We start from the raw sequence: 71,751 nt of genomic DNA on the forward strand, positions 1-71,751 counted from the left end.
TTCTTTTTACTGAAAATATAGGAAATGTTAGTAAAAAACACAGCCAAAGTTGACCCCTTAAAAAATGACATTTTTAAAAACATTGGCAAAGTCACATAAAACAAGTTAAACTTCCAACCCTGAAATTTTCTAAAATTTTAAGAGTTCTTCTTTCCAATGCTTTTTAAAGATCAAAAATCGGTTGGAAAATTGATTTTTGGTGATTTTTTAGATCGAAGCCCGTCTAGAGGCGGGGTTAGGTTGTAGAGGGTTATGTTATCACATGGTGTTCACTTTGGATTCAATAGAATTTCACTTGGATTTGCCCCATTTGACTTTTCCCTTGATTTCGAAATGAAAAACACGTGAGACTTAAATGATTTGGTTTTTGATGGTGTTTGATAAAAAAAAATATTCGTAAGATGGCGACGGACAAAGACGGTTCAATTTGCGTTTTTGTCTTTCGCAAAATTCAGTAGAATTCTTATTTATGTGTGTAAACCTGAATTTGATTCGTATTAGAACTTGTTGGTAAGTTTTTAATAGAAAAAACAGTGAAAATTTACAAATGTACACGTAGACTAACATTCTTAAATGAATTTACAGAAATTACAGCTCCGGCGAAGTGGTTTGCTCGTGAATTTGTATTTTTTTTCAATCACTGACGCTGCATTGGCCGATTGATCCGGCAACTTCTGTATCTGGTCGCTTTATGATTTGCGTTCCGGAACGCACAACATGTACATCCGTCGGCAGTTCGCGACGGGTGCTGGGCAACCCGTGGCCATTCGATTCAGACCAGGTTTAGTCGGTGGAGGCCGTCTTCAAGCAGTTCCACGCCTTCAAGAACCGGTTCCCGCCTGTGCAGCAATACCACCAGAAGCGTTTCCGGAAGATTTTTTTCGTTCCGTAACCCGGACACCTGCTAACCGTAAAATGTGCCGGTTGTTTTTGTGCGATGAGTTGTAGTTATGTTATATGTATCATGGAATAACAATTTCTTGTTGAATAAAATTGATTTATAATCGGAATAAAAAATCTTTTCAAATAAACAGATCATGGTATACAATATTCATACACTCAAAATATTGTTCACCACAGTGTTGCATGAAAATATAGGTGATTTTTTTCCATCTGTATGTTCATATCAAATCTACGTGAAACTCAGGTGGCTAAGCTCCATCAATTTCCAAGCAAACCAATACAACCATACACCACATCACAAGAATTTCACGTCAAAGTTGCAACAAATTCACGCAGGTTCTACCTTCTGGGAATGTTACCATCTCATGATTTACTATTGGACTTGAAAGAACGGGGCGCTGGGGGGAGGTTTTTTTTTGCTTTTTTTTGTCAGGGATTTCTGAAGAATTAAAAAAGGGCTTGTTATTTTCACAATTTATTTTCAAAATTTGACTATTTTCACTTATACTAACACACATTACACATTGTTAATTACGTCACAACACATCAAACACTCTTGGCACAATATACATAATATTTTCCTTTGCATTGGATTGTCCAGCAAGTTTATTTCACACACGCGACTGGTCTGCGTTTCCGGCTCTCCACTTGCGGCTTGTGGGACAGATTGGCTGCTTTTCCTTCTTCCGTTCGCGTCCAGCGCCTTCTTCGCAGCCTGTTTTGCTCCCTTGACGATGTTAAACCTTGCGCACCTCCGGCATCATGTGATTGTCCTGAAATTTCTGGTTCCATGGCCTAGACAATAAGAACATAATAAATTAATTCAAAAATTGGCTAAAATGATGAGAAAAATACTTACAGTTGCTCGCATAAATCTAACTCCACAAATGGAGAAAGAATGCAGATTTTTCCGCAGTCGATAATCCACCGAGACAGACGAAAAACTGAAACCATGTTCAGCTGTTGAGAATCACCAGCAGACTGATTGTCCTCAGACTTGCAGGCCGGCTCAAAATTTTCAGACAGGAAAATCATGCAGCCTTCCATCTCTGGTCGTCGTCGTCACTTTTCACCACAATGTTGCATGAAATGGTAAGTGGATATTTTCCATACCACTTTGCTTGCGAATGTGGCATGAATTTCATGCAAACCAAAATCAGCTGACATGCAAGCCACGCCTCCAATTTTTCAGGCAAGAATTTCACGTAAAATTTAGTTGTGTTAGTGTAGGCTGCGTTGGAAGCAAGTAGGATTGACGTGAATGCATTGTGATAGTTGCATGACTCAGGTGAAATGCTGTTTGGGACCAAAAATTGGCTGCTACCGGAAATTTCATGCAACTATGTGGTGAAAGGTTTTTTGAGTGTAGCACATGAAAACTGCTGGAAAAACATTCCATTTACACTGAAAAATCATTTCAAATTCATGTGCAAACCATTCCAAAGTCATGTGAGCTTTCACTTTAAATTAACGTGTTTTTCATTTGGATTTGCAGCCTCGCGCGATGGATTTTTTTTCAAGTGATTTACACGTGACATTCACATGCAAAGTCGTATGGGGCAGATTCATGTGTAGAACATGTGATATTGCTATGTGCCTTTCTTTCAGTGCAAAGGTTGAATGTAACGTCGGAACAACAATGTCCAAAAAAGAAGCTTTTCAAATAAGTTTATTTAGATAAAAAGAATGGACACTATTTAAAAACAAAATTTAGAACTAAGGTCAAAAAATTGATTACAATTAAATGAATTTTGGTTTGGACACAATTCGCCCCATGTGTCCCATTTCGCCCCAGATGGCGGTAGCTCAAAAGTTGTAATTTGTTGTCCCCTAAACCATTTTTTTTTTAATCAAAGAAATCCAATCGATCAGAAAATCCCTTTTAAGACAGAATTTCGAATATTTGCAAAGCACTATTTTATGTATGAAGATTTGTATAAAGAAACCAATGATGCAAAATGGCTAATTTGGAGCTAAAGAATCGAAAGCTGATTTGCGAACACGTAGAGGATTGCCCCATTAGCTTTTAAATTGCAAAAAAAATGCATTTAACCATAGTCTAGAACAGGGCTGCCCAACCTACGGCCCGTGGGCCGGAGCCGGCCCGAGAGGTTATTTCATCCGGCCTTTTTTCAGCGACGCCTTTTAGAAACTGTTCAGTGACTGGCCCTTTTAGCCCTTCCTAAAACAATTACTTAGCTTAAAAAAATAAAAAATATAAAAATAAAATAACCATACTTTTAACATTGGAAAGAAAAAGTTTAATTTTCAAAAAATCTAAGTGCTGGCGAAACAAATTTTACATAAATATTGAAACGTATTTGAACAGCCTTGTTACTTATAAACAACGTTGTTTATTTTCGTTTGAATAAAATGTTCAAGCTTTGAAAAACATTCCTAATTTTTTTTTTCAGACAAAATTTAACAAATTCAAATTCAATTCATTTATTCTTCTTTATGAATAAGGAATGCGCAATAACTTTTTATCCATTTTATTATACTCGAGATAACTTCCTTGTGTTCTTCTTCTTTTCCGGGTCTGTGATCGATTTTTTAAATATTAGTTCGAAAATTTCCCTTTTCCAATATAAAAATTAACATTGTAATATGTTTTTGAAACAACTAACACTCAATTCGATCAGTATTTTCATGTATTTATTAATTAGGCATGAGGCAAATATCAGAGATATTTGAAAAAATGTTTTTGTTTGCTAAATACCTGCAGGATTGAATCAACTTTCCTGAATTCAATTTTGTTAATTTTATATTGCGATTGAATGAATTTTAAAAGTATTTGAAAAAATGTTTCATAACTTCTTCCAGCACTTGTTTCGAACCATTATTAATTTAAAAAAATAATAAAAAATATCCGCCCCGCAACCGCTTCAGGGAAAGCAAATCCAAAAGCCAAAAGGTTGAGCACCCCTGATCTAGGACTAATAAAATTACCCAAAAAAGAAATTTTCAAAACATTGGCAATGGCACAAAACAAGTTAAACCACCAACTCTTTTTTTTCTTTTCTTTTAAGGATACATAATACGGGGTGTATTTGGAATAGAATACGGGATTTTAAAGCCAAATTAGTGCTACGATTATATTTAAGAGTAGACTGCTACATTTAGCCAATCAATTATGTTTGGTAACCAAGTTGTATCAATTGGTTCAAATATGTTTCTATCAGTCAAATAAATATGCAGGGCTGTTTTTGTATCAAACTTCTTCACAAAGCATAAAAATCATGAGTCATGGTGGATCGGCATATTTCTCCATTTTTTGCAAGTCATTCCCATTTTTTGGACGCAAGTCTCCAAACCTTCAGAAATTCGATCAACACAACAGCAGTAACGGTCAATATCAATGCATTAAACTATCTCGTATGTAATGTTTGCATTTCACTTAATCTGCTCGTTATCAGCTCAATCACAACAACTCAGCGCGAAAGTATATAGAGCTACAAACAGTTGAACCGATCAGCAGTCATCACATCGCAGCGTTCAGTTCTTGTCAGCACTTCGTACTAGTAGCACAGCATCAACCATGGCCAGCATCGTCCGCAAGATCATCTCCAGCAAGAAGGTGCCCAAGGCTCCGGCCCCGTACAAGTGAGTATGAGACGTGACTTGAACAGCTACATTGTGTTGATCCTTACGTGATCTTTTCCTCCTACAGCCAAGCCGTTGTGGCCGATCGTACGGTGTACCTGTCCGGAGTCCTCGGCATGGAGTTGGAATCGCTGAAGCTGGTCGACGGTGGTGCCCCCGCCCAAACTGCCAAGGCCCTGGAGAATCTGACCCTGCTGCTCAAGGAGTCTGGGTCGGGAGTCGACAAGGTCGTCAAGACCACCATCCTGCTGGCCAACATGGACGATTACGCCGCGGTCAACGACGAGTACAAGAGAGGTAAGAAACCCACAGTGATAAGCGATAAGTCAAGAGGTCAAAGTTGAACGTTTGTTTGCAGTGTTCTCGTCCAACTTCCCGGCCCGGACGTGCTTTGCTGTGAACAAGCTACCGCTGGGGGCGGCCGTCGAGATTGAGGCCATCGCGCTGACCGGCGAGGTGATCCAGGTGTCCACGTGATTCGGTTCGAGGTTCGGGTTGGTTTGGGCTGATTTTTTTTATCCATCAACACCGGCGATAATCGCGTGTGCAAAGTGAAGTGAAGTAAGATTAGTTGCCAGGTTCTGGGCAATGCGAAGCTGTTAATTGAAGAGTCAATAAAGATTTTGTCGTGCAATATACCGCGTTTGAATATTGAGCTTCACTGCGTGTTTGCTTAACAGGTAATGAATGTACTGCCGTTCTACGCATAATTGTCCCATGTTCAAAAAAGTGCAACTGAGAAAAACGCGATTGAAATTTTTCGCCCGATTTCTGTGTTTCTACGCATAATTGTCCCGTGGGTTCCTATTCGCCCTATGTGTCCCTAATCACCCCATTTAGCAGTTTATCACCCTTATTTGTGATTCTCTTGCTATACAACAGATAAACAAAACATAATGCTTAGTAAAACTAATGATTCTGTGTAAGAAAATACTTGGTGGGACAATTACCCAAGTAACCGCGGGACTGTATAAGGTAGCTTTAAGTCCCATCTATATCAACATATAAAGTATTCCAATAGAGTCTCAAAACTTTATATTCACTTTATACGCATGGAGGTAAAATTGAGTGGCGACGGGTAGAGTTGATATAAAGTTATACCGTGGTAAAATGTCAAAATACTGCTTTACCGACAGTATTAAAAATAGAAACATTCAAAAAGCTTTGCGCAGCTCTCTCTTTCTGGGGAGAGTGCTTTTCTCGTTGAGATTATGTTGTTGAAAGCTTATTTGTGTTTTTTTGTTGATTTCCTCTACATTGGAGATTCTAAACGGCGTGTTGAATTGAATTTGTATGAGATGTTTCTCCTTGATGCGCTGCGCCAACTGTCTCGTCCGTTCTGAAATATGTATGAACAGTTGATGTTTTTCAATACATTTATTCTTCACTTAGCTACAAAGGTTAATCACGATATAACGCACTTGTATATTTACTTTTTTTCATCCTTTATTCCTCATTAATTACATTTCATGAGTGTGTAAAAGGAAACATGCACAGCGTCACAAAAAAAGCCACCACAAAAACGTCAGCACTCTCTCTCGCGGCGACCTCCCTTCGGCGAGGCAAATCGGACGAGATCGGCATCACGTCTTCGATGCGGCCAGGGCTCAAAGTGCCGACTAGGCACCCGGTCCTGGGGTCTTGAAGTGGTTTCCGCCGATGGCATGCAGCTTCCGCCGGTGTGCGCACTGTGGTGATTCTGAGCGACTTTTCAGCGACGCCCTGAGCGGCCAACGAAGCGCAAAAAACCTGGTCCTCCTCCTTTCCGGATTTTGTTTTTGCCATCGCAGCAAGAAATAAGAATAATTTTAAACAAAACCTAGTTAAATTTAATGTAATAAACTCACCTTTTTTATAGACGCGGATCGATTTTTCCAACCATAAACATAAAAATACCACGAAATACTGCCAAACTTTTATTGCCCTCACTAGAGTTGAGTTAGTGTTTTGAAACATTTAAGAAATGTCAAAGTGTGATGTAACATTAAAGGCTTACTTTACAGTGATATATAAAGTTTACCATTAATGCTTCAAAACATTATTGTGCTAAATGCTTTGAAACTTTAATTGGCTGTTCTATATGTCATTATACAGTAGGTAATAATGTTTCAAGCTACAAATGTTTCAAAACATTTGGAAAGTCTATTTAAAGTGTCATAGCATTGAGAATGTTTAATAAGAGTGAATTTAGAGTTTTGATTTAATGCTTGTGGTTACTTGGGTATGCGTAGAAGTTTAACGATGGGACAAACAGACTTGGTGTTGTTTTTAATGAGTTTCCAAACAAAGTACCAGATTTTATGTGTTTTTATTAAAGTACACATCAAACTAGACTTAAAAATGTCATAAAGTCAAAATCGTCCAAAACTGACATGGGACAATTATGCGTAGAACGGCAGTGTAAGTCGATCAACTTGGAAGAAAACTGATTTAAAAAACGTGTTTATTGATAGTTTGAAAGCTTTAATTTGGATGTCATGCCCTTTATCCGGGAGAAAGTTTATTGTTTAAATGTGAGGAAATGTTGGAAGTAAGAAGCGTTTATAAATTACTTTTATTTGCCACTTTTTTAAGCGTGAAAAAAATAATTACAAGTAACCCACATATTCGGAACACTTTTGCAGCTTTCCTGTCGAACTACTATTTTTATGACCTTCATTTGAACATTCTCTTGCTATTTCACTAGTAAAAGTAGTACTTTTTGAAAAAAAAACTCATTTCAAAACTGTTTTATCCAGAGCAGCAAAACACCTCCTCCAAATTCCTGTTCCATAATTGTGGGATTTTATTGTGCCTCCCACAATTGTGGAACAGTTTCATTGGTTTCAGTGTGCGAAGGGAATATTTTGTAAAAAAAAATGTGTACTCCTACAGAGAACCGAAGTTTGGTTACAGGGATTTTTTTTATTTTTTAAGCACTAACTTTGCTTAACATGGGCGCATAAGTTGAATGATGGAAACTCGATTATCCGAAGGCCTCGGAAAAATTTCACTTCGGATAATCGAATCACGAAAAAAATAATCTTTTAGGTGTCTAACTTTTTTATTGTCAAGCTTTAGTATGACCCCTTAACTACGCTGAAGTGATTTAAAAATTTGATGTCAGCCAATATGGCGACGACGAAATATTAAGAAAATGCATTTTATTATTTAATAGGCAATCAACTATTCAAATTTGACTAAAATGTGGTAGCAGAACCCAAATTTGATGTTTAAAAACAAGAAAAAGAAAAAAAAACGAAAACATTCTTATTAGTTCGTGATTCGATTATCCGAAGTCCCAAACAAACCTTCGGATTAACGAACTTCGGATAATCGAAACTTCGGATAATCGAGTTTGGGCTGTACTTACAATTAAAGCAACAATCTATGTAGTCTACGAATATTTGACAAATAAATAATCCAGCTTTTTAAGCGAAAATGGCGTTCGAATGGTGAACGCCCGAAATGTCAAAGTCGCGCAGTGGTACCAACATTACGAAAAAAGTGTGCCATGGCATGACAGCCGCATTTTTTTTTCTAATGTTGGTGCTACTGCGCGATTTTGACATTTCGGACGTTCAACATTCGAACGCCATCTTCGCTTAAAAACCTGGATTTGGTTATACCTTTTTTTTCATGCTAAATTTAATAGGTAAACTAGAAAAACAAACAGGTACCACTTTTATTTCTCACACATAGGTAAACCATATTTTTCTAGTAGATTAATTCTAAAAAAATAAGTTTAATAAATTGCCTCCAGTTCAAAAATTAATCGAAGTTGTTCAACTTACGACCGGTCCAAAATAAAAACGAATAGGAAAGGTACGTAATTTTTGAGCATGTGTTTGTGAATCATGTGTGAGAAACGAAACTACCTATTGTCGCTCTGGCACTAAACCGAATCGAGCGATTTCCACTCTCGCCGCACTTTTTCTCTCCGCCTTTTTCTGCCAAGCTTTATTTGGTATTACCCGATCAGAGTGTAGCCAAGTTTGTTATGATTCCTCCATGTTGTTTTGATTGGCGAAATTTTTTGTCGAGGGATGAAACTTTTTTTTTTGTTTATTTAATAAAAAAACAAATAAAATATGTACTATTTTTATCTACAAAAATGCCCATCATTATCATCCAAAACATCCGACGGCAACACGCAAGCACTGATGCTATTTATTTTGCAAAAAAATGCGGAGAGAAAAAGTGCGGCGAGAGTTGAAATCGCTCGTTTCGATTTGGTGCCAGAGCGACAAAATGTTGTCAGTGACGTTTCAGCACAACATATCGTTACACTCAGAAATGAAGTTGATAAGTTTGCGAAGCGTAGTGTCGGAGAAGTCGCCGCAAAAATTCGATTTATTTCCGAAACCACAATATGATTCCATCCCCTTGCGTTTTATGAAAACGTCAAATAAAACTGATGCTTTCCTTTGACAGACTAAAAAGCATCAACAAAACGTAGCGGAGCGCATCGGTTCGCTTAATTTATCCTAATATTTTAAATAATTTTCGTGCTTTTTAGGAAACTGAACCACGATGCCGAAGTACTACTGTGACTATTGTGACACTTACCTCACGCACGATTCACCTAGCGTCCGCAAAACGCACTGCACGGGTCGAAAACACAAGGACAATGTGAAGTTTTACTACCAGAAGTGGATGGAACAGCAAGCGCAGCACCTAATCGACGCCACCACGGCCGCCTTCAAGGCCGGTAAGATCCAGCAGAACCCGTTCACGGCCGGTCCTCCGAAACCGAACGTGACCATTCCTCCGCCTGGGATGGGAATGGCCGCCCGGCCTGGCATGATGCCCGGCATGCAGCAACCTCCGCTGATGATGGGAGCAAATCCGGGTCCGCCGATTATGGGCATGCGACCGCCGATGATGATGCCGCTGGGGATGCCACCGGGACTGCAGATGCATGCGATGCGCCCTCCCATGATGAATGGGCCGCCACCGCAGATGAAATAGTAACTGAATGGACTTTTAACTTTAAACTAAAAAAATACCTTTTGTAAGCTAAAATATACATCGCTTTAAAAACAATCTTGTGTGTTTTCATTGATGAGATATTCCGTGCGTTTGGTTGAAGAAGTTGTGATTTGACAAAAATCCGTGTTTAGTTAGTGAAAAGTCAATTTAAAATCTGCAATGATATTTTTTCAAGAACGTTGATAAGTCTTCTAATAGTCTGGACCTCATGCCTAATTTTCCTGTTACATTCTTATTGGAATTCCAAATAAAATGCAACGTGAATTGCAGGCATGAGTCCAGACTGTTAAATACCACTTATGCTATTTTCCAGTTAAAAAAGCAACTTTTTCGACGGTTTTGTTCGAACGCGAATCAGTTCAATACGGAGCGTCGGATCGAGGTGCTTTTTGTTGCGTTGGGTTCGTATAAGCCCAAGGAAGGTTCTTACACCAAAAAATGACATCTTTGGCCACTCTGAAACCGATTCCGGAAAATCTGCAGATTGTATGGGAAAAGTTACGTAAAATTAAATGTTGATCACAGGAGGCTAAAAAAGCAAAAAGCTAAAAATTTAAAGAAACGAATAATGGAAAAGACAAAGTTTTTCGGGTTTAGCTTCTTTCCTATAACTTTCCAATTGAAATTTTATAGAAAATGGTTGATATCTGGAGCAACATTTAAAAGGGGTGGTACGGCATGGTTCTTACGACATTTCGTCCTATTTAAACGCGTGTAATGAAAGGTCGAAAGAGCAATGTCGTACCGCCCCTTCCAAATATTGCTCCAGATATTGACCGTTTCTCTCGAAGGTACACGCCGCGCGGTATTTCATAATGTGCCGCAGACACTGTGCCAGCAATTTTCTGCACTTTTGGTGCAATAAAAAACATGCTCGACAACAATGCCATGCAATTCGAAGAAGAAGATCAACAAAAACAAAACGCGCAGTATGGGATTGACAGCGCGCATTTCCCGAAAGTGCGGCGCGTCGTTTCGAGGCTGGTATGCCGCGTGTCTTTTTCGGGAATACGCGCAATATCAATTAATAAGAAACATGCATGATTATTTTACGAATGATCCCAATTCGGTAAAAGTCTGTTTTTTTAATTGTGGGAGGTTCAATAACATCCCACAATGATGGAACAGGCAGTGTTTTGTTACACAATCTACAGTCTTTAAAAAACACTGAAATCCCGATGGTTTGACACCAATTGTTTCACACGAACGGGGCCACACCCTCTTTACACAGAGTTTACACTTACTATACAAAACGTTTGGTTTTATAGTAAGTGTGAGCAGTGATGTCAAGCATCACGACGCTCATTTTTGGTTTGCGGCACATTTTTTGTTTGCAGTGCTTTTCAATTACGGAATTTGACAAAGTTGTGAATGAAAGACTTGTAGAACACACCAAATCGTACAACTTTGCTGAACATAGTGTTGATTTTTGATCAATACAAAAAAAGTTACAACCAAAAATGCGTTAGGCAAACAAAATCATCGCGAACCATTGGTCCTGAGGTCAGAAATCTTCTTGTAACTTTTTGCGTATGAATTTTACAGCTATACAATGTTCTGAAGAAATGTTGCTGTTGGTGAGTTCTACAAGTGCTTCGAATTTTGTCGAATTCCGTAACTGAAAAGCACTACAAACGAAAAATGAGCGTCGCGATGGTTGACATCACTGAGTGTGAGTCCGGTGTAAAAAGTGTCAGTTCGTCACTTTCATTTTGACTTTGTCAAACCAACGGGGTATAAACCAAAAAATGTCAAACGAAAAAGTGATATCCACCGGGGTTTGAATGTAGTCCTGAAATGCAGTTTTTTGTTGACAAAGAACAACTTTTTCTAGTGAAACAGCAAAAGACTCGTCCCTGAAAACAAAAAGGTTGCCTAATAGAAAAGTTGCCTTGTGAATTCTTTTGACAAATTGTTCCAAGTTTGTAAAGGAGGTATTACACTATGACAAACAAACAAACTCGCACTTTTGCGAATATATTTGAATTTGGAGCCATCTCAATAAAATGGTTTCATTGTTTGTCAAATAACTCGGCACGGAGTTCACTGTCTCAACTTCTAATGATTCAACCGTAATACCACAGAGAAACCGACGTAAATCATTGAACATTTTTAACATCATAAAAAATGTATGGTAGTATTATACAGTTCCAAGCAACTGTCAAACACGTGTATCAGGATTGTGCTTAAACCACTTGTCCTCAAACTCCCTTCCCTCCCTCCATCCTCCTGCGTGAATTGTTCAACAATTTGTTTGAATTTTGTGTTTGTTTTCCAGACCGCACCCATTGGTCAAACTTTTCTAGCAAAGAAATAGTAATAAAATAACCTTAATCGAAATAAAAATTTGGGTTTTCCCATACCTTTTCATTGCAATTCCGAGTTAACCTTATTCATACTACAGTCCAGACTCGATTATCCGAAGCCTCGATTGTCCGAAGTTTCGATTATCCGAAGTTCGATTATCCTAAGGTTTGTATGGGACTTCGGATAATCTAATCACGAACAATTTTTTTTTTCGTTTTATTTCTTTTTCTTGTTTTAAACATCAAATTCGAGTTAGGCGACCCCATTTTAGTCAAATTAGAATAGTTGATTGCCTATTATATAATAAAAAGCATTTTTTTCAATATTTCGTCACCGTCATATTGGTCGCCATCTTGGTTTAAAAATTTGTAAATCACTTTAGCGTAGTTTAGGGGTCATACTTAAGCTCGACAATAAAAAATTAGACAACGAAAAAAAAATCGTGATTCGATTATCCGAAGTTTCGATTATCCGAAGTGAAATTTTCCCGAGGCCTTCGGATAATCGAGTCTGGACTGTATTGCTATCATGTATGCTTCAGATCAACTTGATGTATTTACATTTAACATGAAAATAGAAAACCTTAAAGCAGATTCGAAAACGAGTTCATCACTCGAATTGAAAACATAATTTTGCCTACACCATTCAGTGATATAAAATGGTGCAAGGGAAATGAAGCATAACGAAATTCATCCCCATTCACTTATAGTTCAATGAGCCGACTCTTCGCTAGCCTCTAAAAAGATCAAACCACAACCCAGCAACAACCGCGCATGGAACGCATTTGAAATTCACCAAACCTTCAATTAACACAGCTAATTTTTTGAAAAGAGTTTAATAAAACTTTATTTTCAAGAACAAAACAAGTTAGTATCTTATAGTTACTAATAAAATAAATGTCAGGTCAACTATCAACTAAAGTCATTAAGTAAAACTTATCACAATCACTCCCTTAAATCGAAACTTATTTTAATTCACTTGTGGCGCCACTCCAAACGCCGATATCAGCACATTAACCAGCGTTATCAGAAAGATCCCGATCGTCACATAGTCGTTGATTTTGTTCGCCTTGCAAATCTGCTGCTTGTCGTTGATGTCGTACCGACTGTTCAGAATCAGCCCAATGCCCACGGCCACCTGAATGACCAAGCTGACCGAAATGAAGATCAAGCTGAAGTAGTAGTACGGATGCCGCGCGAATGACTCCAAGATGTACCGCAGCTGGTTGGCGTTGGCCGAAACCAGCGCCAGGTCCATCATGCCCTGGGCCAGGTTCTTCTTCTGCTGGTACGTGTTGACGTTCGGGATGACCTCGCCCGTTGCTGGGTTGATCTGTGCAACGCGAAGAGGTGTTTAGAAGGTGCTTTATAATGACCCTTAGAATACTATACCTGAGCAGTTTTAGGCTCAACTTTGGGTGACATTTCAAGATTGTTTTCCACGTCCATCTTCACTAGAAAAAAATACTTTTCGTTACAAAGTATGAGTCACGAAACCCAAAAGCAGACAAAAATAGAAACGAATTCGCTTGATCAAGATCGAGCCAAGTGTGCTGACGGACGATCAAACTTGCACTGAAACAGTATTGAGCTCTGAGCATAGCGAGCCGAAAAAACCAACGCAACTCTTTTTTGGATCTGTGGTTGAGCAGCATTTCTCTCACGATCCGTGATCACTTGTCAGAGAGAAAGAGAAATTAATAAAAAATGTTTGCTCTGAAGAAAATTGTTTTTTCATGGTCTAAACTCACTCTTGACTCCTTCCACATAGAATTTTCAAAGTTTTATTCTAAGCATTTTTAAAACACTTGTCTTGTTTGTTTTTTTTTGTGTTTATTGTTCTATGCTTAATATACAAACTTTATTTAGTATCTTTTATACTTTCTTGCTAAATTTGATATTTTAAATAAAGAAATGATTGTAGAATCCCTATTTGTAAAATAAAGCACAAATGAGATAAAATGACACTGAGATAAAATTAGCATGGACTTAGGATAATCAAGACTGGATTGTGCAAACATGTTGAGTTTTTAACTATCCTGAGAAATTCATCTTGGATCACATAAAACAACAGCACAACTGCACACAACGTTCAACTAGGTAGTGCAACTTGCAGCATGCACAATGAGTACAATTTTAATGTCACACTTTACGGCAAACGCTAAAAGATCTTAAAATTAGTGCAACGACCAGTCGATGTGTGTAAATGCACCCATCATAAACGTCACTCTCGATTCGGACATGCCAACGATCGGCGGTAAATCACCCTCTCCGTGGGTTAATCAGCATTTCCTTGAGTCTCTTTGTTGGCAGTTTCTGTTAGCGTCCCTTTTAAAGAATCAACCCCACCGGATTCACACAGTTTTGTGTGACACGGGGTGTGGTTTTTCCCCCGTCATTATGCTGTTACTACAAAAAAAAAAGTAAAAAACAGCCAATTTTAGCCTCTATATATGTATTACTCATCGTCGATTGACGTCACTGTTCCCATGCAAGTATGCGTTCTTCCTTCTGTTTCTATTCGTAAACAATCCCTACACATACATGCTCATAACTGTGAAATTAGTGGAAAACCCATGTAAAGTGGAAAATTGCACCTGTTACAGCACTCACGTGTCCTGCGAAGCAAAAACAGGTTCATTTGGGGTTTCTCCCATCAATATATTAGGTTTGAATACATGAATAGTTTATTCACGAAAATCGATACAATTACTTTTTTATAACAATGTCTAAAAAAGTATTTAAAAAAGTTATGTGAATCAAAAGACATTGAACTTTTGGATAAATAAAAACAAGCCAACCAACACTTTGTTATTAACGCGTGGTCGTTTTAGTCGTCTCAGGAAATAAAAATGTTAATACGATCAGCCGGCAAGCCCAACTTACACATCAGTATTTGCGACGTACGGCTCCTATACAAACACACCCGTTGAAACAACACACATCAAACGTAAAAAAAAAAACAAAAATCGTCCAACCGTGAACTTGGCTGTGTGTGGAGTAATAGTGGAGTGCATTGGAGTAATAGGACAGTTGTTTTACGATTCAAAAATCAAATTATTTGCTCTACAGCATTGCCTTGGCGTTCTCGATTGCGAGATTCCTACTCGAAACTAGGTGTTCGAAGGCTTGATTGTTGAGGCAATTTGCAAACCTCTTTTTACACCTAAGCTTCCATCCACCCCGGGATTCGAACTGACGACCTTTGGATTGTTAGTCCAACTGCCTACCAGCGACTCCACCGAGGCAGGACCCAGGAAGACGACTCCTACACCTGGACTGAGCTAACGACCTAACCTTTAGGTTAGTCCGGGGCCAACATTTACTTCCCTTCCGACGGAAGGCGTGATCAGACAAATCTCGTCTCGAAAAATGCCACCGGGACCGGCTGGGATCGAACCCAGGCCGACTGGGTGAGAGGCAATCAAGCTTACCCCTACACAACGGTTCCCGGCTTTTTTTTTGTTTTACGATTATATATTACAAAAAAAATCAGTTTTTATTAACACTCCAGGTGTATGAGTCGTCTCCCTGGGTCCTGTCTGGGTGGAGTCGCTGGTAGGCAGTTGGACTAACAATGTTTTGCATGAGATATAAATTTTACAAATTTACTGTAATGCATTTTGCTCGGATATTTTTTCGTTCATCCCCTCCCCTCCCGAGCCCCGCCCCAAAATACACTAATTTGCTTTTTTTTTACTTAAAGTAGACATTCTGACGATTCCGAAACACTATAAAACATTGAAGTTTGGTGTTATTTTGCATATTTCCCAAGCCTGCAAAAAATTACTGTAACGCATTCTGCAGGCTTCGGGTTTTGACTGTTAAAAAACATTGGCAAAGTCTCGTGAAACAAGTAATTTATAAAAAAATAAATAGTTCTCCTTTCCAATACTTTTTGAAGATCAAAAGTCGATTGAAAATTTTTGCGATTTTTTAGATCGAAGCTAGCCTATCTTTATTAACTTTTCAACACGTTCGAGTTCATCTACAGGTTCTAAATAGTAACCAATTATTAAATAGCTAGCTTGCTCAGATTCCTTTCAAAAAATTGCAAAGCAATCAGCAAAAGTAATTGAAATTGGACCAAATAAGAAGCCTGGCAACATACATGCTATTCCCCAATCTGGTCTGTTTTTGCATGATTTTTTGCTGAGAAGATTAGATCGAGGAGAGTAATTTTTGCCATAACAAGCATCGCTCATAAAATAACCTTTTTGTTACTCAATTTCAAGAGCAAGATTATTGTATTATCTCAGTAATAAAGGCAAGATATTGCAAAAACCTAATAAAGTTCAAAAATAGTTTGGTACAAACATATTGGAACAAATTTGCTGTTTGCTGGTTAACCAGAAATTGTCTAGCTACCCCAAACCCAACAATCGTAATCAAATACCTACTTGGAAACTCCAACCAACACTCCCAAGTCAGTAGCATTGCGTTCGCTAGTAGTGCCTCTGAGAGAGCAGAGCTTCCATTCACTACAATGCAACGACCCGTTCAGCCCGTTCGTACTATAAACCCGACGAGCGGAATCGCTACGCGCTTTATTTGTGTTGCGATCGGCGTCGCGAGCGGTTTGGTCGGTTCCTCTTCAACTGATCTGCAGTGATCTTCGCTTTCTCGGTATCATCTCTTCAAAAAAAAAAAAGAGTAAACACAACAGTGCTACTGTACTGGATATTGCTAAGGTTGAAGCTCCCCAGTGATACGTTAAGGCCTGAGTCACACAATCACATTCCACATTAATTACCGCGACTTGGACGTGACCTTTGCCGTCATTAATTATCACAAAGTGAAGAAGTGAAGGTTGGAAGATCGTTTGTTCATCTCGTGAAAGAATCTCAGAACCGGTTTCGAAAGAATTTATAATCGCGCGCGCTCCTCCTTGAGGTGATGTAATTCAAAAACCTGTGTTCAGTGAAAAGCGACCAGAAAAAAACCCCACAAAATGTCCACCGAAAAGCCCACAAATGACGTCGAAATCAACATCGAAGCCGCTGAGGAGGACGGGGACGAAACCAACAGTAACGGAACGGTCGAGGCCGGGTCGGAGGTGAAACCGGTAGCGCCAATTGTGCCGTTCGTGGCGAATGCGTCCGAGGAGGTGTCCAACCGACCCAGAGCCAACTCTCGAGGGCGTCAGCTGAAACCTGGAGCTGGAACCGGTGGTGGCGCCAATTCCAGTGGTGGACGCAGCAGATCAGGCAGCGTGAGTTTCCGGTAGACCGGGAAGATTGTCACGTGTGATAAGGGGTTGCACAAAACTGTTGGTGTGGGTTGTTGGCAAAGTTCTTGGAATTGTTTGGGTTTGCACACCGTCTGGGGGGAGGAGGACACACGCAACGAACCGAGGATAATTAACCTGTGTTATGTGGTGGACGTTGTTTTGTGACGACGATGAGGAAGAATTGGTAAAGAATGTGTGTAAGGGTTGGGCGGCCAGTATAATGACTCAAGAAATCAATTTTGAAATTGCTTTTGACGGGAGGGTGACTTTGGAATATGGGGCAGACTGAATGCAAAATACAGTTGTTGTGTGAGTAACATAGTATAGTTGCAATCCGTTTAATTCTTTATTGACTGCTGTCTGAATCAAGACAGTAGTTTTCATATAGTGAAGTTCAGATTCATTTCTCCGAATCCTCTAGTATCGGAGTTTCTATTATTTTATGCATAATACATTGGGTAATCGTATCATAAAAAAAATTAAGGATTTTTTTTATTGAATTAAAACTTGGGATAATCGAGGCAGGACAGCATTAATTTTAAACTAAAAAAAACTGATTGAGTTAATCCAATTATAAAAGATTATAGGTTCAAAACTAATGCAACGATATCTCATCACTGCTTAGATTAAATTGGCTTATGAAGACTCGCACATGTGCATGAAACCTGATTTAAAAAAAAAAAAAAAAATGAGAAGATTCACACAGATTAAAGAATTAGCTAATTGGTTTTTCATATTAAAAAGCATTTTTTTATTTTTTAACATTTTAAAGTAAAAACTGAGCTTCGAAATTTATTATTTTTGTCCAGTGTTAAAAAGCAGACAAACGTAAAAAAACAAAACAAACCGAAATTACAGAGGGGTTAATGGATGCAAAAATCATGTTCAATAAATAAAAAAACTTTTTTCAAACATTTATTTAATTTCAAGTCACAATTAAAGAAATATGAAAAGTAAGCATTGAAATAGTAGTTTATGCAACAAGTTACAAAAAGAGGATTTTTTCAGCACGAGTCGTACATTTATCCAACGAGGTTCACCGAGTTGGATAAATACGTCGAGTGCTGAAAAAATCAAGTTTTGCAACGAGTTCCATACAACATTTTTTGCAATTCCGAAAAACACCCATTGAGTGAAATTTTATGTCAAATTTTCATGTATTTTGTCAATAAATCGTTTGAATCAAAAAAATGTTGAAAAGTGTTACTTTTCGAAACAAGTGCTGAAAAGTTCAATTTTTCAGCACCCATTTCAGTGCTGAAAAGTAGAACTTTTCAGCATTTATTTTGAAAAGTGTTGCTATTCGATTCTTTTATTTTTCGTATAGAAAAGTAGGCTATTTCGTCGTTCAAGAATGACAGGAATAGTAAGTAGTTTCACGACGGAATTGCAAAAATAAATTTTATCAACTTTTATTTTTATATTTCATATTATGCAACGGTGGTCCCCTCGTTATTCTTCGTTCAGCCCAGTAACCGTGCAGCATTCGGTGACTGGGCTTCGTTCTCAACCCAGTTACCGAACAAGTACTGTACATAAAAATTAACATAAGGCTTAAAACCCTATTCAGCCAATTTGGTCCAGACAATCTCGAGATATCGTAGCCACGGCGTGATTTCTGGGCATCCTTGGAAGAAAAAATAGTCATTGCTACTTTCAAAAGTATCTAATAGGAAATTTTCTCAGCTTTCCGATGCTTTAAAGAGCGACATTTTTCATCGAGAAATTATTGAAATATATACAGCCGACTCTCTGGCTGTCGATCTTCTCCATATCAATATTGCTTCAGCTGTCAAAAAATTTGTCAGTCCCTTCAAGCAGCATGCTTTGATTTTTCGTTCTATAATTTAATTCCTCCCGCTCTCGATGGTCCCTTCATTATCAACAACGAGAGAGTCCACTGTATTTTTACGGTTTTTTAGTTTTTAGTTCCTTCATTATTTATTGAAAACTTTTTACTGGTTGTTTAGAAAATTTGTCAAATAATGTGTTTTATGAGTCATTTACTTATCAAAATGTGCAAAATAAGACAAGAAACAATTTTGTAGTAAGTTGCAAATTGTGAAACATTTTGAAAATTTATTTTCAACTGAGTTTTTGATTATGTGTGAATTATGCAGAAAAAAAAATCAAAATAAATTGTAATTTTAACAAACATAAAAAAAGTTCTACAAATGTTTTGTGCACAAATATCACCTGTATGCTTATACAATCGAAATTTTAGCAGGTTTGAGATTGTTACGAGTTTATTGGATTTTGATGAATAAATATCATATTTCCTTATCGAAACAGAGAATAGTTACATGCATGGATACAAAACTTGTTTTATGATCGAAATTGAACTACAAATAAATGTAGCAAGTTTTAGGAGAAATACTTTTCAAGAGTATAAAATGATCAAAAAATCAGCTACATTTTAGTAGTCTCATGCATCTCAGCTTTTTTAAACGGGTTATTCAAATTCTTTTTTTTTTTTTGAGTTAGTTTGTATACTTTTATGGTGACCAATTTACATCCATTGAGATGATTCTCAAAACAACATGATTTTTGGCGCACTACATTTAGTCAATTTCCTTTTTCGATATTTAGAGGTACTTCTGTAAAAAAATCCTAGAATGAACATTTTCTCAGAAATAATGGTAAATATGTAAGAGGATAATAAAACTCAAAGTGATTCTTCTTTTATAAGAAATAAAAATTTAACATTTGAAGACATGAGGATTTGAAAATTTTAGGATTTGTACTGCCGTTCTACGCATGATTTTCCCATGTCGTTTTTGGTCGAATCTGACTTTTTGTCATTTTTAGGTTTATTTCGATGTTTACTTTTCGAAAAACACATAACATTTAATACTTTGTTCGGAAACTCATTGAAAACAACACCAAGTCTGTTTGTCCCATCGTTACACTTCTACGCATAATTGTCCCACCAAGTATTTCCTTCCCCGAAATCATTAGTTTTACTAAGCATTATGTCTTGTTTACCTGTTGTATAGCAAGAGAATCACAAATAAGGGTGATAAACTGCTAACCCAGAAACCCACGGGACAATTATGTGTAGAAACACAGAAATCGGTCGAAAAATTTCAATCGCGTTTTTCTCAGTTGCACTTTTTTGAACATGGGACAATTATGCGTAGAACGGCAGTAGGTGTTAAAAATTAGCAAATTTTTAATATTTGTTGATTTGAGGTAACAACAATAACAGCAAATCTATATGTGTTACATTATATAAAATAATATATTTGCAACGGCCTTAATAGTATAACAAAAATTTGTAGAATATTGTTTCAACCAAATTATCAATAAAAGTTCTGGATTTAAAATTTTCGACGAAATCATTAAAAAAAACAAAGTTAAGAATATGTTTTCAAAAAACTCAACTTACCAGCTGAAACAACTTTTTGTTGTTATTTTTGCTAATAACTCACTGAAATTCACCATCTGCCTGCACCAAGTTCGCAAACCCCACCCGATTGGAAAGTTACATCTCAATGCAGACGAAAATGAAAACGAACATCATCATTAAGCCGACCAAATTCATCAGCGGATGATTCCAACAACCTTCGCTTCGGTCAAGCGAATGACGACGCGAATCACTCTCAATGAATGTTTTGCCGGATTTTAAGATTTTTTTACTACGTTGTTTGGCTTTCGGCTGAGTTTGATGGGTTTTAATGGTGGTAACGGTTTGAGGTGAAATCTTCGCTGTGAAAATTACTACTTCCACCCTTCATGTTTTGTTTGGGGGAATAAGAGGGAAATTATTTTGATCTTTTGACCAAACTTGACTTTTGGAAGTGCAAGTTCATTTTAAAGACCGTAATTTGTTTAGTACACAGAACGACTAATTTTCTGCCGAAATGCCGCCACGTGCTAATTTTCAATCGGCTTTGTGTTGGGAAATAAGCCGCACAGGTGATGAATGGCTAATTGAGTAAATTTGGCTATAAAATGACCACCCGTAAAGGAGACGATCAAATTGAATTAGCACGCCCGAAAATGACTAATGCTTGGGAACGGATTGGGTGAACCCTAGTCAGGTATGGGGATAATTTTGTGACTACAACTACAACTCATGATGCTACCTTAAAATGTCAAATCCACTGAAGTGATTGTTGCTTCATAGAATTATTTCATAGAATTAAACATTGAACTAAGTTGAAACTTTAAAAATCATTGGTTAGTTATTTTTTTAATTTAATCATCCACAATCTATGAGTGAGTGAGTGAGTTAATGAGTGAGTGGGTTAATGAGTGAGTGAGTTAATGAGTGAGTGAGTGAGTGAGTGAGAATAAGGGGAAATTCACATTAAAAAAAAGGAATGTTTTAACCTCGGTATAAACATTTTTGAAGGTTAAATCAAATATTTCTCAGGCCACAATACTGACGTTTTTTAAAATGTTTTGCTAATTTTCATTTTATTCCTTCACACTACAAATTCTGAAAAGTAATAAGATTGGCCAATGTCAAATTGATATATACGTTTTATTTAAATTTTTAAACCTTTTCGCTTTCAATTGATTCATTAACAGGTAAAAATTAATGCTTTATTTTATAGACAAAAACAAACTTGGGTTCACGCAAGCAAAAAAATCAAGCGGTTGACCACTTCAATCAAAACGCAAGATAGGTAATGCATTAGCTTACAATGGAGAATAGATCACAATCATTTGTAATCTGCCGGTCATTATTCAATCATGCCGCACACCGGCTAGAAATCATTGAAAACCGAACATCACGACCACCACGACCAACAGTCGTATTCTAAGCAACTGACGCAATACAGATTTAGATATAGATTTTAACGCAATACTTATACCTCTCTATTCCCGCAGCGATCACGGAACCGTCGTGACACCAGCAGCGCCCAAAACGATGCCATTCCACTGTTGCCGTCGGAGACGGGCGAGGGTCGACTCCCTCGGCAGCGACCACCGCTGGCCGGCCCCGAAATGGACATTGACGGCCCGGACGATTACGATCGCAGCAACCGACGGGGCATCGACGACGGCTTCCTGCCGGAGAAACCCGGATTTGAGGACGATAGGGATCGGGATTTGGGCCGGAGGACACCCGGCCGGCGGAACAGTGTGACGAGAGATTTCCCGTTTGCACCCGAGTACGGACCGGGAGGACCAACGGTGAGTTTTGAAACTTTTAACATTTAAATTGTGTGACGAACGCTTCTCTTTTTCAAGATCGTAACCCACATTGACGGGACAACTCGAATCATTCCGGACGTGAACGTGTACCAGCAAAAGAAGAACCTGGCCCAGGGCATGATGGATCTGGCCCTGCTATCGGCCAACGCGAACCAGCTGCGGTACGTGCTGGAGTCGTACTCGCGGCATCCGTACTTTTACTTCAGCTTGGTGTTCATTTCGACCAGCATAATCGCCCAGGTGGCCGTTGGGATCGGGTTGATCTGGAAGAGCCGGTACAACATCAAGAACGAGGACGACTTTTGCAAGGCGGATCGCATCAACAACATGGTCACGATTGGGATCTTCATTATCACGCTGGTGAACGTGCTCATTTCGGCGTTTGGAGTGGCCGATCCACCGAGGACCAATTGATGTAAAGGGCTTTTAATCTTGGTAAAGATTTCTACAAACGGAAAATTTATTTTATTGAAACACGTGAAATGACAGTTTTATACCCACAGTACTCAGAAGAATCTCGCCTTATGGAAAATAAAATACTAAACTTTCGAAAACAATATCTCAACGTTTATAAGCGTTCAGTTTTTGAGAAAAATCATCAGCCTGCACTCATGAAAATCGTTTGGTTTACATAAATACCAGTTTATGCATCATGTTCCAAAATTACGAGTCGTACGTTTGTTCATTTTGCTCCGATTTGTATGAAACTTTCAGCGTTTGTTTGTCTATACATAAGATGAACTCATGCCAAATATGAGCCCTCACAAAGGGATGGGACAAAGGGAAGTGGAGTAAAACGGGCATTGAAGTTTAAGGTCCAAAAAACATGAGGAATCTTAAAACTGCTCCCTTTTTTGTTAAACTTGATCAATTCTGATTCTCTTAAGTACATTCGAATGGTCTTTTGAAGCACTTAAAAAAGTGCCATACATCCGAGATACACAACATAGCTTTTGCAAATTACTGTTAAAAATTGTTTTTTTTTTTAAATCCCAATATCTTTTTGTAACGGGTTTCGAATTTCCCGGGAAACCGAAAAAAAGAAATTTAAATCAGTTATAAAATCTATATTTTCATTATATTTGCTATGTTTTTCAAGCTTAAATCATAGAATAAGCTCAATACTGTTAATTGGTGATAAGCTACACTTCAATCTGAACAAGGACAACAGTGATGTCAACCATCGCGACGCTCATTTTTGGTTCGCGGCACATTTTTCACTCAACCCCCGGTGGTTGGTCACTTTTTCGTTTGACACTTTTTTAGTTTGTACCCCGTTGGTTGGTCAAAGTCAAACTAAAAAGTGACGAACTGTCACTTTTTACACGGCGCTCACGCACACTATCAAAACAAATGTTTGATAGTGTGCGTAAACTCCGTGTAAAAGGGGTGTCAAACTAAAAAGTGACCCCGTTCGTTTGACAACAGTTGGTGTCAAACCATCGGGGTTTGAGTGTAGTGCTTTTCAGTTACGGAATTTGACAAAGTTGTGTAGAACACAACCAAAGCGTTGTAGAACACACCAAATCGTTCAACTTTTCTGAACATAATGTTGATTTTTGATGAATACAAAAAAAAAGTTACAACCAAAAATGCGTTAGGCAAACGGAAGCATCACAAACCAATGGTCCTGAGGTCTGAAATCTTCTTGTAACTTTTTGCGTATGAATTTTACAGCTATACAATGTTCTGAAGAAATGTTGCTGTTGGTGAGTTCTACAAGTGCTTCGAACACCATTTTGTCAAATTTCGTAACTGAAAAGCAACACAAACGAGAAATGTGCCGCGAACCAAAAATGAGCGCTGCGATGGTTGACATCACTGAAGGACAGCAGTCTTTAGATAGTTTAAAACAGTTTTTGTTTTGTTTTTTGAAGTGCTTTGGAATTCAAATGATATTTAATATATTTAATATACTTCTTTAATTTATTTATTTATTTATATAACATGACTATTAAAACTTAAACAGTTTCATTGAAACTGTCTTATAAAATCAAAAAAAGAAAACAAATAATATTATATTAGACAATGTAACACTTTGTATGAGTTTTAAATGTAATGTTTTATATTTAAAACATATTTTAAAAATTATCTTCAGGTCACTACCGCCAACTTGGGATAATCGGGACTGCAGTCTGAATAAGTACATGAGATTTTGGAGCAATAAATTTGGAAATCGGTGTACTAATTGTTTGTTCTGTTCCTGTTGTAACCGAACTCAATCAAACAATCAGAACACTATGCGAAAAAAAAGTTAGCTTAAACAGCTGTCTTAATTCGTAACTTTTGTCCTGATTTGCTCGAGATGCCGGTTTTTGATGAAAAATTATATATATTTTTTAAATATTGTATTTTTTCAAGTTTAAAGTAGTAAATATACGTGAATATAATACTAAGTCTTTTTTTAAATTTGATAGAAAATTTTGCGAATCTGTATACTAAAATTTTAACAATTTTCCCTAACCAACCAAATTAATGCTTCAAAATTCATATTTTTATAATTATTCAAATTCAACTGTTCATCTATTTCCACAACCAAACCTGAATTTCCAGACCAAAATTTGATTGTTTTCAATTTTGGGAATTCCCGGGACAAAATAAGAAAAAAATCCCGGGATTTGGAAATTCCCGGTTCTGAAAAAAACCCCGGAATTCACGGGATGGACGCACTATTTGCAACAGCCTCCAACACCCATACTCTTATAGGTAAAAAGTTAGGGAACAAACGCTGAAAGTTTCATCCAAATCGGAGCACCTCGATACGACCTGTTGTACACTGGGGAAAAACTCGCTCTTAAGCATTTTTTTCTTAAAAACAAAACCAGTATCAAAAAGTATAACTTTTCAAAACTAGTGCTGAAAAATTAAAATTTTTAGGAACTTAATGAGTGCTATAACGAAATTTTCAGTACTGTTATTTTTGGTGACGATAAGTAGGCTTTTTCGTATCTATAAAACAACCGAAAAAATAGATCTCTTCCGTTATTCTCAAAACATGATTGCAAAAAGGTCAACTGTGCACCACATTTGTTCAAGAACCCCTGCCCTAGACAGACAAAAATCGAAAAATCTTTGTCATATCGCCGGTCCTCTCATTTGTACCGCTGATAACGCGGTTCGGTAGCACACGTCAACGCCGAGCCACCAGTCCCAAAAATTGGCCCAGTTCAATCAGTTCTTATCAGATCTTGGCCCGTGAACGTGTGTTCATCCGAGTTTTGCTCAAAAACTGCAAACCATCAGTCATGGAGATGCCGAAATCTTCCAAAAGTCCGCTGTTGGAACTCGCCGGTGAATCACTGCTGGAAAGGCTTAAAGAATTTAAGGATAACAAGAAAAAGTCACGTGACTCGTGCGATCAAAAGTTGCTGGATGAAGTTACAAGCGGGGAGCTGATCAGTGTAAAATCGAAAGAGTCCGAGGACAAGAATCCCGGACGAGAGCTGATTCGCTACCATTCGGTAGTGGATTTGGACGACGACTTGGGGGATGATTTCAGTAGCTGTGCGGATTCGGTTGATTTGAAGGGACCTGCCGGAACAGGAACGTTGCAACAGGTTGGATTGCAAAATAAGGTTCGTAGGTTTGGCACCGTGTGTTATCTTATCAGCGAATTTGGTTTGGGAATGTGATATAGATACTACTGATTTATTTTGGATAGCCGTGTCGGCGAGAGGCTAGTCAATGTTTATGTCATAAGTGTCGTGTAAATCAGTTGTAAAGTGACGATTTTATGACGGAACATTATTTATTGACTACTAGTGATAACGGTGCTACTCGGTCTTCAATCTAAATTATGCTTTGTAATTGCTGGAGATAATTTAAAGCGGTTTGACCAGGTTGGCTAGTAATTTGTCGGCATGGTCGTAGATGGTGGAATTCACTCTTAGAACAATGACTGTTAATGGTGGCGCTGAATTCAGAGTCCAGAAATTGTAAATTGAAATGATTATTTATTTTTTTGATATGTCTAAGGGGACTAAAAACCTTAACTTTTGAGCCATAGAGAAGTATGGACAAAAATTTGTCGCCAAATTACTATTTCTTGATTTGTTGTTTTTTTTTGAAAAAAAAAATGAAATTTTAGTCAATTTTCTATGTCATTAGTTTTTTTATGTCTGAATAGGGACAGCAGTGTTTAGAGCACTAACAGGTTTTAAATTTGGAAATGGGTGTACACATTTTGTTGGTCTGAGTCTGTTCTATCCGAAACCAACCAGAAAAAAATTATATTGTGCTCTGACATGGTTAAAACTGCTGTCCCAATTTGCCCCATGTGCCCTAATTCGCCCCAGTTGACGGTACACTGAAAATAAATTATGGTGATATTCATCAGGAAATGGTAACAGATTTTGTGTCAATAAAATGTGTAATATTACATCATAAAATGATGAATTATCATCGGTTTCTGGGTTGAATATTCATCAGGTTCACATTTTTACACAATTGTTGGGGTAGTAATATTACTCAAAAAAGAGGTAATATTCAACCTACCAAATTTTCAACAATCCAAAATTCACCTTTTTTTATGACTGCAAAATAAAATTTGCAATCGAATGATACTTTAAAGATTCTTTGATAAAATGCCCCGTTATAGCCACTTAATGTTTAATTAGAACTAAAAAAATCGCGCTTAAGGCACGCTCCATACAAAAAGTTGAAATTTTGTATGAAAAAAAAAACAGAACCCCTTACCCTCCCAAAACCAAGTAGGGATTGAACATCACAGATGTAAAGGGCACGTGGTTTAAGGCGAGCCCTAAAGCAAACAGCTTTATTGTGAAAAAGACAAAATACGGGACACAGAATCATGAGCATAACAGTACCAACCTTAAACCTACTCTATGCTTCCGAATTTTGAAACAAGTCTTGAAAATGTTACCACTTATTCTATTTTTATTCAATCAAGTTTAAACTAAAATAATCCCAACTTTTTTATTATACTTTTAGCCTAATACTAAATCATCATCCTCAAAAGTAGGTAAGTCATTATTTTTCGGATTGAACTCATCACATTTTTTTTAAAGAATCAGAACAATCTTCCTAGTCATAAAGCACAGTAAAGTCTAGTTTGATTCTTTCTTATCACAATCTATCACAACCGTGAGCAGCGCGAAATAAATTTCAAAATGTTGCATACTTGAAGGCGTTAGTGGCCTGTTCAGAATATTACTGGGTCATTCCACATCACATCAAGATTACTTTTTCAAAACCACCAATGCACAGTGGTCCAGATCGCAAAATTAAGTGGAAAATGGATTTTCCGAAAAATGGTTAAGTTTTGAGCTTTGGTGTCTTCAGAAGAGTTGTTGCATATGGAAAGGGGCAACTTTTGGTTTGGTTGAAAATTAGGGTGGTTCACGATTAGGGTGATTTTGGAAATCTAACTTTACAGGAATATTTTTGGGAATTTTTTCGTCTTCTAAAAAGTTGACGGGCTTGCCAATTCAAGCAACTTTGTCGAAGACACCAAAATTTTATCTCGTAATCTACGCCTTCTACGACCAAATTTATAGAAAGCATCTGAGCAAACCTTCAAAAATCAGTTTTTTTAACGTGGCAATTCAGGGTTAAGTTTAAGAGAAAAGTGGTATTTGGGGCACTTTTAGAACTCTAAAAAACAAACATTTTTAGTATCTGACAAGTCAATTTGGACTTAAGGGTCAAAAGCTACAGCGATTTTAAGGTAAAAAAGATGCAAATTTAAAACTTAAATATCTCGAAAAGGCGCAAGCCAAATTTTAAGCACTAGGTTGCATTTGAAAGAGGAGATCCAGCACTACAAACGCTGAAAAAATCTCAGGGGTGTTTTTCTTTAAACTCGAGATATCTTCATTTGAAAAAGTCTAATTTTCAAGGGAAAACCTTATGGGACCACCCTAACGAATTTCGAAAATTGTCCAAATATATGTTTTTCCATGTAATTTTGCCCGCTGAATCTGAATCTGCCCTCAGAATTGACCCAAAGTGTCGAAAAATCGATTTTTGGTCATATTTTGGGTTTAAATGATAATTTTACATGAAGAGTATTTCATCAGACGAACTCTTCGAATCATGAAAAAGTGTTTTAAAAAAATATTTAAAACCGGTATTTTCAAAATGTTAAGGGTAACTTGATCCCCCTTGCGACATTTTGAAGAAATCTTAAGCAAAATGTTTCTTATTCATCCAAAGTTTTAATTTTTATAATTTACAGCAATTTCACATAAAACCTGTACATTTGTGTTCAAAATATAACAAGTTTCGTATGTAGAATATTTAGAAACTTAGACCAAAATTGAGCATGTTTACAATAGCTGGTAATTTTTGTTTACAAAACATTTGAAATGTGGTTCAAACTGCAGTAGGGTAGGGTAGTCATCAATGAGACACTTTTGGTTTTCAACTTTCAACGCTTTTTGTATTTTTTTCATCAGCATGTTTTAATGAGCTTTTTGTTGCATTTTCTTTCTTTTAATGTGTTCTAACATTGATCAAAATATGAGATCGATCCGACCTCTACAGCCAGAGCTATCCAACTGTCTCATTGTAGACGCACTTGGCAGGAACAATGAGACAGGTGGGGAACAATGAGACACTCTACGAAAATCAATACTTTTCTAGTAAAACATCATGTTTTTGTATTGTTCCATTGCAGGTGACTTACCTTGAACATTTTAAAGCAATTTTGCCAACTTGAAACTTTAATTAACAAAAGTTATACTAAAAAGTAAATAAATTTAGTAAAATCCATTTATTTATACCAAATAACTTTATATTTTTGGCTAAATGAAGTCAAACCTCAATAAATATGCCAAAAATCACTTCCAATTCATATTTTGAAAGATTTCCCTAGATTTTGAAAAGTTTAATGAAGAAAAATCAAAGTGTCTCATTGTTACCCATGGGCTGAAAAGAGTGGGGAACAATGAGACAGCCCTGGATTCTGGGTATATTCATAATTTTGGTCAAATCTAATGAAAGGCCATTGTAGCCCAACTCATGCCCTATGAAATGACGAAAGAAATTTGGATAAATATTAGTTTTTGTGTTATTGGCAGCCTATGAGCGAAAATGTAATTTTCAGTCATAATTTACTTTTACACCCCAAAATCAAACATTTATGAATAACTTTGCAAGGGAGCGTCCACAACCAACGCCACTATTATGGCAGAAGTGTATCCAGTAGACACACCTTTCCTCAAATTATGAGCCTGATTGGTTGAAACTACGACTTGTGAGAGCCGTTTTATCATTGTTCCCCGTGTCTCATTGATGACTACTCTACCCTAAGTTATGTACTAAAGGAAACTATGTACGAAATACCAAACTAATTAATTAAGCTTGAGGCTGATTCCAGGTGACTGTGAAAATGCAGTGATCAAGTCTCCCTAATTGTAATTTTTATAAACAATTGGTTGTAAAAATAGTATGACGATAAATTTAACGTCAAATGCGTAACGTCATGATTCGAATTCCCGGACGCTTCGAAATTTGGATAAAAGTTCGCATTATGAATGTCAAAACTGTGTTATTTGATGAATTCTAACATCAACTTTCATTTAAAGATTGTTTGAACGCTGTAGTTAATGTCAAAACAATAAAATAAAATTATAAGATTACCACAAATGCGAAACATTTCACGTGAAATATTTCATAGGAGTCCGAAGCACCGGGAAGGCAAAGCAGAAATTTATGGTTTTGATTTCCTTAAATTTAAGCAAATTTTTATATAAAATATCGATTGTTTTGATGTTAACAGCTTATTTCAGACCTAAAGAATGCCATACACTAACATTTCAGTCCAAATTTGTGCGATTCATTAGCAAAAACGAGTGTCCGGAATTCGAAGCAAAAGTGTCCGGATTTCGAATCAGCTTTTATCAGTGTCCGGGATTCGAAGCACAACAAGTCATTTTAATTTTCAAATTGTAATGAAATTTTTTTTAAAAAGACACATTTTGCTTGTATTCTCTTTAAACTTACTGTAAGTACTACATCCTGATGATATTTCTTCATTTCCAACTTATTACATGATTTTTTGTCAGCTATAACAAAAGTTATATGCTACTAAGTGTCCGGATTTCGAATCATGACGTTATGTGGTTTGGAGTTGGTAAGTTTATCAAAAATTCGTGTATAAAAATATTTTTTTGAATAAATTTTGAGTGTTTTCTAAACATATCAAAACAAAGAAAAAAGATCTCTTGGATGTTTTTGCAGCACTGTTTAGAAAAATGTGTGTAACTCCATCTAAACATTTTTATTCTTTGTTTTCTACAATGAGTAATTTTTTAACACACATGCTGACGAGATACAGGCTTGGGATCAAGTGTCTCCGGGGATCAAGTCTCCCATATACAGCACTCGAAATCAACATTCTCTGATTTCAAATTTGGTCGGGCTTTTGGTACCATCAAAACAAGCAAGTATCCCGATTTACATCCAAACCTTTTTGACACCACCCCAAAATTTTGCCTTCTCTCAAAAAAATGTTGAAAACCTCAATTTTAAACTGGCATATCTCTGGAGCCGCAAGTCTTACAAAGTCGAGGCCATTTAAAAAAATGGACGTAAAATCGATTGACGTATTCCAATTTATAATTAAAAGTTGTTATCAGTATATGTTGTGCAAATGAAAACTTGTTGCTTAATTTTCACATTGAGCGCATATTTTAATTAAATTTTTCACCTCACTACGTGTTTTTGAGAAAAATCCACAGATGTTTTCAAATTTCGTTCCATCTTTTGTTTTTAGTTTAGGAGATATTGAATGTTGAATCTTAAAGTTTGGAGTAGCAAGTGGTAGCAACTACGGTACAACTATTTAAGTTTCAATACAAGTTTTGTAATTTCAATATAATTTTAAGTCCAACTTTTTCTACAGATTCATCTTCAACTGCTTGTACAAATCAAAGCACGGTAAGTTATTTTTGGCTTTTTGCATTTCTAAAATTTTGTTAATTTGCTTACACAAATTCGATATAGAATGTTAATGAAAACTGAACATCATTAACTTCAAAATTTAAAAAAAAAACTTGTTTATTTTGAAATGAGAAAAAAGCGTCTTATAAATTATTTTTTTTGGTTACTACACAATAATCTCAACCTTCAGGCAAACCAGGAGCTATCCAACTTTGTCCAGAAGAAATCAATCGCACAGGGCATGATGGATCTGGCCCTGGTGTCGGCCAACACCAATCAGCTGCGCTACGTCATGGACATCGGTGACAAGCATCCGTATTACTACACCAGCATTGGGCTGATCCTCACCAGCCTGGTGATGCAGCTAATCGTGGGCCTTGCACTGCTCTACAACAGCAGGTACGGTACGCCACCGCTATGCTATGTTCCGTTCACCGGAAGTTGCAACACTTCCTTCCTCTCTCTTTTTTTTTTGGGCTTTATTGAATCACGCAATCTTTTCTTGGTTTTTGTTTCTAGATTCAACATTCGAAAACGGCAAGAGATGCAGTCAGCCGATCGGATCAACGATTTCTCCGTGATCGGGGTGTTTCTGATCACGCTCATCAACGTGTTCATCTCGACGTTCAACGGGTCAAACTCGGGGCCATACGCCGGCGAGGTGATCCCAATGTCGTCCGATGTCACCAGCCCGTTGCCGCCGCCGCCGACGACGGATGTAGGAAGTATTCTCAACGCAACCTTTGTCGGGGGTAGCTAATCGTTCTGGTGAAGACTTCCGCGAAGCCAAGCTTGTTTGTGGGGTAGTGAATTGTATGCAAAGTTTGCGGGTGTTTGCGGAAAAGAGCAATTCTCTAGGAAATAAGAATTAATGTTTAATAACTTTTTTGTACATTCAAAATGCATCAACATAAATTAAACTAGTCGTCAAAATCGAAGATAGAAAAAAATAACAAAAAAATTAATTACTAAGGTTTTCTAGAGAACTGCTCATATGCAGATTATCGCACCAAAATCTCGTGAGGAAAACATTAACCCACGTGGTGATGATGACAGGGGCGGCAATCCTTGAACGTGTCTCGAAATTTATGAACCAGATCCAAAGACCGACTGTCAACAAAAAAGTTTGAGCAGCAGCATGCCATGAAAACAAAACCTTGTGTGTAAATTTTCTGTTCAAAAAGAAAACTCCAAATTCCCTGTCAAAATGAACTGCTCCTGTTCCGCGGACCAGTGTCCCCACATCCGGTACGTCCGCAGTTTGCTGGAAATGTCGGAAAAGGACCAACTTGGCGCTGTCCAGGAACCACCACCCCTCACCGGCTGGCCCAAGTTCCGCCAAAGAATGATCTGTTTTGGATACTTCATGCTGGCAACGCTGCGCATTCTGTACCAGCTGTGGCTCGAACTGACCAAGTTCTCACTGGAGTTGTGGCTTCGCGTTATAAATTCCAACAGGTAACTCCACCAAATAAATCACACACCAAACACACTTCCGACTGGTTCGCCCCTACTGACCCATTGTGTGTTTCTTTCTTTGGGACAGGTCGTTCTTGTTGGGCTTCGTGGTGTTTGGGATTGCCGTGATCTGTTCGCTGCCCGGCGTTCGAGGGTCAGCTGTGGGGTCACACGCGGAAGAAGACCCCGGAACGGAACTGGTCGTTGTCGGTGGTGCTCGTGGCTGGTTGTAGATGCGGCTAATCTATGCGCGATCTTTGGACGGTCTTCAGGGTGGGAACGCAAATATAATACAACTGAGGTGCTAAATGGCGCGTTTGTTTTGATTTGGACGGAATTAGTCGTCGTTGAGGTGGAGATTTGTTGGTTCATTCTGGTTAATAATATTGTGCCGTTTGTTAAGCATCCTTAATAATTTATTTAGATAGAGTTTTTGTTTGTTTCAATTTGATTTTTTGATATTAGATCGATTTTACCGTAACAAAAGCCACAAAAGCGGTACCTAGCTGAGCAATTCTCTACGAAAACGGTCTTTTTCACAGTGTATTTTTCCGAGAACATGAAGATAAAAAAGTCGGCAAGTCTGATATTTGGCACGATGAAAGAAGGGCTCTTTCTCGCCTTTTTGCGGGGTATATCGAAATGTTTCGTCGGGGGGTCTAGAGCAACTTTTTTTTTGAAGATTTTTTTCGTTTTTATAGGATTTTTCTTCAGAAAAGTCGATAGAAATTGATGGGTTCATGTTCATATCCATCAAATTTCTTATGGATGTGCCTCAAGAGACTCTAAATTACATATTTGACCTCAAATCAAAAGTTTCCAATCCAAATTTACCAGATTTCCAGCTTTTTTTTTTAAATAACCTCAACATCCATGCTGGAAACCTCAAAACGACCAAATGAAAATCTTTTCTTTGTACAATTTGTCATGAAAATACAGCAACAGATTGCCCGGATACAAATTCGAGCTTAATCCAGTGCTAAACTTAGAGTATTTCATTTAAAAGCTATTTATTACCCAAATGGTTCCCAAAATTATTTTTTCAATCCTCTGCCATACAACACTGTAACATTTTAAAACATTTTCGATTCAATTACATTGTAGAGAACAGTTTTATGAACAATTTCCATAAAAAAGTATCAATTTCGGTTCAATGTAAGCAGATATATACCAAATTTCGTAAAATAAAAAGTTACTTTCTCCAAAATTTCTGTATTTTATTCCCATTACTGAGTTTTTTATGATTCTAATAAAATAATTTCAATAAATTTCATCAAAATTATACATAAGTTTTATGTTTCAGCAAAATGTTTTCATCCTAAAAGATATCATAGTAGGCAGTTTTCATCGTTTGAATGGGAATTAAATCCAGAATTTATGGAGAAAGCCACTTTTTATTTTACGAAATTTGGTAGATCTCTGCTTACATTGAACCAAAATTGATACTTTTTTATGGAAATTGGTCAAAAAACTATTCTCTACAATGTGATTGATTCAAAAATGTTTTAAAATATTTTAGTGTTGTATGGCAGAGGATTGAAAAAATAATGTTGGTAACCTTTTGGGTAATAAATAGCTTTTCAATGAAATACTCTAAGTTTAGCAATGTTTTAAGCTCGCATTTGTATCCGGGCAATCTGTTGCTGTATTTTTATAACCAATTAAATTGTACAAAGAAACGATTTTTATTCGGACGTTTTAAGGTTTCCAGCTTGGATGTTGGGGTTATTTCAAAGAAAGCTAGAAATCTGGTAAATTTGGGTTGGAAGCTTTGGATTTGAGGTCAAATATGTAATTAAGAGTTGCTTAAGGCACATTCATAAGAAACTTGATGGATATGAACATGAACCCATCGATTTCCATCGACTTTTCAAAAAAAAAAAGTTGCTTTAGACCTCCCGACGAAATATTTCGCCGGACCTCGAAAAAAAGTCGGGAAAGAGCCAGGTGCCAAATATCAGACTTGCCGATTTTTTTTTTATCCTAAGTTTGTTCTAGGAAACACACCGTGTTTTTCTTTAATTTTTATTTTTTGTATTTTTTTATAGGTCTGAAACTTTTTTGGTACCCAAAGAAGCCATTTTGCATCATAAGTTTGTTTATATAATTTTCCATACAAATTTGGCAGCTGTCCATACAAAAATGATCTATGAAAATTCAAAAATTGTTTCTTTTGAAGGAATTTTTTGATCGATTTGGTATCTTGGGCAAAGTTGTAGGTATAGATAAGAACTACACTGAAAAAAAATGATACTCTGTAAATTTTTTTGGTGATTTTTAATTTTGCAAAAAAATACTATTTTCATTTTTTTTATTTTCTGATATGTTTTAGGGGACATCAAATGCCAACTTTTCAGAAATTTCTAAAACGGGCAAAAAATCTTTGATCGAGTTATGATTTTTTTAATCAATACCTAGGTACCTAGATCAATACTGACTTCTTTAAAAAAAATCGAAATAATGGTCGCATCAATATTTCAACTTCATTTTTAGATTTGAGAATTGCAATCAAAAAGTACTTTAGTGAAATTTTCATAAAATGCACCGTTTTCAAGTTATAGACATTTTTAGGTAACTTTTTTGAAAATAGTGGCAATTATTTTTTTTAGGTTAGTGCCCATGTTTGCCCACCTTTGAAAAAAATATGTTTAAAAGGCTGAGAAAAATCTCTATATTTTGCTCTTCGAACTTTGTTGATACAACCTTTAGTTGCTGAGATATTACCGTACAAAGGTTTAAAAACAGGAAAATTGATGTTTTCTAAATCTCACTCAAACAACCCACTTTTTTCTACAGTCGATATCTCAGCAACTAATGGTTCGATTTTCAATGTTAAAATATGAAACATTCGTAAAAAAAATCTTTTCGATAACAATATTTTCATTTTTTTTGAATCAAGACTAAAATTTAAAAAGGGCGTAATATTGAATGTTTGTCCCTTTTAAAATGTTAGGCTGGATTTATAAAACAAAAAAATATTTATTGTTTTCGAAGAGATCGGAAAATTTCACGAATGTTTCATATTTTAACATTGAAAATCGGACCATTAGATGCTGAGATATCGACATTAGAAAATGGTGGGTTGTTTAGGTGAAACCAGAGTTCGGAAAACCACTCACACTCACAAATCGAGTAAGCTTCCTCACAGCAAACACTCTCGATACTCACCGTGAGTGTGATGGCTGAGTAAATTTACTCATATTTGAGTAAAATGAGGGTGTGAGTAGGCCGTTTCCAACAATTTGTTATTTACAAAATCATTGACAACAGCAATCCAAAATCAAGCATCTTTGGCAATCGGTTCTACATTCGAGGTAGCGTCAATGTCTATAAATCCGAAGGTTCTGTGTTGGTATTAATGTGGTATCAATATTTTTTTGTCTGTCTGGTATTTTTTTTTTTTTCATTGCTTTAAAAGAAACCTTGGATTGTCAAAGTCCAGCGGATGGGCAATTATTTTCATAATTTTAAGATTGGTGACCGGTCGAATCCGTTGTGGATTGAAATATCGCAGGATAAATCGGAGGCCACAGACGGGAGCAGCTTCTGCGGGTGGATGTTGTGAGCCATACCAAAAGAAGATGGCCGTAATGCTGTGGGTAATGGTCACTCCCTTCGACAGCTGTGCAACTGTGGCCACTCTCGGTCGCTGTCAGTTCTACCAATATGTCTTGCCTAAGAACCAGGAGTGGAGCCTCAGGGGCCGCCGCTGGCCCTAGCCTAAAGCTGTCCAAAGCACTGGATCGGCCTTTTTTTAGTTTTCAGTGAACCTCCAAGCCAAAGTCACCGGCAGCTACTGCAACTTCTTCGGCGTGTCCCGATTCTGAACCAAAACACATTTGTACAAGTGTCGACGACCGGGAGTGGCCACTTACCTCAGCTACACGGCCTTCCACTGCTGGTAAAGCTGTTAAAATTCACCCGCAGAGGCATCCCCCGTCTAAACAGCTTCCGACCTATCCGTCGGTAGGACTGCTGGAAGCTGACAACAAACTTTGTGATTAAAAAAATTAAACTCGCTGAAAAAAAAAACAGTTGAAAATCAGGATTTGAACCACCGTGATAAACAAAAACTTATAATTGATAGCACTGCGCCTCTACCATCAGGACTACTTTTTCGCTGTTGAGTTAACAAGAAAATCACTGATGTAGAGTTTGACATCTCGAAATTTGTTTTCTAAAATAGCCCTCATGAGCGCTCAAAGCCCTCTTAGTGAGTAAATGAGGAAGGTCCTCACACTCACCGAGAGTGATGAGTAATTTACTCGCAGGTAACTTAGTTTTTCCTCATTGTTGAGGAACTCGTGAGTGAGTTTCCGAACTCTGGGTGAAACTTAGAAAATAAAAATTTTCCTGTTTTTAAATCTTTGCATATCTTAGCAACTATGGGTCGTATCAACAAAGTTCAAAAAAAGCAATATATAGAGAATTTTCTCAGCTTTTCATTAATATTTTTTCGAGAGTACTCAACATTTCAATGTGGTCTATATACCAAAACTTACAAAAGGATCTGGCCTACATGCCAGGACAGTGATATTGAAAGTAAACACATTGGCGAAAGTGCTGGAGCACCAGATTCGAGTGGTAGAAATGACAGTTCTCCCATAAGAATTACATCGTAGATAAAAGCAAAAACTGCTCGAACGGAAATGCTCCATTGTCATTTATGAAAAATAATATTTTTACGGGTCAAATCCCATTTAAAATTCAATTGCAAAGCACCAAAAAGTTATTTTTGCAATTCCGTCGTAAAACGACTTTCTTTTCCTGTCATTTTTGAAAGATGAAAAAGCCTACTTTTCTGTACCAAAAATACCAGAATCGAATAGCAACACTTTTCAAAATAAATGCTGAAAAGTTCTTCTTTTCAGCACTGAAATGGATGATGAAAAGTTGAACTTTTCAGCACTTGTTTCGAAAAGTAACACTTTTCAACATTTTTTTTTATTTAAACGATTTATTGACAAAATACATGAACATTTCACTTATAATTTCACTCAATGGGTGTTTTTTCGGAATTGCAAAAAATGTCGTATGGAACTCGTTGCAAAACTAGATTATTTCAGCACTCGTCGTATTTATCCAACTCGGTGAACCTCGTTGAATAAATGTACGACTCGTGCTGAAAAAATCTTCTTTTTGCAACTTGTTGCATAAACTACTATTTTGTTACATCCTAGTAGGATTATCCGAAGCCTCGATTACAGAAGTTTCGATTATCCGAAGGTTGGTTTGGTTTTTGAAAAGATAATCATAAGGTTGATAAATTACAGAATGATCAGAATTGAGACAGCAAAAACTATGATTAGAATGATTAGAACTGTGTATTTCAGATTATTCAAACGTGCTTAATGAAAAATGAATTATTTATGGTTATTTGTGAAAAAACTAATCAAAAATATTTTAAGACCATAAATAATAAAATGTCACCTCTTAAACGAAATCAGAGCCAAACAAATATATTTTCATCTACCGTACGAACTATCTCACTAATAACTCACCTACCATGTTTTCCCATAACAAATCGAAAGCGAAAAGTGCCAATCCTGTGTAATAGCCTGTCCCATTTTGAGGTCATGTCGAGGAATTTCAGGTGCTCACTTCTTAAATGATAGATTATGATGTTAGGAACAATGTTTTCTTAGACAAGAAAAAATAATAAAATACTTTCTCGCACCCCCTAGTCGATTTACTGAAAAAAGTCACTTTTTTGAACAAATTTTCTAAAATCGCTTGGAATCAATACAAAAACTATTTCGATCAGGTGTGTACTATCTTCAAACGATAGGTTTTTGTCCATAGATCAAGATGCACTATCAATATTGGACCAAAATTTAAGTTTTTGGACTCTCCCAGGCGGATTTGTGTCGAAAAAATCGCATTTTTTCGAAACTTTTTTCAGAAATGTTCATTTAATTTAGGGTAGTCTATTTTTCCCAGTGAAACCAATACATGCAGCTTGTATGAAATTTAATGGCGAACATTTTTCCCTCTGAGAAAATGCAATTTCGACACTCCAGAGCCGAGATATTTGAGTTTTAGTGAGGACAAAAGTGCCAATTTTCAAAATTTCTCAGAATTCAGAAGCAAGAACTATTAATTACACGATGTAGCAAGCATATGTCTCAAAGGTCAGGATATGCTTTTTTATAGTAATTTTGGCCACTGAATCCGAATCTGAAATCAAATTTCGTGTAAACAGTGATGTTTTGGAGCTACACCCTTTTGGAATGTTATTTGCGTGTTTAGGAGGCAGTTTTTGTAAATATTGCTCGGTTTGTTCTAGAGGTCGTATCGAGGTGCTCCGATTTGAATGAAACTTTCAGTGTTTGTTACATACATTTTTTTTTGTCAATAACCTTTGAGACATATGCTTGCTACATCGTGTAATTAATAGGCCTTGCTTCTGAATTCTGAGAAATTTTGAAAATTGGCACTTTTTTCCTCACTAAAACTCAAATATCTCGGCTCTGGAGTGTCGAAATTGCATTTTCTCAGAGGGAAAAATGTTCGCCATTAAATTTCATACAAGCTGCATGTATTGGTTTCACTGGGAAAAATAGGCTACCCTAAATTAAATGAACATTTCTGAAAAAAGTTTCGAAAAAAAATTTCGACACAAATCCGCCTGGGAGAGTCTAAAAACTTAAATTTTGGTCCAATATTGATAGTGCATCTTGATCTATGGACAAAAACCTATCGTTTGAAGATAGTACACACCTGATCGAAACAGTTTTTGTATTGATTCCAAGCGATTTTAGAAAATTTGTTCAAAAAAGTGACTTTTTTCAGTAAATCGACTAGGGGGTGCGAGAAAGTATTTTATTATTTTTTCTTGTCTAAGAAAACATTGTTCCTAACATCATAATCTATCATTTAAGAAGTGAGCACCTGAAATTCCTCGACATGACCTCAAAATGGGACAGGCTACTGTGTAATCGTTCTCAGACAGTTGATCATATCAATCTGATAATTCACCACCGCCACCACAGCCCTGGCGTTAATGTAAAATTGAATTGAATCATAAGCTTCTAAGAGAAAAGCAAAAACAAAATCCCACCGTAACGAGACAAGCTAATTGAAACATTGCCGTCCGTTTGCAGCACTAATCTCGAATCTCCCGCGCGACCGCACACTCAATTATGTCACAAGTTTTTAATCCAGGTGAGATGACACAAAGAAATGCTTCCTCCTCCTCGTCCGGCGTCCAAAAGGCGCCGATAAAGCGTTCTGATTAGGAACGTTCTCACCACCTTCAAGTTCTTGATTTGCGCGAAATTACTTCTGTGGTGGCTGGCAGCGTGCTCCCTGCTATAAACCCCCTTGTAATTGCTCCAGCTCCCCCAGTTTTTCACAAAGAAGAGCTTCTTCTCCGAGGGACACTGGTTGATGTGTTTTTTTTGCGATCATTTCCGATGGAGATCTACTCTCCCCTAACCTTGACCAATCGCGAGCACGGTAGACCACCCCGTCCGTCGTCCGTCCGTTGCAATTTCAGACGCCATCCAAAAGCTTCCGTTTTGAGCTTTTGAGCTGGGAAATTGCACCACTGCTTAAGGCAGTAGCAGTCGGTGCAGTTCCTTTGCAAAGTTGGAATAAAAATCAGTTTCAGTTCGCTTATGTTTCATTTATTTTCTTTGTGAGCATAGAAAATTAAAAAATGGCAAAATATTTTAATGTATAAAAAACGACTGTTTGATACTTGGTTCGATATATTTGGATTTTTTAGTCTTATATTATCAATTTTTGAGTAGAGTTGAGCACATTATTTGCGGATAATCAAAATTAAAGTCAATTAAAATTTAAGACTAATGTTTTAACATTCCCTTATTTAAAAACATTTACTTTAAAAACTACTTAAATTTTTCAATATTTTCTCTTTCTCATGGTATTATGCATAGACATTTTTTATGAGAAATTAAGCTTTTAGGAGTGTTTGACATTCGAGAAAATTTAAAATTTCGCAATTTTTTTCGATTTTTTTTATTTGGATGAACTATTTATCATTATTAGTTTTTCCAAACATGGTTCAATACATTTTTGCAGGCTTTTCATACAAAATAACCTTGTATGTTTGTATTTGAAAATCTATTTCTTGAGAAAGGATTTTCTGAGCGATTTGGCGTCCTCTGCAAAGTTTTAGGTGATGATAAAGCACTTCAATAAAAATAGTTTCACGGAAAAAAAAATCTTTTTATATTATTTTACGTTTTACCACTAAAATTGAATTCCGAAAAAAATATTTTTTTATATGCAGCAATTCCCCACGAAAACAGCATGGAAAAAACAAAAGTGTTCGGATCGGGCTCAAAATTTTTCTGGGGGTTCCCTGGCCGAAATAATTAGACCCGTATTTTTTTGTTTGGCCTTTAGGGTGACCTACATCATGTTAGGGTGGTCTAAAAAATTGCCATTTTCGTCGATTTTCGCAAAAACCACTTTTTCCAAAAAATCATAACTCGTCGCCATTTCAACCGATTTCGATTGTCTTATACGCAAATGAAAGGTGATGAGTTGGCCTTTCATTGAAAAATAGTAAAAGTTTCAAAAAACTAGCCTAACATATGAAAAGGTCGAATGAGACTTTAAAATGCCGTTTTGACGGTGTCTGGACCAAAGAGCCTATGTCTGGAAATATTTTTATCGGATTCTCTGAACATTTTTACGTAACATACTAAAAAATGGGAGGAGTTCATTAACGAAAATTTCTATGAAATGTAAAAAAAATAAGAAACAAGACACCAAATAAAATTATGCCAGTCAATGTAAAATTTCACCTGTGTTTAGAATTTCATGTTTAAAGTAAAAAATATTTTATAAATTAAAAAATTATTAATATACGTAAATAAAGAACCCAGTCTTTATAAAAAATATTAAAAATAATATTTATTTTTTTTTGAAAATATTTCAAGCGCTAGGTATTTTTTGGATACGTAAACTAAAAATTTAAGAGGCAGTATTTGTAAATATTGCTCGGTTTGTTCTAGAGGACGTATCGAGGTGCTCCGATTTGGATGAAACTTTCAGCGTTTGTTTGTCTATACATGAGATGAACTCATGCCAAATATGAGCCCTCTACGACAAAGGGAAGTGGGGTAAAACGGGCTTTGAAGTTTAAGGTCGAAAAAACATAGAAAATCTTAAAATTGCTCGCATTTCCATAAAACTTGATCAATTCCAACTCTCTTATATGCATTCGAAAGGTCTTTTGAAGCACTTCAAAATGAGCCATAGACATCCAGGATTGGTTTGACTTTTTCTCATAGCTTTTGCAAATTACTGTTAAAAATGGATATTTTTAAAACCCCAATATCTTTTTGCAACAGCCTCCAACACCCATACTCCCGTAGGTCAAAAGATAGGTAATTTCATGGACTATAAGCCTACGTTATTAACTTTTTGGCCAATCGCACTTTTTCTCATAGTTTTTCAATTTTTCTATAACAAACATTTTGCAACGTTAGTTTTTGCCCTGTAGGCCGCCATAGCGGCACTTATTGATCTCAATTTTGTCATTATCGGAATCTTCGGACAATTTCACGTAAGTTAGACGTATTGGAGTTGTAAATTTAATTTAAAAAATAATTGAATAAAACATAAAAAAACAAATAGATTTAATTTACCCTGTGATCTATACGTCAAATGCTGTATCAAGTAGGCGAATATCTGTTTTACCCCTAATCCAACAAATTGTTGAAAAATATTTTAATTTATTCTAAATGGCATTTTTTCCAATCAAATTTACAAATCCAATACTTCTAACTTACGTGAAATTGTCCGAGGATTCCGAAAATGATAAAATTAAGACCAAAAAGTGCCGCTATGACGGCCTACAGGGCAAAAACTAACGTTGTAAAATGTTTGTTATAGAAAAATCGAAAAACTATGAGAAAAAGTGCGATTGGCCAAAAAGTTAATACAGTAGGCTTATAGTCCATGAAATTACCTATCTTTTGACCTATGGGAGTATGGGTGTTGGAGGCTGTTGCAAAAAAATATTGGGGTTTTAAAAATATCCATTTTTAACAGTAATTTGCAAAAGCTATGAGAAAAAGTCAAACCAATCCTGGATGTCTATGGCTCATTTTGAAGTGCTTCAAAAGATCTTTCGAATGCATATAAGAGAGTTGGAATTGATCAAATTTTACGGAAATGCGAGCAATTTTAAGATTTTCTATGTTTTTTCGACCTTAAACTTCAAAACCCGTTTTATCCCACTTCCCTTTGTCGTAGAGGGCTCATATTTGGCATGAGTTCATCTCATGTATAGACAAACAAACGCTGAAAGTTTCATCCAAATCGGAGCACCTCGATACGACCTGTTACACATTGGTGAAAAACTCGCTCTTAACTATTTTCCTTAATGAGCCAAATTTTAATGCTGCAAAATTCTTATCGATTACCAAGTACTCAATCTATTTCCGCAACCAAATCTGAATTTCCAGACCATCACTCGATTTTTTTTTTCAATTTCGGGAATTCCCGGGACAAAATATGAGAATTCTCGGAAATCGGGAATTCCCGGTTTTGGGAAAATCCCGGGAATTCCCGGATTGGACGCACTATTTGCAAGTGATAATACTAATAATATCTATCACGTTTTTTTTTTTATAAAATAACCATTTTCGAGTTAAATGCAGTTATGGTTGATAAATATTCAGTTTGTTTTGCTATGCAAAAACACGGAAAATAAACACTTCAAAAAATATGTTCAAAGAGCGGAGAAAATTTTCTACATTAAAAAAAGGTAGAAATATGCTATGGGTTTTTTTATGTTTATAGGATTTTTCTTCATACAAATCTGGAATTTTCCATTTTTATCAAGGTTCAATAGACTGCTGATTGGTGAGATTTATCGTGTTATCTTATATAAGCCCTCATTTTTCAACAAGCGATATCTCGGAAACTATTAATTGATTTTCAATATTAAATTATGAAACTTTTGTGAAATTTTCTGCTGCTTTTTTTAGAAATTTGAAGAATCTAGCCAGATATTTGCAAATTTACAAATCGGTGTTTTAAGCTCATTCATGAGGTTACACTCAATTCTCAAAATTTCGAAAAGAAGATGTTTCATCAAAATTATGCATTATTGATAGAATCATTTTTTCTGAATTAATAACAAAAAATAAAAGCCTTTTAGAAATTTCAAGTAAAACTTTGTATTTTCAATGTCAATCTGGCTGGGATGCAATCGGCAAAGGCCACCGCCAGTCTGTGCAGCGAATTTTGTAACCTGTCTGTAGAATTGGAAATGAGTTTTTCTTTTTCAGTTGATTTTTCGTGCTTTTTGATGTTGTTTTGTTTCAACTTTTCGGCGGTTAGTAGTTGATCAAAATCGAAAGTGAATCATAATAGATGGAATGCTCGACTGAGGAAGCACGTGGCACTTGACGAAAGGAGAGTTGTTTTTTATTTTTAAGGTATAGCTTGCGTTTGATTCACCTTCACTTTGACTAAGTGACCTTGAAACAGAGCAAAGTATGAAAAATGTATTGCTACCAGAACCATATGCTGTGCGATTTTTTTGTTGACAATCGAAAAAAATATTTTAAAAAAAAAAGTATGGAATAGTTAAAAAAAATTAAGAGTCAATAAAAGAAAAAGACAGTACCAGTCATCACATCAAATCGTTACAATGTAACAACGCAAGCATTTTGGTCGTAAAATCATTAATTATTGTTTTGAAATCGAATGTCTATGCCTATATCGACATTTTCAGTTCAAATTTAATTATTTTGTTTTGATAACATTCCAACACCTGTTCCAGAAGAAGTTTTCCCACCTCATAAAGGAGCTGAATTTATCTGAATTTCCACTCAAGGAGTTCACTCCACTAGTAAACTTTGAACGATGATCACGTTTTTTGTGGCCGCCTTGACGATGTTGCTTGTGCCAAGTGAATGCATAGTTCACGATGAAATAGCTCACCTGGTACGAGATATTATCGAAAATATCGTGGATAGGGATGCTGGCACTCACGACGTGGTGGTTGCTAATCTTAAGGATCCAATTCTGCAAAAATCTTTACACAAATTTTACACTTGTGATATTGCCTACCGTCTTGTTGATAAACCATCGAAGATTATCAAGAGCAACGCAAGGATGTCTCTGCTATTTGTAGATACTTTCTCTGTCGACGAATTTCCAGTTGGGGATTTGATGGCTTTTTTGTCACAAACAGGCCTGTGGCAGTCTCAGACCAAGGTCGTCGTATTGTTACGGTTGGAAAAAGCCCAATTAAAGGACCAATTCAGTTCAGTGTTGAGAAGTTACGGTGCAGTGAATGTGCTCTTCGTTGACTACAGTGAGTTGCATATTGAGAATTTATTTTTGCTCGATTATCAAAGTGAGATTCTCAGTCCAGTAAACTTAAAGTGTGCTGTTGATAATCTGCTAGTTGAGAAACTGTTGAACGTAAAACAATACAAATTCTTGATATTTTTATCTTACACGGCTCCATACAACACTTACATAGACGAAAAGCACGCAGAAGGAATTGACGTGGAGTTGATAGAAATGATCATCGCTCACATAAATGGATCGGTAAGATATTCAAAATCATGGCATGATGCAAAAACATGGATGATAGGCTCCAATCAGAACCCTCCGCTGAAATTGTTCGACTTTAGCATTTATCGAATGCAACGACTATCAGGTGGAAACTTTGATCGAGTTTTTCTTCCCAATTTGGACGAAATATGTATTTCCGTGCCAATGCGACACAACCGACTTTTACTACTTCAAATTTTGAAACCATTCAACGCTGCAGTTTGGTGCCTCTGTTTAGTACTATTTGGCCTGCGATTGTTTAAAAAATGCATAATCTCATTACAAAGAATCTATTGGATCAACGTTTTACTGAAAGAAGCGAAAAAATTTAATCGATTTTGCGTGATCTCTTTTACAGTGCTGCAATTTGTTTTGATGGAAGCATATATCGCCAAGGTAATTACATATCTGTCCACAATGCAATTTGAGTCAAATCCAAAAACTCTTGCGGACTTGGACAGAGAACATCAAATTTTTGCGTTGGACGAAAATGACATACATTTGCTAAAGGACTATCCCAATTTACGATTTGTTAGCGATATACAGGTTTCGATCCAAGATCATGCAATTTACGCGGTACCAAAATATTGCAAAACTGCAGAGTACTTCTACAATAGCAAGCTCAACTACAATCCAGAAACGAACGACAAAATTGCCTTCATTTTAGAGGAGAGACCAATGTCCATCGCTATGTTTTTCTCCTTTACCAAATTTAGGCCGTTTGCAAAGCTTTTCGAAAAGTACATTTGCTATATAACTGATACTGGAGTTTGGGCAAAGTTATTCAATCAATGGAAAAATTCGGCAGAACAATTCGAAGCATATCTTAGCGTTGATGAATATGTTATCAAATTTGACAACTTGATCTCGTTTTGGATTATGTTTGCTTTTGGAATTGTGGTAAGCTTAAGTGTTTTCACAGTGGAGCTTTTTATCAAATCTAAGGTCGGATCGTGTTCGCGAAAGCTGAGAATCATCAAAAAACACAAATGAATGGAAAAAATCAATATCTTACAAAGGAAACAGTGTTTTGAGTGCAACTAAATTCAAATTGTCTCTTTTCGACAGTGCCTTAAGAAATATGAGCACACCTAATTAGAGCGTCCAATTTCCCGGGGTTACAAAATTCCCGGGAAACGGGAAATTTTCAACAAATTTCCCGAAAAATCCCGGGAATTCCCGGGAAATTTCAAATTTATCGAAATTGATTCTGAACCTGGTTTTGATTAATATTTTGCAACAATATTGCATAGAATGGTCAAAAAGAGTGTGTGGATAAATTATTGGCTTGAATGCTAGTAAAAAAATCATACAACTTCAAGTCATCGCGGTCATCTTAAGACACATCACGAACCCATCGAAGCTCGCTGTCGCCGAAAGTTTGGAAATCTTCAAGGCAGGCAACAAGCAACGTTTACTCAGGTAACGGCTCAACGTGGCTGTTTAAGCTGTTACCTATACAGTAGGGTGCCCAGAAAAAATGACCCCCTGCTCCACAAGCAGATAACGGTTTTTTGGGTTATTTTAAGCATCTGTGTAAATTTTGAGCGAAATTGGTTGAGATTAACCCATTGATACCCGAGCCTAAAGTTGGTGAAAAAAATGTTTTTCATACAAAAATGACTTTTTTAAATCACTAATAACTTTTCAGGATCGCGTTTTACAGCTTTGGTATGTTGTACAAAGTTGTAGAGCATTAAATTTTCAATAAGAATCTCACTTTTGGGAATATTTCGATGGAAGTAGCGCACCGTGCAGACCAAACCGTAAGAAACTTGGGTTTTCCATACATTTTTACGATTTTTTCCATACAAACTTCACCTCCGAGTATCAATGGGTAAATGTTGACCGATTTTGCTCATATTTGGCCCAGAGTCCTAAAATAGGTCAAGGAACAATATTCGGCTTGTGGAGCGAGGTTTTGAAAAAATGTCCCATATTCTGGGCACCCTACTATACAGGCACCAAAGAAGAACGAGGAGGTAGTACCTACAGTAACTACAAATACGGATACACCAGCGATGAACCTTCAGTCGAGAACAGAACACTGATGAAGTCTGCAAGTAGTAGACGAAATACGTATCTGTCAACTGAACAACTCGTCTCTTTGTATTCACAAATATATAAATTTATTATTAATTTCACATGCTGTCTGTTACCATACCAAAACATGATAATCAATATTTTTTGTTACAAGTGTAATTTGTTTACAGTGAGTAAAATAAGTCCATCCTCCACTTTCATAAAATTGCTTTCAAAATTGTCTCTGTGACCTTTTTGAGGGAATCTGGATAACATTAAGTTGAAATGAAAATAGAAATTATGTTTTTGATGGCAAAGAACTTTTCCAGAACAAGCCTTACATAAGGATGATTTATTATCATATTGAATTTCTCGAATATTATTTAACAAATTCTTCTTGCAAACCCCTCTTTGAAACATTTAACTATACCAATTCAATTTGCATCCAAGTTAATCGCGGTTAACAAAAACGAAAAAACTTGATTATGATCATGGCCGGAAGGGGTTAATATCTCATTTCGACGTCGTCGTGCTATCATGTCGCACCCGCCATTTCGACGTTCCGAGAAAAACGCGTTTTAATGTTTGACCTTGAATAAACAAAAACGAGAGCACGCATTGTAAACAATAACAAACACGTTTTGTTTGGTTGACCATTTTGTGCATTGCCCCGAAGTTTGGTTGTATTTGGTTGCCGGAGTCCCGAGTTATAATTACAAATGTTTACGGTAGTCTCACTTGTACGTGCGTCAAACGCATCCTGACCTGAAATCCCTTTGCCCTTTGTCGCACTTACATCAATTTTCAGGGAGTGACAAGATAGCACGACAAGATTGAAACTACTTTCACATGAAAAGTGACAAAAATTTTCGGAGCTTTTTTGGTTTTCATTGAATATCTCAGGATTGAAATCGAATTTTGGGGATCTGTGAAGGTCAAAAGGTGAGGCATTGTGAGCTGCACAAAATGGCGTTCTTAACTCAATTTGGTCCAAAATGCACGTACGACAAGTTAGCACGATGGCGACGATTTACAAATGTTGTAAAACCAATTTTCGTTAAAAACGGTAACCACAATTGAAATAGTTAATATCCATTCCAAAGTACTGTAATTATTGCTATCTAACAAATTAGCAAGATGGGTAATTCTCCAACTCACACAGCAGTTGCCCCGACCCCTCTTCGATTTGCGTGAAACTTTGTCCGAAGGTGTAACTTTTGTCCCTGATCACGAATCCGAGCCCCGTTTTTTGATATCTCGTGACGGAGGGGCGGTACGACCCCTTCAATTTTTGAACATGCGAAAAAAGAGGTGTTTTTCAATTATTTGCAGCCTGAAACGGTGATGAGATAGAAATGTGGTGTCAAAGGGACCTTTATGTAACATTAGACGCCCGATTTGATGGCGTCCTCAGAATTCCGAAAAAAAAAACATATTTTTCATCGAAAAAAACACTTAAAAAAGTTTAAGAAACTCTGCCATTTTCCGTCACTGAACTGTAATTTTTTTTTGTAACATGTCATTTTAAGGGAAATTTAATGTACTTTTCGAATCTACGTTACCTCAGAAGGGTCATTTTTTCATTTAGAACCAAATTTTTCATTTTAAAATTTCGTGTTTTTACTAACTTTGTAGGGTTATTTTTTAGAGTGTAACAATGTTTTATAAAGTTATAGAGCAGACAATTACACAAATTTTGATATAAAAACATAAGGGGTTTTTCTTAAAAACATTACGAGTTATCGCGATTTTAAGATTAACAGTTTTGAAAAAGTTAAATTATTTTGCGTTTCTCTTTTGTTCGTCGTCCGTGTCTGTCGCGGGTTACAATGAACGCACATCGGTAGAACTTGAGATTCAAAAAGAGGGATTTATACGGTGCTGCCTCTTGCGGTGGAGAGCTCCAACTTTCTTAACAGATTTTATTACAGATATCTCCGAGGGGTTGATCAACAGCACGATTTTTTTTCTCCAGCCTGAGCAAATAACACGAAACACAACTTTAGAACCCCTCGACTGATAGAAAAGAAAACAAAATCTTAGCTGGCCATGCAAAAAACACTATTCAAATGTTTACAAATTTCCGTCCATCTTCAGGAACCATTTTCGTTAATATTCCAAAGCGTCCTAAAAGAAACGGATTTCCATAAAAAAACATAATCCGAATAAATGTATTGTGTGACCATTGTTTGTTCGAGAACCGGAGAAGTGCCAGCTGAATGGATTGTTATCCGGTGGTTGGGGATAGTTGGATCTGTTACGGCTCGTAACTTACGAGCTTTATTTTTATGATTCTTGTACCAAGAAGACATAAGTTGAACCGAAATAAACATTACGCTCAAAAGGTAGGTTGATTATTTGAAAAAAAAAAAATGTTTCATCGATACAATTTAATTGTGCTTCCAAGTGATCACTCTCGTTGTCTTAGTTTATGTCACCAGGCCAAGTTTTTTCAACTTTCAATTTGGAATCTTGCTGGGACAGTTGATTATGGAAGATGTTACACAAAACGCTTAACATTGAGTGGAATGGCCAGTTTAACGGAAGCACAATTGTTAAAAAGATGCAGCTTGTTTGTTTTGATTCGTTGCAACGAATGTCAGTCTAACTGGTTTACATCTTCTTTTATGAGATCGTAGAGTGCTGAGAAATCAAATTTATCGTAGAACACTAATAAACCGATTTCTCGTCACACTTTTTGAACAAACATTTGTTCAGAGTTCCACGGTTGTGATGAACGGCCATGATCAACGGCGACGAACTTTTTCAAAACTTTTTTTCGAAAAATCGCCCCTCGTTACCCCTTATCCCCAAATCGAAGAGGGTTTCCCGATTTCGTGTGAGTTGGTAAAGAATTACCCAGATCTATTACCAGTTGTGAAAACTTCCCGGGAAACGGGAAATATTTTTTTTCGGGGAATCCCGGGAATTCCCGGGATACAGGAGTCTCACATTAAGACATATTTGGGCGATAACTGCGCCGCCACCTGCTGGCGATATCCTAAAAAGATGTTTTCACTCTTATATTTTCGCGATATTTCCGGTACAAACTTCATCGCCAACAGCTACCTCTTAACCGGTTTAACTGAACATTGACACAGACGTATTTAATATTAACAAAAACAAATCGAAAGATAGTGTCACCTGTTAGCATACCAAATGCATTTTCTCAAAATTTCATTGCCACCATCTTGAATCTAAAAATTCTAAACCACTTAAGAGTAGTGTTGAGATCATATTCGAGCTCGACAATCAAACATTATGGAACGATTTTTTTTTTCGTGGTTCGATTATCCAAAGATTTGATTTTCCGTAATAATTTTTGGTGCGAGGCCTTCGGACAATCGAGTCTTGACTGTATAATAAATTACAGTATAACCAACAGAATACTTTCGAAGACAAAAACAAGTCTAACAACTTTGTTTTGAACAAATATGAACACATGCTACGAATGTGCATTTTCTCACCGCAGAGTAACCATCACACTCATTCTGCGTTTCTACTTCAAAAGATGCTCACGTTTTTTGTCGCTGCTCTGGCAATTTTGCTTGTGCCAAGTGAATGCTCCGTTCGCGATGAAATATCCCATTTTGTTCGCAACATCATCGAAAACATAGTGAAAAACGAAAATGGTGTGCACGATGTGCTTGTTGCAAATCTGAGGGATCCGATTCTGGAGCAATCTTTTCGGCAGTTTTACACCAGTGATGTTACTTATCGACTTGTTGGAAAATTTGCAAGCATTGTGGAAACTGTTACAAAGATTTCACTACTTCTCGTGGATACGTTTGATCATGAGAAGTTTTCAATTGAGGATTTGATGCGTTATTTGGTGGAAGCTGAACTTTGGCAATCAAACGCAAAAGTCCTTATATTTTTGCGAGGAAAGGATTCTATTTTGAAATACCGGCTATGGGAAACTTTAAGGAGCTACGGTAGTCTCAATGTTCTGTTCGTATTGTTCAACGAATTTCAAATCGAATCAACATTTTCTTTTGACTATCTCGCTGGGAATTTGCATTCCTTGGAATTTCAAAAAAGTTTGAACTATCTTTTCGCACCCAAATTAAGCAACTTGAATAAGTACCAGCTCTTAATATTTTGTCCCTCGACTGTTCCGTACCACGACTATGTCACTGATTTCCACGCGGAAGGAATTGACAACGATCTAGTCGAAATCATAGTTGAGTTTCTGAACGGATCAATCAGATACTCCAAAGGTTGGGGAGAAGTGGAAGAATGGGTTCAAAATGCAAACTTGAATCCCCCGTCAAACCTGTTTGATTTGAGTCTGTATCGAATGCAGCGAATTACCAAATCTGCAAAGTTTGATCGCGTTTATTTGCCTAATCTAGAGGATATCTGTATTGCTGTTCCGAAAAGGCACGAAAGGCTCTTATTCATACAGATAATTAGGCCATTCAGTATCTCAGTATGGTTGACGTGTTGCATTCTTGTTGCTACCAAATGGGTGCCATGGAACAGCAAATGTTTTCTAAAATATCGTTTCTATAAGGGGTGCCAGCATGAATTGAAGAAACATCATAATTTTGTTATCGTGACTTTGCTATTTTTGGAGTTTGTCCTAATCGAAGCATATCTAGCCAAAGTGATTGCTTATTTCACTACGATGCAGTACGAACCAAATTTCAAAACCCTAGCCGATTTGGACGCCCAAGGACATCTCGTGTCTGTAAGTAAGGAAGAAGCCCTTTTGTTTGCGGACTACCCGAATCTCAAACTAACGTTGGGCATGAAGAAAAACACAGAAACACTAAAGATTTATGCTGCACCAATTTTCTGCAAGGGAGCTGAATATTGGTCCAACAGCAAAATGAACTACAACCCGGAAACGAACGACAAGGTGAGCTACATCTTGGAGGAACGACCCATGTCGATGGCGATGTTTTTCTCATTTCCAAGATTCAGTCCGTTTGTTGAGGTATTTGCGAAGTACATCAGCCGACTGGCCGATTGTGGAATATGGGGAAAGATATTCAATCGATGGTCAAGTTCGGAGGAGCAGTTTTCAACGTATTTGAGTGGAGAAGAAAGAGTTATCAAGTTTGATGATTTGCTTTCGCTGTGGATACTGTTTGGAACAGGAACTCTGGCTAGCATCGGTGCTTTGTTGATTGAGCGCATCATAAACATGGAATTTGGAACTTTGCGAGCGAAATTAGATCAATGTAAACTGAAAATGAACACGTTGCTGTGCAGGAAATGAGTTATTTAAAGATAGCACCAATTTCATAGATACTTTCTTAATTGTTTGCACGGGTGGAGTTATCATATTTGCGTGTTTGTAAAAATTATCATCAGTTTGAAATAAAGTCATCATTTCAAAAATAATGTTTTTATATTTCTCGTTCCAGAAATCCATAAATCTGTCGAAAATCTATTACTGTACACGGAAAAAAAAGGTTTCCGAAAATCATGCAAATCGTACCATGAAATCGTGAATATCGCGATTTTTGCTTTACGAATTTTTGAACTATGCATAATGGGCACGAATTATCCAGGAATCGTGAATAAATATGCATGACTTTCCATGACCGATTTCACTCGTAAACGTGAATAATATTCATGATTTCATGAAATAGATGCATGAAGTCGTGAAAAATATTCACGATTTTATGAATAAAAATTCATGATTACGATCAAAAAAATATACCTCGTGAATTAAAATTCATGATTTCATGCATAAAATTCATGAAATCATGAATTTTTATGCATGACTTCGTGCACAAAATTCATGAAATCTCGAATTATTTTTACGATTTGTAAATGAAGGCGTAAAAATATTCGCGATTTCATGCTCACAATTCATGAAAAAATGTAAATAAATCATGAAATCGTGAATTTTATTCATGAATTCGTGCACAAAATTCATGAGTTCTGGAATATTTTTTATGATTTATTTTTGAAGGCGTAAAAAAATTCGTGAAATCATGTATAAACTTCATGAAATCATGCATAAATTTCATGAATTCGTGATTTTTTTTTATGAAATCATGAATTTAATTCACGTTTACGAGTGTATTCGGGCATGTCTAATCATGCATATTTATTCACGGCTCCTGGCTTATTCGTGCCCAATATGCATTGTTCAAAAATTCGTAAAGTAAAACTCGTGATATTCACGATTTCATGGTACGATTTTCACAATTTCCGGATTACTTTTTCTGCACATTTACCATATCGTGCCACTGGGGGCACATACCGGAATTGACAAGGAATCCTGTTTTGTGAAAAAAAAAAAAAAAAAACGGAGCACATTTTATGTGATTCCAATGTACTATGGCCCCACCTGGCCACTTTGGAACCGGTCACCGGTTACCGGTGGTCACTGGGGACATTTCGGAATGTGCAAGGAACCCTGTCTTGTGACATATCAAAATTCATGAAATTTAAAACTGTGGCCATTTAATGTGATGCCAATGTAATCTGGCCCCACCTGGCCACTTTGGAACCGGTCACCGATTACCGGTGGTCACTGGGGACATTTCGGAATGTGCAAGGAACCCTGTCTTGTGACATATCAAAATTCATTAAATTTAAAACTGTGGCCATTTAATGTGATGCCAATGTAATCTGGCCCCACCTGGCCACATTGGAACCGGTCACCGGTTACCGGTGGTCACTGGGGACATTTCGGAATGTGCAAGGAACCCTGTCTTGTGACATATCAAAATTCATTAAATTTAAAACTGTGGCCATTTAATGTGATGCCAATGTAATCTGGCCCCACCTGGCCACTTTGGAACCGGTCACCGATTACCGGTGGTCACTGGGGACATTTCGGAATGTGCAAGGAACCCTGTCTTGTGACATATCAAAATTCATTAAATTTAAAACTGTGGCCATTTAATGTGATGCCAATGTAATCTGGCCCCACCTGGCCACATTGGAACCGGTCACCGGTTACCGGTGGTCACTGGGGACATTTCGGAATGTGCAAGGAACCCTGTCTTGTGACATATCAAAATTCATTAAATTTAAAACTGTGGCCATTTAATGTGATGCCAATGTAATCTGGCCCCACCTGGCAACATTGGAACCGGTCACCGGTTACCGGTGGTCACTGGGGACATTTCGGAATGTGCAAGGAACCCTGTCTTGTGACATATCAAAATTCATTAAATTTAAAACTGTGGCCATTTAATGTGATGCCAATGTAATCTGGCCCCACCTGGCCACTTTGGAACCGGTCACCGATTACCGGTGGTCACTGGGGACATTTCGGAATGTGCAAGGAACCCTGTCTTGTGACATATCAAAATTCATTAAATTTAAAACTGTGGCCATTGTATGTGATGCCAATGCACTCTGGCCCCACTTGGCCACATTGGAACCGGTCACCGGTTACCGGTGGTCACTGGGGACATTTCGGAATGTGCAAGGAACCCTGCCTTGTGACATATCAAAATTCATGAAATTCAAATCTTTGGCCATTTTATGTGATGCCAATGAAATCTGGCCCCACCTGGCCACATTGGAACCGGTCACCGGTTACCGGTGGTCACTGGGGACATTTCGGAATGTGCAAGGAACCCTGTTATGTGACATATCAAAATTCATGAAATTTAAAACTGTAGCCATTGTATGTGATGCCAATGTACTCTGGCTCCATCTGGCCACCTTGGAACCGATTACCGGTCACTGCGGAAGAATTCTGAATTTACAAAGGTCCCAGTTATGTGATGTTCAAAAATGCTTTAAATAAATTAAAAATACAATCATAAATTTAGTAAAACCAACGAAAACTTAAATTAAATACAAAAAGACCTAAGGGATTTCTTGTACAGTCCAGACTCGATTGTCTGATGAACTAATAATAGAATAATCGATAATTCGTATAATAAAGCCATAATTTTTTTGTCTCATTAATAACTCCAATTACAATAAAGTGATTAATTACAATAAAAGGATTTATTTTTGTAAAGGCAGATGATCAAACACTTTAATTTGACACAAATAGAGTCATAGAGAGTTGAATTGAAAATTAAAAAAAACACTGAAATTCTTAAAATACTCAACAAAATAAAAATCTTTAAAAACCTCAAAAACTCAAACTATTTAAAATGCACAAAATAAATTAAATACTTCACAAACTCAAAATAATTGAAATACGCAAAATACATAAAATAAATGAAAAGCTCATAAAACTTAAAATACTTGAAATACCTAAAATACTTTCTTTGTATACTTTATTTTAGAGTTTTAAACTCTTTACTTAAAGTAATTAAAATTCTTAGAATACTTAAAATACTTCAAATACTTCAAATACTTCAAATACTTCAAATACTTTAAGTACTTTAAATACTTTAAATACTTTAAATACTTTAAATACTTTAAATACTTTAAATACTTTGAATACTTTAAATATTTTGAATACTTTAAATACTTTAAATACATTAAATTCTTTAAATACTTAAAATACTTTAAATACTTTAAATACATTAAATTCTTTAAATACTTAAAATACTTTAAATACTTTAAATAATTTAAATACTTTAAATACTTTAAATACTTTAAATACTTTAAATACTTTAAATACTTTAAATACTTTAAATACTTTAAATACTTTAAATACTTTGAATACTTTAAATACTTTGAATACTTTAAATACTTTAAATACTTTAAATACTTTAAATACTTTAAATACTTTAAATACTTTAAATACTTTAAATACTTTAAATACTTTAAATACTTTAAATACTTTAAATACTTTAAATACTTTAAATACTTTAAATACTTTAAATACTTTAAATACTTTAAATACTTTAAATACTTTAAATACTTTAAATACTTTAAATACTTTAAATACTTTAAATACTTTAAAAACTTTAAATACTTTAAATACTTTAAATACTTTAAATACTTTAAATACTTTAAATACTTTAGATACTTTAAATACTTTAAATACTTTAAATACTTTAAATACTTTAAATACTTTAAATACTTTAAATACTTTAAATACTTTAAATACTTTAAATACTTTAAATACTTTAAATACTTTAAATACTTTAAATACTTTAAATACTTTAAATACTTTGAATACTTTAAATACTTTAAATACTTTCAATACTTTAACTACTTTAAATACTTTAAATACTTTAAATAATTTAAATTCTTTAAATACTTTAAATACTTGAAATACTTTAGATACTTTAAATACTTTAAATACTTTAAATACTTTAAATACTTTAAATACTTTAAATACTTTAAAAACTTTAAATACTTTAAATACTTTAAATACTTTAAATACTTTAAATACTTTAAATACTTTAAATACTTTAAATACTTTAAATACTTTCAATACTTTAAATATTTTAAATAATTTAAATACTTTAAATACTTTAAAAACTTTAAATACTTTAAATACTTTAAATACTTTAAATACTTTAAATACTTTAAATACTTTAAATACTTTAAATACTTAAAATACTTAAAATACTTAAAATACTCAAAATACTTGAAATACTTGAAATACTTGAAATTCTTAAAATACTTTAAGCACTTTTAATATATAAAATACTTTAAATTCTTTAAATACTTCAAATACTTTAAATACTTTGAATACTTTAAATACTTTAGATACTTGAAATAATTGAAATACTTTAAATACTTGAAATACTTAAAATACTTAAAATACTTTAAATACTTAAAAAACTTAAAATACTTAAAATACTTAAAATACTTAAAATACTTAAAATACTTAAAATACTTAAAATACTTAAAATACTTAAAATACTTAAAATACTTAAAATACTTAAAATACTTAAAATACTTAAAATACTTAAAATACTTAAAATACTTAAAATACTTAAAATACTTAAAATACTTAAAATACTTAAAATACTTAAAATACTTAAAATACTTAAAATACTTAAAATACTTAAAATACTTAAAATACTTAAAATACTTAAAATACTTAAAATACTTAAAATACTTAAAATACTTAAAATACTTAAAAAACTTAAAATACTTAAAATACTTAAAATACTTAAAATACTTAAAATACTTAAAATACTTAAAATACTTAAAATACTTAAAATACTTAAAATACTTAAAATACTTAAAATACTTAAAATACTTAAAATACTTAAAATACTTAAAATACTTAAAATACTTAAAATACTTAAAATACTTAAAATACTTAAAATACTTAAAATACTTAAAATACTTAAAATACTTAAAATACTTAAAATACTTAAAATACTTAAAATACTTAAAATACTTAAAATACTTAAAATACTTGAAATACTTGAAATACTTGAAATACTTAAAATACTTAAAATACTTAAAATACTTAAAATACCTAAAATACTTAAAATACTTAAAATACTGAAAATACTTAAAATTATTAAAATTCTTTAAATACTTTAAATATGTTAAAAACTTAAAAATACTTAAAATATTTCAAGTTCTTGAAATATTAAAATACCTATAAAAAATTAATTGCTTAAAATTATTTAAAAGCTTAACAAACTTTAAACACTTCAATTATTTCAAATACTTGAAATACTTGAAAACTTTAAAAACATTTAATATTAAAATACCTGAACAAATGAATATACTTAAAAAATAAATATTTCAAATACTTAAAATATTTTTAATACTTACAATATTAAAATACCTGGAAAAAATTAAATGCTTAAAATTATTTCAACACTCAACAAACTCTAAACACTTGAAATATTTAAAATACTTGAAATACTTAGATACTTTTAAAAGTCACAATATTAACATACCTGTTAAAATAAAAATTCCTAAATTCATTAGCATACTTAACATACCTAAAAATAATAATATTTCAAAAAACATATAAGTCTTTACAAAATTAAAGTACCTAAGAAAATTGAAATGCTGAAAATTATTTAAATACGTTATTAACTTCAAATACTTTAAATATGTTAAATACTTTAAAATAATATGCTTACAATATTAAAATCATTAAAATTATTAACATACTTTACCTATGTCCCCATTTCTAGCTCAAAACAAAGCATCGAAATGTCACTCAGCGCATCCACGAGAACCGATAAAAAAAACGGGATTTTTTCGTTTCCAAAACCAAAACAAACCTCACTGTCTGTCACACGCGTAGAATGCTCCGGCAATTGACAGAAAATCGAAATCCCTACGAGTCCGCGACCAAGAAACTACCACACGCGGAGATAAAACACGGGAACTGTCTTATGGACCATGTTCCCCTTGACTTCAAACATACACGCGAACAAACCGGGAACTGTTCCGTCTTTTGCAGATATCTTACCTTGTTACTCCTCCTGCCGCTCGGTTCTCCTACTGCCACTCGGTCCTCCTCCTGCAGTTCGGTCCTCTTCCTGCTAGCCCTTGGCTCCGTTGCCATTTCCAACGGAACGGCCGCAGATCTTTTCCCGGTTCCGGTGGACAGCACCTCCAAATCCCGGGTCCACAAATCACGGCCACTTTCACCGGCAAACACAACAGGACGCGACAAGTCACAACGCGATTGACTTCGTGGCAAATAAACACGCGGCTGAACTGGCAAGCGAAAACAAACTTGACAGTTCGAACGAAACTGTTCTTGATTGATCAAGATCACTCGTCATAAACATGGATACAAATTCATAAACCCATGAATGTTATGCACGAATTCATGCATTTTATTCATGAAAACATGTAAACTTTCATGAAATCATGAAAAACATGATTCATAAATTCGCGAATAAAATTTTACGACGTAAAATTTACGCATGCATAAATAATCGTAAAATCATGAATATTTTTCAGGAATTCATGAAGTTTAGTCATGACTTCATGAAAATCAGTCATGAAATCATGAATAGTGATATGCATGATTTCATGAAGGAAAATTCATGAATATTCGTAAAAATATTTTTGCCATGAATTAAATTCATAGATTCGTGCATTTTTATGCACGATTTCATGAATAAAATTTATGAAATCATGAAAGGTATCACGAAATCATGCACAAAATTATTCACGAATTCATGAATCGAAATTCACGATTTCTCGCACACTTTTTTTTCCGTGTACAGACTCTATTATCCCAGACCTCGATTATCCGAAAGTTTGTATGGGACTTCGAATAATCAAATCATGAGCAAAAACGTATTTTTTTTTAATTTTATTGCGTTTAACATCAGATTCTTATTCTGCGACCCCATTTTAGTCAAATTTGAATGGTTGATTACCTTAAAATTTACCAAATGCATTTTCTCAATATTTGATCACCGCCATTTTGCATTTAGAAAAAAAAGAAAAGAAGAAAAAACGGTTAGGCCAAAGACAATTGGCAAAATATGCTGAAATAGAGATAATGCTTTATCAGATCATCTTTCTTCTAGCAACGAAAAACTTCAAGAAGGCAAATGTGATAAGTAAAAACGGGGATAGATTTCTATTCGGACCATGCAGATACATTTAAGGAAGCATAAGTTCTAGAGTTTTTGAAGGTCCTTAACATATGGAAGACAATAGTTTATAGGTTCTTTTAAAAAAAATCTGGGGTTAATGAATGTAGACAAAATTAAGGCTAATTAAATTAAAAAGGTTAAACAAAACAAAATAGTACCGACAATGACATTAAGTACCGATTGAAATTGAACAAGGAAGTGGGACAGTTGAAGATACTTTGCATCAAAATTCACGATCCCACAAAAAATGTTTAGAAAAATTAAGGTGAATAGAAAAGAACAAACTTTATCAAAATAAACTATGTTAATCCACCTACGTGGTTGGTGCCTTCCTCACTCCTAATTAAAAATGGAACACACAAAACAGCTGAAAATTATATTCATCGGAATGAAAGTGCGCAGCAAACATGGGGTCAACCTAGTCTAACTTAGATCCGCGATCAAAAGTTAAATCAATATCACTTAAGTGGTCATCACTAAAGACAGGGTTGCCAGATCTTCAAACTTTTAAACTTGTTTGACAGGTTTTTCGAATCACCTATCCAGCTATTCTTAATAAAATCGGTGTGCCTAACAATTAATTTCCCATAAAGTGAAAACTAGTTGTTAGGCACACTGATTTATTAGGGATAGCTCAAATGATAGATCAGGGCATAGTTTTCATACAGTTAAGTGAGATCCGCCTTCAAAAAGTGCATAAATATCACTTAAGTGGTCATAACTTGACACAGGTTGCCAGTTCTTCAACATTTTAGACTCGTTTGAAAGGTCTTTCGATCACCTATACAACGATGGGTCGGATGATAGATCCGGACATAGTTTTCATACAGATTAATTAGATCCGGCTTCGTAAAAGTTCATAAATATCACTTACAGGGTTGCCAGATCTTCAAAATACAACATTTAAAGTATTTTTAAAGTTGATAATTCGTAAATTGAACAAAAATCGATCGAAAAGCTGCTAAGTTTACGAATTGCGCTTAGGACCTTTAAAAACTAACCCGAGAAAAGGAAAAACGGACACATAAAAAAGTCATATTCTTCCATCAAATGAAATCGCATTGAACTGCATGGTACAACGTCCAAAGTCTTAAATCTTCGATCCCAATAAGTATCCACAAGAGTAGTTCTCCATGAAATCAGCCGATATCATGCCAATTAAATTTTCCAGTAGGCTTCCAAAATTATTTTATAATTAAAGACTCCATAAAAATTAGAAAAACTATTTATTCATAAATGCATTGAAAACAAACAATGGCAAGCATCGTCCTGCCCTTTTTTACTATGAATGAATAGATGCCAAAATGGTATGGAGACTTATTTGGGCGGAACAAAGATGCAAAATGGCTTCTTATGATGGAGAAAATCCCCCCAGAAGGGAGAGATTAGCATATTTTTAAATTCAAATTTCAAAAAATTTCAGCATCTCTACGCATAAAAAAAATATATCCTCCAGCTGACATAGTTTGAAATTTCTTGTGTTTTTTTTTATATTGAAATTTTTTACTCGAAAATCAAAACCTGAAAACGTGTATTGATGGCATTAATATTGTCATCATTGATTTTGAAATTAATTTGATTTGGTAAAACTAATGCTGAACTTTTAAATGCACAATTTGAAAAAAATGAATCTAAAGAAGATATACATATTTTGTAAATCGTTGAGAAAGGATCTTGAATCATTCATTAAAATCCTTAACATAAAATATTGTCTCTTTAAAATTATAATAATGTTCTTTATAGGTATGTATTTTTACAGTTCCGATTGGATATTTTTTTTAATTTTTTAATTTTAATTTTTTAACCAATAAATAATAAAAGTTCATAATCGTTATAAGTTTTCACTGTTGCGAGAAATATTGGATGCGCTCGCCTCGTATTTTGTTGGTACTCGTCTTATAACTTCTTATTATTTTTCTTTGAAAGACCAACTTATCACCTTTCTTTTGCGTCTAAGACAGCTAAAATCGGATGAAATGACGCGGAGATATGATTTTTGGAATCAGGTTCTATTTCATCCAATTCGCCGATTCTCTTTATTAAAACAAATCATCATGCAAAACATTTGAGAGTAACTTTCTTGCTCACTACTTACTGAACTCATTACTAAATTTCAATTGAAGCGTTTTTAGGTGCTGTATTTAAACGTCCAAGTGCTGATTAGTCATCATTTTATAACAATAATAACATTCTGTTTCCCTTATATTTTTTAAACAGGCATTTTCTGGAGGCAAACATTGTAAATGAACTCTTGCAACTTGAAGCACCATGGAAAGTTGTTTCAGTTCCGACAAATGTTGGTGGCCACGTTGGCGGGAGAGGGATAAACATATCACATCAAATCTATCATTAACCGGCACCTTAAAAAACAATGTCTAAATTCATTGTTTTATTGTTAATTATTTGCAATTGCAATTGTAAAAAATCACACCCAAAATTGGGCAGCGCTAGTCCGAGAGAATAATAGCCACGAGACGATGAGAATAGTGGTACCATCTACGGACACAGAGAACACAGCTCGAGATGGACGAGAGAATTATTCTCTCGAGGTTCATTTGCAAAAAAAGTTCATCCGTCAACACAAAAAACCAAAAGTCTACGGGAATCGAACCAGAGACCTTTGACATACTAACCCAATGAATTAACTGCCTCGGCCACCACAACTTGGTGACTAAAGAGTGGTCAGATGTCGATGTATGACACTTGTTGGAGATCTATTTCTTCAATTAACGAATGAACTCATTTATTATGGTGGTTTGAGTTGGTAGTATTATTCTCTCGATTATGGCGCTGAGCCCTCAATAAATTTTGAGGAACGATTCTCTCGACTCTGAATTTTGGATGCATGAATCGAAATTTGATTTGCGAAAATGATGAGCACTTAGTTTCGGCTTCTTTAAACCAGATCTCTACCAAATTTCACCAGTTCAAATCGAATCCCAAAGTGAAGTGACTCGCTCACCAGCCATAACAGAAATCGTTCGATAAACTTTTCGCGTACTCCCCAAATGTTTTCAAAACTATCATGTACACCAACAGAGCCCTGAAACTGAATGATCTTTCTCCGCCCCAATCAATCGATCAAGCTCGTTTGCAACTCACTACTTTCTTTCACTCGTCTAATCGACACGTGTGAATTGAAACACTTGACTCAAGTTCATACTCGCCGCAAAAAAATGTAGTACAAGACAACACGAGGTGGAGCTCGACGCGCGAAACACGTGTAGCACTTATGTCGAACACGTGTGATTTATGCTCGCACCATGTTGTTCTCTCTCTCGGGCCGAGATTTCTCTCTCGCTTTTCCAACCCCTTTTGCACGAATTTTCCACCCTCTTCGCAAAAGCTTCGTTGGGCAAAAAGCTCGCCCGGAGCTTTTTTCCCCGTCGATCGTCGTCTGTTCTAGCCGCGGCTGGCTTCTTCGGTGGGATCCGTTCACACCTCGGCACAGTCCGTGTTCAGCTGGCGTCGAGTTTGGAAGTGTTTTTCCGGAGCTCCACGAATTAGTCAGAAAAGGTGCTGCCCCAAAAGAAGGCCTTCACATTGGTCAACTCTATTCGCGCTTGGCTGGACACACTTTGGATCACGGATTGGTGGTGAGGGTGTGATCGAGTTTTTTTCTTGAAGAAATTCCTTTTGAGCTGGAAAGTGATCGTGTCTGCAAGTTGGAGGTCGTTGTGTAACGTGCTTTAAGGCATCGCGTCCAGTGAAATAAAACGGCCCCACGAATAGTGCATACATTAAGGTTCGGGTTTTTTTTTCGTTAATTGCAACCCTTTTCAGACACGAGTTGAGGGAGCAGTACTGCAAATTTCGCGCCAACGGAAAATTCAAAAAGTGTGCCAAAAGTGACGCCAAAAAAAGTACTCATTGTCACAAAGAAGTAACTGTAAGCTTGGAGGAAGAACCTTATTCCTACAAAAGCAAAGAAACCTAACAAGTGTGAAAAAGAACAGCTCTCTCCCGAGAAATTGGCGGTGTTTAAGCTGGGAGATGACAAAGTGAACGTAATTCACAAGGGTGGGAAAGAGGTGGAGAAAAGATTATAGGCATTTAACCACACCACCAAAAGAAAGGAGGGGCGAAAGCAAGAAAAACAAACGGTTTAGAATGAGAACTGTGCGGTGCGGTACGGGTTTGGAGTGAATTTCGTCACGGAACGAAGGAATTGTAGGTTGCGCGCGTCAAACAACATTGTCGTGTTGGGTCCGTGGATGAGTGACGGGAGGTGGAATTTTAAGGTGGAAGTGATTGAAAACCATAACTGCAAGATACTAACCGACTATACAGCAAGGATCAACCAAAGTGGACATAATGAAGATTGACGAGAGGTAAGGAATATATTGACCAAATCTTAGACTAGAATCCCAAGCAGCAATAAGTTTCGGGAGTTCTTCAAAATAGCTACAGAGTAGCAGTTTGGAACGCGGCTGGATAATACTCTCTTCAAACCTTTTTCAAGAGTTTCGAAGAGTACTTGAAGATAGTTTTATCTTGATAAGCTCATGTAGAACTCCCAAAACGTTTTTCTACTTAGGACATTTGTTCATTTCTCTAGATTTCTTTTCAAAACAACCAATGCGCCATGAGTTTCCTATGTACATAGGACCTTTTAAAAAAGTAAGCGAGATCTGTAAACTTGATCTTGATTTTTATCTTTTGACTGTTTTTTTTTAATTTAGAAAATGTTATATTAATATGAATAAAAAGTTTAAAAATATTAACTGCCCATGTTCGCATAAATGTCCCATATGCATTTTCAGCAAGTTGAGAAAACGGGCTTGGAAGTTTGAAAAAAAAAAATCGCATGAATTTCAATTATACAATCATTTCATTCGAAAAAAGTTGAACAGGGACTTCACACGTGCTCTTGCTTATATTTTTGTATACTCGTTATTTCAAATTGTCTTGATTTATTGCTTTTTCTTTGAAAAGTACTTCGATATGCGAACACTCCCTTCATAGTGCATCAAAATGTTCGCATACCAGACCGATCGCAGCATGCTTTAAAGGCAACCTTCAAATGTAAACAAATTAATTGGTTGAAAATTGTGGAAAATTAAAATTTTAAAATGTTCAAATTCAACTGTTGTGAGACTTGCGAACAATTTCAATGAATGCAAACAGTGTTCGAGGCCAGAGTTATGGCAATCCTTCGTAAATTTAGGACATTACCTAGTCAAATTGGTAAGATCAGAATATTATATTTCCAAGGGAGACAGATTTGTGAACATTTTTACGATGGGACTAATTTTTGAACATATTTCAGATGGGACAAGCAAACTTGCGGTTGAAAATCAGTTTTTTGGAACAAAGTAGTAAAAGAAGCACAACAAACGAAGCTATTCCAACATCTAACTCGAAATCGACAAAAATGCATATGGGACATTTATGCGAACATGGGCAGTTAATTTCTTTTGTAATTGTGTAAGGCCATCTATGAACTATGGGCTTCTAATGCTTAAAGGACCGTTTTAAAAAGAATACTAGATTTTAGAGAAGAAAAAAACTAAACTTAATGTATGTTGCAAACTATCGTTAATTGTTTGAAATTGAACCATTAAATACATCGGCATCCGAATTTAAAGTATGGCAACTTTTAATAAACGCAGAGCAAAATCATAAACTGTAGATTTCTGGAATTTATGTTTTTTCTTTCTTTTTCAAATAATGTTTTTTTTTTAAATAATGTTATTCCAATATTTTCACTGAAGGAGGTTAAATCCTTGAATACTAGTCAAAAGAAAACAATATAAAAAAAATATTCTTTTGACCTTTTATTAAAATCCAAATTTACTCAAAGCTTTGATTTGGCTGCAAGTGCCAACTTGATTGTTTTTTAAAGTCTCTGAAGCTTTCTCCAGAACGAAAGGCTTTTTTGACTTTCCGTCATCAGGGGGACACTGATGACGGTTTACAAAATAATTTTTCAGTTTTTTGAAACATTTTTTTTTTAACTTGTTGGGTGTTTGAAATGCGGATTAATAAAACTCAAAAAAAAAGATAATTTCATTTATCGCACCTCTTAAAAAAGTACAAAATTGTTGTTTTGGCTGTCGTCGAATATATTTCCTCTGGCAAATACCAACGATTTCGAACTTTATTTCATCACCGTGATAATTATGGAGGGGAAAAATATTATCCAGTCTTATACGTTGAGCTAAAATTATATATTTTTATATATTTTCCCGGATTACCCCTAATTACATCCTCTTAAACAATAAATTTACTTTCCCTGAAATTATAACCGGTATTATTTTACTGATTGATTAAGATTGAATAGTTCCCCAGAATTCTTTTATTACGTAACGCAAAAATTTGGATTTATTACGTAACGCAAAAATTTGGATTTATTTACCTACCCTATTTTATTAAAAGTTTGAAGTTATATGAAAAAAAAATTGTCCCCTGATTTTTCGGACCAACTTTGAAGTGAGAGGAGGGGCGGGAGCGACATAAACTTAAAAATATATTTGCAATGGCTTATTTTTTTTGTTGCGGAAAACACAGTTTTTGCTGCACTGTAACATTGGATTTTCATTAAAAAAAATCCATAAAAACGATCCCAAACATGCTAAAAATTATTATGAATGCATTTCAGATTGTTTTCGGTTGATTAGACTTCTGGGTAATTCTCTACCAACTCACACGAAATCGGGAAAAGTTGCCCCGACCCCTCTTCGATTTGCGTGAAACTTTGTCCTCAGGGGTAACTTTTGTCCCTGATCACCAATCCGAGGTCCGTTTTTTGATATCTCGTGACGGAGGGGCGGTACGACCCCTTCCATTTTTGAACATGCGAAAAAAGAGGTGTTTTTCAATAATTTGCAGCCTGAAACGGTGATGAGATAGAAATTTGGTGTCAAAGAGACTTTTATGTAAAATTAGACGCCCGATTTGATGGCGTACTCAGAATCCCGAAAAAACGTATTTTTCATCGAAAAAAACACTAAAAAAGTTTTAAAAATTCTCCCATTTTCCGTTACTCAAATCTACATTGACCCAGAAGGGTCATTTTTTCATTTAGAACAAAATTTTTCATTTTAAAATATCGTGTTTTTTCTAACTTTGCAGGGTTATTTTTTAGAGTGTAACAATGTTCTACAAAGTTGTAGAGCAGACAATTACAAAAAATTTGATATATAAACATAAAGGGTTTGCTTATAAACATCACAAGTTATCCCGATTTTACGAAAAAAAAGTTTTGAAAAAGTTGGTCGTCATCGATCATGGCCGTTCATGGTCACCCGCGACAGACACGGACGACGAAACAAAGAGAAACACAAAAAGTAACTTTTTCAAAACTTTTTTTCGTAAAATCGCAATAACTCGTGATGTTTATAAGCAAACCCCTTATGTCTATATATCAAATTTTTTGTAATTGTCTGCTCTACAACTTTGTAGAACATTGTTACACTCTAAAAAATAACCCTGCAAAGTTAGAAAAAACACGATATTTTAAAATGAAAAATTTTGTTCTAAATGAAAAAATGACCCTTCTGGGTCAATGTAGATTCGAAAAGTACATTAAATTTCCCATAAAATGACATGTTCCAAAATTTTTTACAGTCGAGTAACGGAAAATGGGAGAATTTTTAAAACTTTTTTAGTGTTTTTTTCGATGAAAAATACGTTTTTTCGGAATTCTGAGTACGCCATCAAATCGGGCGTCTAATTTTACATAAAAGTCTCTTTGACACCAAATTTCTATCTCATCACCGTTTCAGGCTGCAAATTATTGAAAAACACCTCTTTTTTCGCATGTTCAAAAATGGAAGGGGTCGTACCGCCCCTCCGTCACGAGATATCAAAAAACGGACCTCGGATTCGTGATCAGGGACAAAAGTTACCCCTTAGGACAAAGTTTCACGCAAATCGAAGAGGGGTCGGGGCAACTGCTGTGTGAGTTGGCGGAGAATTACCCATATGTTTTTGCCCCTGATTTTACTAACCAATTTTGAAGGAGCGACATAAACATTGAAAAATATTTGCAACGGCCTTATTGGTATTTGATAAAATTTCACACAGTATTTTAAAATGGCAAAAAAGTACAATTTTTTTTTCAAAATTTCAGTTCTAATGTAAACTTTTGAAAAACATTGTAATGTCCTTATTGCGTTATAGTCAATTAATCAGTAAAATTCAACTAATTTTGGATCACTAAATTCGAACTTGACTTCAAGAATGTAAAAAAAACAGTCATAAGTCATAAAATGCCTGCGTATTTTCAATTCATGGATGCCAAAACTAGAAAAACTTTAAAATTACGTGCAATTTGATTTTTTTTAATTTTAAATTTTATTTTTTTAAATCACCGAAGGGTTTTCCTCTAAAGATTGTATAAAGAAATAGGGTGGTTCTCGCCGTTGCAATTCTTTGTGCTATATGTACGGAAAGTTAAACACCCAATTTATCCACACAATCTTTGAATGAAATTGACCTCTTTAAAAAAATATATAAAATCAAATTGCATGGAATTAAGAATAACCCACCTCTGAATTACGGATACTGCTAGAAAATCATTGGATAACTGTTTCAAAAACGAAATTTGAACTATTTGGATCTGAGAAGATAAATTTCAAGTGGTGAGCTCAGTTTGCATAGGAAATCTAATGCTTTTATCATTGGAGGGCTGTTTTTTGGTATTTGGGAAGTTTAGTTTGAGGTTTTCAATAATATTATGTTACATTGGTCGCAAAACACGATGGCGATAAAATCTCGATAAAATTTTCAAAAGGTCCTATCTGCATAGGAAACCCATGAGGGAAAGGTTGTTTTGAAAATTTAATCTAGAAATAAAATAAAAATGGCAAGTTTGTTAAAATAACATTATAAAACATAAACTGAAAAGACATAATAATGGGAGCATTTTCTCCCTGTTAGAAGAGGACCATTCCCAAACTAGAATTTTACTTTTGCTTTTACCTTAAACTGTGGTTCCCTACCAGACCGTACATCTTTCATTGATCTGCATCACAGCAAAAAAACGTGTAACTGTATCTGGTGCCGAGTTAAACCTGGAAGCTCCGCACACAAAGTCTAGAACCAATCGAATTCTGTCCCGATTCCACGGATCAGTGCCGTGAAAAGAGAGTGTGGTTCTACGATCGCGGAAGCATGCTGTTCGATTCTGCAAAAAGCCCTCTTCTCTAATATATGAACAACGGAGAGCCACAGCAGCTGATCGATTTCTTTAATTAAAACCGTCTGCTTTTCAGACCTTCACCGGTTCGAGGTTACTTCACTTCCGGCGGCCACGAAATGCCACCAGCTGCCACAGTCGGTGAAATCTCCTCAATCCAAACCACTGAAATCAATAAAATTGACACGAATCGATGGTGCGGGATCGGAAAATTCCAGCAAAAAAAAACCACCCACCGCGAGGCGATCCACTTTCCACGCCAATTTGTCATTTTCCTCCGTTTAACAGAACTGCTTTGAGGGCTGATCGACAATGGCAAACGGAGTGGTGTCGACGGCTTGAAGTGTACCAGATATTGAGCTGCAGGTTTTACTTACAGCGAGGAAAATTAATAAACAGCAGAGGCAAATTGCTGGGCTGACAACGCGGTTGGGGATCCAAGCTGGAAGAGCAGAATTTGTCACAGTAAAGAAAGAATTGCTTTCTTACTTAGACCCGATGGTTCAGTCAGTGTGTCAGAAGGGCAGGAAACAGTAAGAAAATGGGGGTCATCGAGGTTTAGCAGCTTTTTGCATTAAACTTTGTCGTGCATAAATCAAATATCTAGAAAAATCTAAACTTATTCAAACACATTATCCAAAACCTAACATTTAATGCACCAAGTTGGAAGAAAATAAACAGCATCATCTCTACCTCTAACGGCATTTGTCATTTCCAGGTGCAACCTGGCAGAACCATCATCACAACATGCCCTCCCTTTCAGGAGAAAGAAAGGTGGTTAGAAGACGCGTGATGGTGACAAACGGTCGCACGCGCAAGCGCCTCAAAATAATAACTCAGTTCAACTAAATTCTGTTACTTTGCATGTACTCTAGTCGCTGGTAAAAGGTAGCAAACGGTAAAAAGGTACTTTCTATAAAAAAAAATCTTAGCTCATTCGAACAGATGCATTGAGGATGAATCATAATCGATCAGCTGGTTGAAAAAGTTTATTTTTATATTTGAACAAAGAAATCGAAATGTTCCAAAAACAATTTTTTTTAACAGTACATAAAAATGCATATTTTGCAAATATTTCAAAATGGTTGCAATCTACATATCTGAAATAGTAGTTTATGCAACAAGTTGCAAAAAGAGGATTTTTTCAGCACGAGTCGTACATTTATCCAACGAGGTTCACCGAGTTGGATAAATACGACGAGTGCTGAAAAAATCAAGTTTTGCAACGAGTTCCATACAACATTTTTTGCAATTTCGAAAAACACCCATTGAGTGAAATTTTAAGTCGAATTGTCATGTATTTTGTCAATAAATCGTTTAAATCAAAAAATGTTGAAAAGTGTTACTTTTCGAAACAAGTGCTGAAAAGTTCAACTTTTCAGCACCCATTTCAGTGCTGAAAAGTAGAACTTCTCAGCATTTATTTTGAAAAGTGTTGCTATTCGATTCTGTTATTTTTGGTACAGAAAAGTAGGCTATTTCGTCGTTCAAGAATGACATGAAAAGTAAATAGTTTCACGACGGAATTGCAAAAAAAAATATTTTTGAAAAAAAAATTCATCCTAGACTATAAAAAATAGATACAAACCAAATTTGAACTCGATAATGGCTTAAAGCTTTTTTTTATCGAGTTCACCGATTTTAAAATACAACATTTTCTGGTGTTTATTTTCAAAAGTGCTCAATTTTGTCCAGTTGAAAATATTTTACGAAGAAAAAGTAACCCTGCGGAAAATATTAAGAGCTGAAAAAATTTCCAACAATTTTCTTTTTTAAAACTTTGTTGATTAGGATGCTTGTTCCTGAGATATAGCCTATTTAAGTTTAAATTTTTTGAAAAATAAGTTTTTCTCAGTGTCATCAAATCACAACACATTTTTCAACTCGCGTTATCTATTGATGCGATAGTATAACTTTTCAATGTCAAATTTTCAATGTTGGAAATGAAAAGTTCATGAAATTTTCTGCTCTTTTCAATAAACATTATTTTGAACTTTTAAAATCAAGAGTAACCTTTTGAAAGCGCTAACACTTTTTTTAACATTTCAAAATGTAAAGCTTGACTTTTGAAATTTGAGATTCTTTTTATAAAAGATAACAGAAAAATTAACAAACGCCGTCAACTGGGGCGACATGGGACACCAGTTTTAACCATGTTAGAGCACAATATTTTGATTTATCTGGTTGGTTTCGGATAGAACAGATTCAGACCAACAAAATGTGTACATCCATTTCCGAATTAGAAACTTATAAGTGCTCTAAACACTGCGGTCCCTATTCAGACTGTCGTCCCGATTCACCCCAGATGACGGTGTTTCGTTTTTTAAACATTGAAATCGAACAAATAGTTTTCGAGACGTCGCGAGTTAAAAAATGTTGGCTAATTACATTGAGAAAACCAAATTTGAACATTGAGAGGCTGAACCTCAGCAACAAGCAATCTGATGAACAAAGTAAAACGAAAAATTGTATAGGTAATTTTATCAGCTCTTCAGAAAATTATTTTTCTACTGTGAGTTCTACAGTATAAGGCCGATGCAAAAAAAAATCAAATTTTATAATTATGTGAAAGGGATTTTTTGCATTGTACCCATTTTTTTCTAAACAGTCCTCATGTCCTCCTGAACTCGAAATAAATATTGATAAACATTTGAAATAACTTGAGGAGTAGAAGCTTAATCAATTTAGCCTTATTAGTAGGGTTAGTGAGTTTTCACGATTTCGCGGACAGCGTGAAATTTATGATTTTTGATAATTTGGGTTAGGCAAAAAATGTATGCTTAAAATATAAATTTTAGTTGAAAAAAAAGTACAAACGATTGTTGTAGCTACAATTTGGAAATAACCTTAGCACTCTGGGATTTGTTTTTGAGTTTTTTTATATTTTGTTTTTTTTTTATGCAGTAGCATGTCACTGTAAAAATGTTTTAAGAGCGAGTCCACGAGCAAAGCATACCCATCTCGCATCGATCTCACCAATCTGCCTGAAATTTTCAGGAGTTGTTTGTACATATAAAACTAGAATCTGGCCAAAATATGAGCACTCTAAGTCAACGGGAAGTGGGG

The 71,751-nt window shown here is 35.6% G+C and overlaps 7 protein-coding genes across 7 annotated transcripts in view; 6 read left to right on the forward strand and 1 right to left on the reverse strand.

Moving 5' to 3' along the window:
* The first annotated feature begins 4,323 nt into the window (after positions 1 to 4,323).
* On the forward strand, positions 4,324 to 5,140 carry LOC120427120 (rutC family protein UK114). The gene is made up of 3 exons (XM_039591973.1): positions 4,324 to 4,506; positions 4,574 to 4,803; positions 4,865 to 5,140. The coding sequence occupies exons 1-3, from the start codon at positions 4,442 to 4,444 to the stop codon at positions 4,981 to 4,983; spliced, it is 414 nt and encodes a 137-aa protein (XP_039447907.1). The 5' UTR covers positions 4,324 to 4,441; the 3' UTR covers positions 4,984 to 5,140.
* A 3,449-nt stretch (positions 5,141 to 8,589) lies between these two features.
* Positions 8,590 to 9,531, forward strand: LOC120427119 (U1 small nuclear ribonucleoprotein C-like). Its single transcript, XM_039591972.2, has 2 exons — positions 8,590 to 8,940; positions 9,005 to 9,531. The coding sequence occupies exon 2, from the start codon at positions 9,019 to 9,021 to the stop codon at positions 9,454 to 9,456; it is 438 nt and encodes a 145-aa protein (XP_039447906.1). The 5' UTR covers positions 8,590 to 8,940; positions 9,005 to 9,018; the 3' UTR covers positions 9,457 to 9,531.
* A 3,059-nt stretch (positions 9,532 to 12,590) lies between these two features.
* Positions 12,591 to 13,368, reverse strand: LOC120427121 (ninjurin-A-like). Its single transcript, XM_039591974.2, has 2 exons — positions 13,176 to 13,368; positions 12,591 to 13,116 (listed from the first exon to the last, which is right to left on the reverse strand). The coding sequence occupies exons 1-2, from the start codon at positions 13,230 to 13,232 to the stop codon at positions 12,754 to 12,756; spliced, it is 420 nt and encodes a 139-aa protein (XP_039447908.1). The 5' UTR covers positions 13,233 to 13,368; the 3' UTR covers positions 12,591 to 12,753.
* A 2,918-nt stretch (positions 13,369 to 16,286) lies between these two features.
* Positions 16,287 to 22,738, forward strand: LOC120427128 (ninjurin-A-like). Its single transcript, XM_039591981.2, has 3 exons — positions 16,287 to 16,995; positions 21,853 to 22,158; positions 22,216 to 22,738. The coding sequence occupies exons 1-3, from the start codon at positions 16,735 to 16,737 to the stop codon at positions 22,591 to 22,593; spliced, it is 945 nt and encodes a 314-aa protein (XP_039447915.1). The 5' UTR covers positions 16,287 to 16,734; the 3' UTR covers positions 22,594 to 22,738.
* A 2,601-nt stretch (positions 22,739 to 25,339) lies between these two features.
* On the forward strand, positions 25,340 to 32,045 carry LOC120427111 (ninjurin-A-like). Its single transcript, XM_052710366.1, has 5 exons — positions 25,340 to 25,754; positions 27,130 to 27,160; positions 31,046 to 31,080; positions 31,274 to 31,482; positions 31,603 to 32,045. Exons 1-5 carry the CDS (start codon positions 25,425 to 25,427, stop codon positions 31,841 to 31,843), a joined length of 846 nt encoding a protein of 281 aa, XP_052566326.1. The 5' UTR covers positions 25,340 to 25,424; the 3' UTR covers positions 31,844 to 32,045.
* Positions 32,046 to 32,191: 146 nt separating this feature from the next.
* On the forward strand, positions 32,192 to 32,853 carry LOC120427122 (uncharacterized). The gene is made up of 2 exons (XM_039591975.1): positions 32,192 to 32,541; positions 32,630 to 32,853. Exons 1-2 carry the CDS (start codon positions 32,291 to 32,293, stop codon positions 32,772 to 32,774), a joined length of 396 nt encoding a protein of 131 aa, XP_039447909.1. The 5' UTR covers positions 32,192 to 32,290; the 3' UTR covers positions 32,775 to 32,853.
* Positions 32,854 to 63,005: 30,152 nt separating this feature from the next.
* Positions 63,006 to 71,751, forward strand: part of LOC120427126 (uncharacterized) — a 54,149-nt gene continuing 45,403 nt past the window's right edge. The window contains exon 1 of the mRNA XM_052710365.1: positions 63,006 to 63,874. Coding sequence (XP_052566325.1) covers positions 63,858 to 63,874 — 17 coding nt within the window. The 5' untranslated portion in view covers positions 63,006 to 63,857. The remainder of the gene's footprint in view (positions 63,875 to 71,751) is intronic.

This window comes from Culex pipiens, chromosome 3 (assembly GCF_016801865.2).
Source record: "Culex pipiens pallens isolate TS chromosome 3, TS_CPP_V2, whole genome shotgun sequence".
Classification (NCBI taxonomy): domain Eukaryota; kingdom Metazoa; phylum Arthropoda; class Insecta; order Diptera; family Culicidae; genus Culex; species Culex pipiens.

Bases quoted from the DNA above. Each gene is read 5' to 3' on its own strand.
- LOC120427119 (XM_039591972.2), top strand. From the start codon at position 9,019: ATGCCGAAGTACTACTGTGACTATTGTGACACTTACCTCACGCACGAT.
- LOC120427121 (XM_039591974.2), bottom strand. From the start codon at position 13,232: ATGGACGTGGAAAACAATCTTGAAATGTCACCCAAAGTTGAGCCTAAA. The intron at 13,117-13,175 runs GTATAGTATTCT...CGCGTTGCACAG, and splicing joins TTGAGCCTAAAACTGCTCAG to ATCAACCCAGCAACGGGCGA.
- LOC120427122 (XM_039591975.1), top strand. From the start codon at position 32,291: ATGAACTGCTCCTGTTCCGCGGACCAGTGTCCCCACATCCGGTACGTC. The intron at 32,542-32,629 runs GTAACTCCACCA...TCTTTGGGACAG, and splicing joins CGCGTTATAAATTCCAACAG to GTCGTTCTTGTTGGGCTTCG.
- LOC120427120 (XM_039591973.1), top strand. From the start codon at position 4,442: ATGGCCAGCATCGTCCGCAAGATCATCTCCAGCAAGAAGGTGCCCAAG. The intron at 4,507-4,573 runs GTGAGTATGAGA...TTCCTCCTACAG, and splicing joins AAGGCTCCGGCCCCGTACAA to CCAAGCCGTTGTGGCCGATC. The intron at 4,804-4,864 runs GTAAGAAACCCA...GTTTGTTTGCAG, and splicing joins CAACGACGAGTACAAGAGAG to TGTTCTCGTCCAACTTCCCG.
- LOC120427128 (XM_039591981.2), top strand. From the start codon at position 16,735: ATGTCCACCGAAAAGCCCACAAATGACGTCGAAATCAACATCGAAGCC. The intron at 16,996-21,852 runs GTGAGTTTCCGG...CTATTCCCGCAG, and splicing joins GACGCAGCAGATCAGGCAGC to CGATCACGGAACCGTCGTGA. The intron at 22,159-22,215 runs GTGAGTTTTGAA...CTCTTTTTCAAG, and splicing joins ACGGACCGGGAGGACCAACG to ATCGTAACCCACATTGACGG.
- LOC120427111 (XM_052710366.1), top strand. From the start codon at position 25,425: ATGGAGATGCCGAAATCTTCCAAAAGTCCGCTGTTGGAACTCGCCGGT. The intron at 25,755-27,129 runs GTTCGTAGGTTT...TTATACTTTTAG, and splicing joins AGGTTGGATTGCAAAATAAG to CCTAATACTAAATCATCATC. The intron at 27,161-31,045 runs GTAAGTCATTAT...CTTTTTCTACAG, and splicing joins ATCATCATCCTCAAAAGTAG to ATTCATCTTCAACTGCTTGT.